The 71,805-nt window shown below is 36.9% G+C and overlaps 6 protein-coding genes across 8 annotated transcripts; 5 read left to right on the top strand and 1 right to left on the bottom strand.

Moving 5' to 3' along the window:
* The first annotated feature begins 7,618 nt into the window (after positions 1-7,618).
* On the top strand, positions 7,619-10,001 carry LOC115954645 (pentatricopeptide repeat-containing protein At3g14730-like). The gene has a single exon (XM_031072556.1). It carries the CDS (start codon positions 7,922-7,924, stop codon positions 9,836-9,838), a length of 1,917 nt encoding a protein of 638 aa, XP_030928416.1. The 5' UTR covers positions 7,619-7,921; the 3' UTR covers positions 9,839-10,001.
* Positions 10,002-12,207: 2,206 nt separating this feature from the next.
* On the top strand, positions 12,208-13,396 carry LOC115956062 (probable acetyltransferase NATA1-like). The gene has a single exon (XM_031074526.1). It carries the CDS (start codon positions 12,495-12,497, stop codon positions 13,197-13,199), a length of 705 nt encoding a protein of 234 aa, XP_030930386.1. The 5' UTR covers positions 12,208-12,494; the 3' UTR covers positions 13,200-13,396.
* Positions 13,397-25,274: 11,878 nt separating this feature from the next.
* Positions 25,275-29,172, bottom strand: LOC115957376 (protein YELLOW LEAF 1, choloroplastic-like). Its single transcript, XM_031075604.1, has 5 exons — positions 28,892-29,172; positions 28,489-28,562; positions 27,830-28,029; positions 26,996-27,074; positions 25,275-25,722 (listed from the first exon to the last, which is right to left on the bottom strand). The coding sequence occupies exons 2-5, from the start codon at positions 28,538-28,540 to the stop codon at positions 25,535-25,537; spliced, it is 519 nt and encodes a 172-aa protein (XP_030931464.1). The 5' UTR covers positions 28,541-28,562; positions 28,892-29,172; the 3' UTR covers positions 25,275-25,534.
* Positions 29,173-44,377: 15,205 nt separating this feature from the next.
* LOC115955273 (lysM domain receptor-like kinase 3) lies at positions 44,378-46,015 on the top strand. The gene has a single exon (XM_031073347.1). The coding sequence runs from the start codon at positions 44,484-44,486 to the stop codon at positions 45,765-45,767; it is 1,284 nt and encodes a 427-aa protein (XP_030929207.1). The 5' UTR covers positions 44,378-44,483; the 3' UTR covers positions 45,768-46,015.
* Positions 46,016-59,924: 13,909 nt separating this feature from the next.
* On the top strand, positions 59,925-62,812 carry LOC115955272. The gene is made up of 2 exons (XM_031073346.1): positions 59,925-60,102; positions 61,981-62,812. Exons 1-2 carry the CDS (start codon positions 60,015-60,017, stop codon positions 62,490-62,492), a joined length of 600 nt encoding a protein of 199 aa, XP_030929206.1. The 5' UTR covers positions 59,925-60,014; the 3' UTR covers positions 62,493-62,812.
* A 1,153-nt stretch (positions 62,813-63,965) lies between these two features.
* LOC115955271 (ATPase ARSA1-like) lies at positions 63,966-70,302 on the top strand. Of its 3 annotated transcripts, none has more exons than XM_031073343.1 (12): positions 63,966-64,236; positions 65,930-66,141; positions 66,243-66,305; positions 66,428-66,538; positions 66,993-67,067; positions 67,165-67,233; positions 67,310-67,375; positions 68,771-68,845; positions 68,939-69,037; positions 69,261-69,395; positions 69,609-69,765; positions 69,878-70,302. In XM_031073343.1, exons 1-11 carry the CDS (start codon positions 64,050-64,052, stop codon positions 69,744-69,746), a joined length of 1,230 nt encoding a protein of 409 aa, XP_030929203.1. In that variant the 5' UTR covers positions 63,966-64,049; the 3' UTR covers positions 69,747-69,765; positions 69,878-70,302. The 3 variants fall into 3 exon arrangements, with proteins under 3 accessions (XP_030929203.1, XP_030929204.1, XP_030929205.1); XM_031073344.1 differs by having other exon boundaries at positions 64,004-64,236; positions 69,875-70,302; XM_031073345.1 differs by lacking the exon at positions 67,310-67,375 and having other exon boundaries at positions 64,004-64,236.
* Positions 70,303-71,805: the final 1,503 nt, after the last annotated feature.

Here is a 71,805-nt window from a genome sequence, read left to right as displayed (position 1 = left end):
GCAATTTTGTATAAGTATCATACAAAAATATTTAATGCTTGTATTATATTTTTAAATAGAAAAAGACGTGCATTCTTTAAGGTAGTTGAGTTTTTTTATTTATTTATTTTTTTTTTAGAAAAAAGTTGAGACTTATATGATAAAAAAAAAATTATATACATATATATTATGTAGTATACTGCTCGTATTTTACTAAAGACTAGTTGCTAACCCATGCGTTGCATGGGAATGCTACCAATTTTTTTAATTAAAAATAAATAAAAATTAAGATGAACCTCCAAATAATGTGACATTAGAATTGTAACAGCTATCAAATAATAACAAAATATACATTTTTCTAGATTAAAAAAAAATGACACAAATAGCTTAGTCATTTGCTCGTGTGACAGTGTTGCACCACTCCCAAATGACACATACACCACAGAATCATTTGGTTGCTTGTTTAGCCAATCAAACAGCAAGCCATTCTTGGACGAGTTACTTGATTATGTTACTATTGGACCAACTGGGTATACTGGTCTTTTTAATACATAACCAAATAGTTTATCATCTCTCAAAGCCGCAACTGTTTTAGGCTTAAATCTCCTCCCAAAAGTTTTTTATTTGCACATATTGGGCAAATGTCCCAATACCATGTCTTTTTGCTATGGCTTTTTTTTTTTTTTTTTCAATTTCATTTATTTCATGTCTTCCACTAAATATTCAATGTATTCATTATATTAAAAAAACATTGAAGTAAAGTTGTATCCTAAAATAACTAAATATAAGAGTTTAATTCCTCTCTGTTTCAATTTAAAATCAAATTGTATTTTCCACCAGCCTGTTATATTACATAAAGATATTAGACATAGTATTGTAGAGACTGTAAATATATTAAAAATGTGAATCATGTAAAAAAAGTAACAAATTGATTTCAAAAGTAATGATACCACATAATAATAAAACATACACAACTTATTTTAAAAGTCTAATATATCACAACCTAAAAAACTTGACTATTGCATGTGTCCTTTTAGGAATTACTGCATTCTAATTTGCAAGTTGCAAGTTGAACTTCTTTTTGACAGGACCTTATTAAAAAGACTCATTATCCACGCACTGCCCAAACAACCTTCATATCAAACAAACACTTTCCCATATTTTGTGCTACTTAGACCTTTTTACTTTAGGCCTTAAAGGACTCCAAAACCTTCCTTAATGTACACCCCTTTATTCTCACATGGGAAACATGTCTATCACCAACATCAAATAGTGAAACTAAGATGTGCCAAGACACCAATATTATAGTGCGATCATCCCACACTTTTCAAATTAATAATAGCCCAAAAAACATAAAGTTTGTGAGATCTCTGAAAAGAAGTTAAAACAAACAAAAAGGGATAGTGAAGTCCTCTCCAAGAAAAAGAACTCCAAAAAACATGTTTCAATTTTCAAATGATGTTCCTTTGAGTGCCAATAAATCTAGATCAGAAGGGAAATAGAAGAAAATGATGGTAAAACTAAGAAGGATTCAGGACTATCAAATGTTGAGAAGAAAAACAATGCCAGGGCCAAGCCTGAGAAAGTTCCTGTGTCCTGTAAAGTCAATGAGCATTACATGAATCTTGAGGTGCATATAAATACAATCAATCTTGAGAACAATGAATTTGATGCTGACATTCCCTTGCATCGAGGTACCAGCTTAAACAACATAGCTGACATTGAATTACCTCCTGCAGAGGTTGGACATGCATAGAAATTTTTAGAATTTTTTATGCTTCTTTTGGAAAGTTAAGTTTAAGTGTTTAACTTTGATTATATGTACTGGTATACCAAAATGCAAAGCTAGCAGCTTATTGTCTAGTGGCTAAATTGATGTTCTTTTGCCAAAAAATTAAGATTATCTAAATAGGTAGCCTATTGCTATAAATCATGCTCTTAATTGCATATGGTCTCCCAATCAATTTAAACACTTTTATACTTCTACAATCTCTAGAAACTTGGGTCACATGGCCTACAAAAAACCTACCCCATCCAATTTTCTCACCCATAATATCTTATTCTTTATTAGAGAGAAGTGTTTTAGTAAGAGGTAATTACCATAAAGCATTCAAACTAAAAAGAATTTGCAACCTCAATCCATGCTTAAAAATCCAAACTAAAAGAAACCTAAGAAATCCAAACTATTCTAAGTCTGAACTTAAAACAGTCAAAACATAAACCATGAAGCTGTATTTTTTCTGCAAAAAAACATTCATAACTTTTTAGTTGGGTGTAAAGAACCTAAAATGAAATAAATTAAGATCCTCCATTTATAAACTGCTTTTTGAGCTACTGTGCACTACATTAAATGGATCAAGATCTTGTATTTGCAAAATTGATATAACTGATTTAGTGATATATGCCAAATGTGCTTCCACTCATGTTCGCTTACTTTTCTAACCAGTGAATATTCAAAATTGAGAGAAACCTAACATCAAAATTAGTACAAAGAAATTATAATCAACATTAACGTTCAAACTCTCTCATATTCCTTCAATCAAACTATAAAAAACAGAATATTGATTTAAAACAGCAACCATATATTTGTTGTGTGTTTAGAAGAGAGCACACCCAAACAACCTTCAAGGATCCTTTGTTGTTTCTTGAACTAATCAGCTACCCAGTTTCCTTTTCCTACAATTAAATGCATAAGATGAATGAATGCATCAAAAATCATCAAATTTTGATTTTTTATTGGGTAAATAACTACCCAGATAAATAACTACTTGAGTTTAGTTTATTGCATATTTGCATAGTTTATATTGGATATATATGTTCAGGAAGACAACATTTAAATCTACTTCTTTTGGATGAAAAATCCATAATCAAACTAAACCTGAATCTAATGCAAAAATATGAATTTTAAATACTCACAAGTTACAATTACGTTCTATTAACTGAACCATGAATTGGTAAATGATAATTTTCTCAGCTGTAGTAAAATAGTATTTCTTGAAAAAAAAAAAAAAAATCATTGGCACCACTCAAATCACCCAATAAAATCTTAATCAAACCCATACTATCAAAATGAAGATTACCCATAGATTTTAGCAAATTTATTTTTTCTGAGATGTAAATGAATGTTTTGCAAACATAACTTTTTAAAGAAGATTTAAACAATTTTTTTTCTTCTTCTTGTTTGATTGCACATTAGGATTGCAATCTACAAACCCTTACAATGCATTAAAAAGTTTTTTATTAAATAAAAAAAAATACAAAATAATAAATTGACTCTTTCAATGATGATAACTATAAGGTACAATTGTAATAAGGATGGATATAAATTATTTTATAAACCTGCTCCATATCTGTATATCATCTAAAACTGATTTTTAGAGAACACACACCAAAAAAAAAAAAAGTGAACATATAATTCAATATGACATGTTCTCTGTAACTTGAGTCTACTGACTACAGAGCAAAGCGTAGAGACTAGATTGAGAGAGTTGGAAGAAATTGAAACCAAAAAATTAACTATATTAAAATTCAAAAAAAAATTATTTATACATGATAAGTTACCATTAAAATTGAGTTTCATGAGTTCTTTAAATGTAAAGAGAACACTACAATATTAGAAATTAGATGTACATAGACTTGGCCAAGTACACTCGAGTTGCTATGGCTTGATTTGTCAAGAAAAATTGTACTGACCTAACATCATATCCTCATCATCCAGTAAATAAAATAAAATTTCAAAAACTAAAAAATTAAGGTTCTTGTCTAATAATAATCTACTAATTAACAATATAAAAAGAGTCAATACGCTTATCTACAGTAATTTTGGTTTATTCAAGTGTTGTGCCAAAACCTTCTCCAAAAAAAAAAAAAAAAAAGTGTTGTGTCAAAATGACGTGTTTGGGTGAAAATCTTTAAACAGTGCGTTTTGCTAAGAACAATTTTTTTCAACACAGAGGCGGTGAGGGAGAGAGAACGGAGCAGAGAGTCAGTGTGAGAGAGACTAGGGAAATCACGTTGTGTTACAGACTTTCTCTGTTAAGGGAAAAAGTTGATTTCTTTCTCATATTCTTTGCTTATTTGATTGAATTTTTGGATTTTTATGAGTTTTTCCTTGTTGGTTGCTTTGCTTGCATTGTTGGATCATTAAGGTTTTGGGTTTGTGGACACAAATGGAGGAAGAGAAGGACGCTTTTTGGGGCTTATAAGAGCAGGGGCGTAACCAGGAATAAATACTTGGGGGGGCTGGGTTGTAACAGAGATATACTAAATATAATTCTTAAGTCTATTGGATACAAAATTATCAACTTTCATATATTATTATATACTTGAACATGTTGGGAATTCAACCGAAATTCCAAACCTGTAAGAAACAAAAAAATAGAGAAAACAAAACGCCAAAAGAAAAACAATCACACACACAAGACAGTATTTACGTGATTCGTGTTGAAATGAATGCATCTGATCCGGGACGATCTATTGGTTTCTTACTAAAAAGGTAGCAAGGTAGACAATATATCACATCCATTGAAGGTGAGTATTCCAACCAATCCTTATGTGAATCAAACCATGAAGGTTGAAATCGACGACGATGAGTATCATCATTGTATGGATAGTCTATATTTTTAGGTTGATATGGACCTTCTATGAGATAAGCTTGTTGCATTTCATCTTATTTGTTGATAGGAAATTTACATATTTGTTTACATGATCCTGGATCATGATCTATCTCTTCAAATTGAAGTTTTGGACATTTGGAGGGGTGTTCATCAAGCATTGAAGTATTAACATTTGTTTCTACAGCCACAGGTGTCCTAATTTCTGAATTGCTAACATCTTTTTTCTTAAAGAATGCATCCATTATTTTTCGTTTGCTCATAATTCTTTTAGCATTAAGAATATGACTCAAAAATTAACCTGAAAAGAATTTTAAAAAAATAAAATTTTAATTAGAAATTTTTACTTAGTTATATGAATGTTATTCATACTCAAGAAAAAAAAAATTTCCACTATAATTTAAACAGTCAACCCATTTTTAATACAACTTTAATTAATAATAACCCCTCAAAGAAAAACAAAAATAATTTAATTAATTTGTCTTTTATAATGTATTGGTTAATTTAATTATATAGCTTTAATTATTGTTGTTTAGCGTAACAATAAACTATATTGCTTTAATTTATTTGTCATTAATTATACTGCTTTAATTTGTTATATTGTTTAGCCCCTTGTACATATTACATTAAAAGATCCGAACATTATACATTCCATGTGCAGCACAATAATTGAAGCAGTGTAATGTGCTGCACATTACATTGCTTTAATTATTGTTTACCTGGCCCCATGAGCCCATCTACCCCCTCCCCACCCCACTCAACAGACAACAGACAAGCACAACATGCGCCCCAATCACAATAGCCAGCTACAATCAGAAAATTTCACAATGCCAATCACAAATCACAACACATGTTACACTAAATGACAATCAATATTTCACCAACACCAACACACTAACCAACAAAAAGGGATAAGATAAAGCCAAATTTAAAAAGACAAAAACAGGAAAAAAGCAAAAGCCAGCCAATAAGACTCATAGTTCAAAAGAGAGAAAGGCTTATTGAGATCAGATAGGCTATTAAAGAATAAAGAGAGAGACTCGTTCATAAATTTCATTTCATTTTTTCATTCAGTGAGATAAAGAGAGAGAGAGACTAAGAGATGGTCAGAGAGAAAAACCTTAAGGGAGGGCCGGATTGTAGGGGGAGCAACGAGCACCGCTGCACCGGAGCAGAGGCAGAGCGATCTGTGATCTCCGATGATCGATCTACGATCTGCGAAAATTTCATTTCATTTTTTTCATTTCAGTGAGATAAAGAGAGAGAGACTGAGAGAGAGTCAGAGAGAAAAAGAGAGAAATACCTTGAGGGAGGGCCGGAGGGAGCATCGAGCACCGGAGCAGAGGCAGAGCGATCTGCGATGAGGGGCGAGCGACAACGACGACGGCGAGCGAGCTGCGGCGACGTGCCTGTGGGTTATTGGGTTTGGTTTGTTGGGGTTTGGTTTTGGTTTGTGTATTGGGGATTTTTTTTTTTTTTTTTTTAGATAAACACCTCTGTGTTTGGTTTGCTGGAGTTTGTTTTGCTTTTGCTCTGTATAGACAATATTGGGGTTTGATTTCTCTGCTAGCGACGTGATGGGTTTCATTTCTGATTCTCTGTATTGATTTTTTTTTTTTTTTGGTTGAGAATCCGTGGGCTTGCCGTGAGCAAGCTACCTCTATAATCTATTGGGCTCGTCGTGGGCTTGGCTCTGTTACAATTTTTATTTATTTATTTATTTATTTTTCAGATTTTAGTTCAAATTATTTTTGGGCTTTTTTTTTTTTTTTATTTTATTATAATTTGAGGGTGTTCCTAATTTTTGATTGAGGGCTGGGAGAATGGGTGAGAAATGGGTAGAGGGGCCGGCTGTCTAATGTTGGGGGGGCTATTTATTTTTTCTTCATAGTCTAATGGGGATTTTTTTTTTTTTTTGCAGGGGCCACAATCCCCCCAAGCCACTATGTGGCTCTGCCCCTGTTTGAGATGATTTACTCCAAATTAGTTCACTTTTGAGATGATTAATTGGAGGGTCTCAATTTGGGGCCCAAGCCCAACAAGTATGGGGTCTTGGTCTAAGGGACACAAAAACAATGAATTTGTAGAGAGTGGGCTACAAAATCAGGCCTTAGCGAAATAGATAGTGGCTAAGGTTGGGCTACACAACACTTGGACACAAGAAAATCCTGTTAATGTTCATATATTCTCAGTCCGAGGAGATGAGATAGATATTTGCTGGTTCTTGCTTTAAGTTTCCAGTTATTTTTCTGTTCCTCTCTTTTTCTTGTCGTGCCCTTCCTCATGAGGACTCCCTTTCTTATATAGTCTCCTTGAATCCATCATAGCCTTACACTTGTTGATTATCTAGACTCCCACTTGAGTGCTTGTCCCATCGGACACCCCCTTCATCTTTCTGTGAGTTGTGGTAGTTAAGGCAGCACTGTTCACAGGTTTTCTCCACATTAATACGGCCAAAAAAGTAGCTGCAACGCATTTAATGTGGTAGTTGCAGCCTCTCCTTTGACATCTTACATTTCCTTCTTTGCCACGGGTCTGTAGGACTCGTCCTTCTTACTAATGTTCGTTGGGGTGGGTCCTTTAAGTAGGCAGAGTGCATGTTGAGCCATACTCGTCACGTCCGAGGAGATATTTCTCCTCGAACTGCCCTTTAAGTGACTTCATGCCCACAAGAATTGGACTGAGACCTCTTTTGGCATCTACATCCTCTCCTTGGACGTGGTTGATCATCTCGTATGGGCCCAAGGTCCATTATTTGATTTTGGGCATTTGGGCCTTTACCCCTACATTAATAATTACCTTAAATCAGTTTAGTTCAATTAGGCTTGATAACTTGGTCTTTGTAACTTGGGCTTAATAATTTGACTTAATCATTTAGGAACTTAGCGGCCGTTTGGTAACGTTGTTTTAGTAATGTTGTTTGTATTTTTTGTAAATATATGTGGGTGAAAAAGTGTAAAAATACGTGTAATGTTGTTTAAAAACTGAAAACATGTGTTTAAACACATGTACTAAACAAGCCCTTAATCACTTAAGATTCTCTCATTCTTATTAATTAACTCGCTCATTTCCCCAAAAATCCTATTAAATTAGGCATTTTTGGATCTCAAGCCCTAGTCTTGGAAGTTAGAGAATCACTTCAAGCAACTTGAAACTAATAGAGAAACTAAGGTTAATTAAAAATTGATTTATACTCAAACGTGATGATTATGGTATTTCATGAAATTCAACATATATATAGTGTTTCATTTCATTCACATACATATGATTGTGTGAAAGTGAAAGCAGCCACTAGAATGACACAAAAAGAGAGCTTAGATTTTCTTTAAATGAATCTACGGACCGTCTTATGCGTATCAAGAATCCACAAACCTTGTTGCTTGTCTCTTCACTTCTCTTCCTCATCTTCTAAATCCAATGCCAAACTTTCTGATGACTCAAGTTACAGCCTTTCCACCTGCGTTGCCTCTTTACAAGGCTGTGCCCACCACAAGAATCTCAGCAAAGGCAAAGAACTCCACTCTTACATGCTCACCAATGCCTTTCTTAACTCTCCTGTATCCACCACAAGCCTTATCAACATGTACTCAAAATGCAACCGAATGGAAGATGCTGTTTTGGTGTTCAATCACCAAGCCCATCATTGCAATGTGTTTGCCTATAACGCAATCATTTCTGGGTTTGTGTTAAATGGGCTTGCGGAAGATGGGTTTGAGTTTTATAAGCGTATGAGGGTGTTGGATGTTAGGCCAGACAAGTTTACTTTTCCTTGTGTGATCAAAGCTTGTTGTGATATTGTGGAGGTTTTGGAGGTTAGGAAGATTCATGGGCTGTTGTTTAAACTTGGGTTGGAGTTGGATGTGTTTATTGGCAGTGCTTTGGTTAACACCTATTTGAAATTTGGGTTGATTGTAGAGGCACAGGAGGTGTTTGAGAAATTGCCTGTGAGGGATGTTGCGCTTTGGAATGCGCTGGTTAATGGGTATGCACAAATTGGGAGGTTGGATGAGGTTTTGGAGGTTTTCAAGAGAATGGGTAAAGAAGGGGTTGTTCCTAATAGATTTACGGTTACCGGGGTGTTATCGGTTTTGGCTTTGATGGAGGAGTTTAACAATGGGAGAGCAATTCATGGGTTTGCGATGAAAATGGGGTATGTTTCAGGTGTTGCAGTTTCCAATGCCTTGATTGATATGTATGGGAAATGCATGCATATTGGAGATGCTTTGGAAATTTTTGAGACGATAAATGAGAAAGATATATTTTCATGGAATTCAATCATATCTGTTCATGGACAATGCGGAGATTATGGTGTTACTTTAAGACTTTTTGATAGGATGTTAGGTGCTGGAGTTAAGCCTGATTTGGTTACTATCACAGCAGTCCTTCCTGCTTGCTCTAATCTGGTTGCACTGATGCATGGAAGACAGATTCATGGGTATATGATAGTCAATGGGTTGGGGAAGGATGGCAATCATAAAGATACTGATGATGTGCTAGTGAACAATGCTATTATGGACATGTATGCAAAATGTGGCAGTATGAGAGATGCTCATTCAGTTTTTTGTAAGATGAGAAATAAAGATGTGGCCTCATGGAACATCATGATCATGGGTTATGGCATGCAAGGTCATGGTGATGAGGCTTTGGATGTGTTTTCTCGTATGTGTGAGGCACAAATTAAGCCTGATGCTGTCACATTTATTGGGGTATTGTCTGCATGCAGCCATGCAGGCCTTGTGAGACATGGGCGTGAGTTATTGACGCGGATGAAGTCAAAATATGGTGTGGATCCAACTATTGAGCATTATGCCTGTGTGATTGACATGCTCGGTCGAGCTGGGCAGCTTGAGGATGCTTATGAATTGGCAAAATCAATGCCTATCGAGGCCAATCCAGTGGTATGGAGGACTTTGTTAGCAGCATGTCGGCTCCATGGTAATGCTGATCTTGCTGACGTTGTTGTACGACAGGTTCTTAAACTTGAACCAGAGCATTGTGGAAATTATGTACTAATGTCAAATATTTATGGAGTAAGCGGTCGATATGAAGATGTATTAGATATTAGACAGGCAATGAGGCAACAAAATGTGAAAAAGGCACCAGGGTGTAGTTGGATTGAGCTCAAGAATGGTGTGCGTACTTTTATTACACGTGATATGACCCATCCTGAAACCAACCTTATTTATGTAACTTTAAATTCATTGACTGTGCGTATGCATGAGTATGGTTATGTGCCTAATCTCTAACATTGGGGTTGTGCTGAAAATCTAGCATGGAACTATGCCAATAGGAAATTCTTTAATTTTCCCTGGGATAGGCGGGAAAGAAGGCAAACTAAGATTGTATCAAAGAGTATTGACAGTTTTGTTTTGGTTTGTGTGCCAAACAAAGTGGCAATGTTTTGCATCAGATAATTTTGATATTTTAAAGGAAAAACAACACTACTACTGTACAATGCATTCAAGATCATTCACTGGACAGCATCAGGAGAAAAGAGCCTGAATCCACAAAAGGATCATGATTGAGTTGAGCACTAGAAGACTAACCTGAGCTTATGTCCCCAACTTACAGGTTGATTCATATCCCTTTTTAAAAATTTTTCCGGTATCTAATGGTCATGGGATTCTCTGTGTATTCAGAAAATACAAATTTTATAACATGTGGTAGTTCAAATCCATATTTTTAATCCGTGTATACTTTTTTTTTTAAATTAATTATTAGCAGTGCACAGTATAAACTCAATTGCTGCTTGAACTTTTGGTGAAGTGGATGAATTATGGATGTTGTTCTCAGGTTTCATGTCACCCCCATGCCAATGAAACTTTTTACTTGACATCAATGACACTAGCTATGTGTTGACCTATGCTCATGTAGTAAGTTCACAGTACTCATTTGACCGCTGCATTAACAAAACATTTACTAGAATGGTGACCAAGGTTGTTTGAAGCCTAGGAGGCCAAAACGATTATAGAAAATATAATCAAGGGTTTTTTTTTTTTTTTTTTTTAATAGGAAAATATAGTAGAGTTGAGCACTTCAGGAATGTTGAAAGTCCTTATATTGACCAGAATACTCTGTCTGTCTGTACTAGAGCTTCTTTCTGTCATTGCTAGTACAGCTAAGTTTCCTTGTTTCATTTATGTGTTTTAGATTAATATCTTGCAAAGTTACTTATTTTCCTGATTGAATTAGATTATATATATTTGCTTGAGATCGTAGTCATGTCTGTATGTGTGTGTGTGTGTGTGTGGCTTTACCTTTATTGGTGGCAGAACCCCTTTGGCAATCTCTTCCTTCTGTAAATGCTTCGTTTAGCAGATTCAAGTATGGTAAAGAGGAATTCAGACACAAAAAAAACAAATGATTCGGACACAAACAAAACAGATGAGGATCTGGAAAGTCATGAAACTGGCAGTTTTAAGCCTGATTGAGACTCAGTGAAGTTCTCTCCTGATATAAATAGTATTGCAAGTTCAGCTGTGATTCCTGTGAAGTATTCTGCTACCTCTTCAGCTGTGATTCAGGCGTGGTCTTGCCATGATCTTTAGTTGCCAGGTCTGTGAAAACATTTTGTCTCAAATCATGTGAGAAAGGGGTGGTGGTAGCATGTTGTAGTAGGTGTAATAATCTACACCTGCTTGCAGATTTTCTCATATGGTTTAGAGAACCAGGGAACTTTTGAAGAATACCTTGCTGCTTGTAACAAGGAAGTGAAGACTGGTTCTGTTGAGACCTTGAATCTGATGCTTGAAGATTTAGCTGGAAGGATACTGTGAAAGAATTATACAACAGTATTACAGATAAGATATCTAAGTTATAAATAATTTTCGTTGAACCTAACTGTTGTTTGTTTTGTTAAAGATTTTTTTTTCCTTTTTTTTTTTGGGGTTAAATTAAGTTACCTGTTCTTATTTTTAAGAGTAATCGCAATTCGCAAATGCTCTATGCATGGCATTTTCCGCTTGGGTATCTATTGACAATGTACACGAGTCTTACACTTTAATGAAACACCAGTTGTTTTCTTGTAGTTAATGAATAAGAATCCTTTCCAACAGTTTATATCATTTCAAAGGATACGTTATTGTTATCGATTTTGACAGCAGTGTAGTTTGTATTAGCTTGAAGGTTTCTCTCATACAGAAAAGTATAGAATAGGGTATCTCTTGCATTCAATGTGCTTAGATCCTTGACCAAAAGGTAAATGGGCTTGTTGATCTAGTTTTTCTGCAACTCGGCGGAGTCAATTGAATTAAACAACCTTAAACCATACAATAAAACGCACATTTCTTCATTCTAAGACTCGAAAGATGGTTCACAGACAAAGATGAATGCTTTTCCATTGCCTTGACCCTTGAACCCATGAGTTAAAGCCCTCCTGTCCTAAAACATTGGGACAAAACTTAGGTACAGTATTAAGTTGCTGTTATATAAATCATTCTCTTAAAATTTAGTCATGTGACTATATTTAACTAAAAGTGCATTTCCATCCTATAAAAAAAATCTATAGGCTAAATTTTAAAATGAAAACTTAAGGAATAACACCTCAATTTTGTCCTAACATTGAGTATGGGTAATTATAAAAAGAAATCATTTCAGGGTGGTCTCAAAAGTATTGGGTGAGAGACTTGAACCCAAGAAGCTATATATAGTTCCCATAATGAGGCCCAAAAACAACAAATCCTTAGATTTGGGCTTAAATCTTAAATGGCATTCTTGTTCATATATCTTAGCACTGTAATGTTTACATCTTGCTCAAACCCCACGTGTCCAACCCCAACAAAACTCCTAAAATTCAGACTGTCATCATTCATCTCATCTCTTTTTACTCCCAAACTGCCACACACTGTAGAACCGTAAAAACCAGAACCCTTTCCAAACCGACATTAATTTTCACAAAATCCAATGGCAGCCGCCGCACCACCACCAGCACCAACCCCAGCAGCCACCGCACTACCAAACCCAACACCAACAGGCCACCCTCTTTTCTCTCGTGTCCGCCTCGCCACCCCATCGGACATCCCCCACATCCACAAACTCATCCACCAAATGGCCGTCTTCGAACGCCTCACCCACCTCTTCTCCGCCACCGAAGCCTCCCTCTCCTCCACGCTCTTCACTTCCCCACCTTTCCAATCCTTCACCATCTTCATCCTCGAACTCTCCCAAGCCCCGTTTCCACCTTCTCCATCTCCTCCTCTCTTCTTCTCCCCCATTACTCAGACCACCACTCTCGACCTCCCCATCGATGACCCAGAAAGCGAAACCTTCAAATCCAACGATAAAGATTGTGGCTTTGACGTTGTGGTTGGTGGGTTTGTTTTGTTTTTTCCAAACTACTCGACGTTCTTGGGGAAACCAGGGTTTTATGTGGAGGACTTGTTTGTGAGGGAGTGTTATAGGAGGAAAGGGTTTGGGAAGATGCTACTCTCAGCTGTGGCTGCTCAAGCTGTGAAGATGGGGTATGGGAGAGTGGAGTGGGTGGTGCTTGATTGGAATGTGAATGCTATTAAGTTCTATGAGGAAATGGGTGCTAATGTCTTGCAAGAATGGAGGATTTGTAGGCTCACTGGTGAGGCTCTCCAAGCTTATGCCAATCCTGCTATTTAATTCATTTAATTGATGTGTTTTCTTTTTGTGGGGTTTTAGTACTTTGTGGGTTTTTTTAGATTTCAAGAAATGAAATTGAAAAGTGGATTAGAATGTATGACAAAGATGAGCTGTATCTGGTGTGGGTTTTGTTTGTGACTCACCTGATTCCCTGATGTTTTTAACAAGTAATTTCAATGCTATCCTTAGTTCTCAAATTTACTGTCTTTGGTGTTTGTTGCGTGAAACAATATATCTGGTGTTTTGTGTGTTTAGGTTGGTTGTTTCAAATTTTTCTTTTGAAATTGGCAAGCACTCCTCCATGGCTGATCTTTTCCTTTTAAAAATAGTGGGATAAATCACTTCGTATTGAGGAAGAGAGGATTTTTCTTTCCATCTATTCGTTCATAGTATCAAATAAAATAAAACCATCTTCAGTAGTCTGGATGAGGCTTACTTTTAGATTTCGTGGAATCATTGGGAAGAGGAGGAAGACATTTCCGAGAGCAACACATTTTAACTATAGTTACATTCATTGTCACGCAGCAAAACATTTGAATCGGCTATTGTAGAGCAGGCTAACAATAGGTGCTTAATAAGGTCAGGGCACCCAATGCAATTTTACCCTCAAAAGCCCAATTCGAGGTAACTCACAAGAAATATCATTATCTATTTTATAGGGGGAGGGGAATCCCCTGGAAACTTCAAAAATCTCTCAACTTTGTGGAAAAGCTTTTTTTTTTTGGAAAAAATCATTTGCTTTTCTATAATTGCTTGCAACTCTAAAAATGTTCTTGAAAACATATCATGTTATTTGGTTCGCATGAAAAGGTACTAATATTATATGTAAGCATGGTGCTGGTGCTAATTCCAGTGCTTGAAACATGTTGTGTCATTTGGTTCTCACGAAAATGCACTGATATTTCATGAAGAATGAAGCTGGTGCTAATTCCATATCTCGAAACATGTTTTGTCATTTGGTTCGCACGAAAAAGGCACTAATATTTCATAACAATGACTATGGTAGTGGTGAGCAATGATGACAATGACTGATGGTAACAATGGTGCAAGTTAGAAAAAACTCTTCCATTTTTTACTCGAGAAATTTCTTTCCTCCTGTTTGCATTTAAACCAAACTCAAGTAGTATAACTTTAGATTCTCAAAGATTAAGTATAAGTGCAGAAACTAAAAACCTCAACTTTCTCACTTTCCCACACCAAGAAGAATGAACCAAAAAAAAAAAAAAACACTCAAAATGGCTGCAGCTGCACCACCAACCCCAGCTACCACAGCACTACCAGACCCAACGCCAACGGGTCACCCTCTCTTCACACGCATTTGTCTCGCCACTGCATTGGACATCCCTAACATCCATAAGCTCATCCACCAGCTTGCTAACTTTGAACACCTTTCCCACCACTACTCAAGCATTGAAGCCTCATCCATAAGCTCCTCTCTCCAATCACTATCTTTTTAAAATTTTCATTTGATTCTCATTAGAGATTTTTAATTTTTTTTTTTTTCCTTCATATCTTCTTAAATTCTACATTTTTACTTTGTTCAACATTTCATCTACTTCCACCCTACCTCTTCCATCTTAATTTTCATATAAATTTCTTCTTACTTCATTTCTATCTCTCTCTCCCCTATTCTTTCCAAGTTGTCCACGGCAAAAAAAAGTTAATACTCTCTCTTTTTCTAATTTTGTTTCTCTTTTGGTGGTTACACTTCTTTCATCATTTTCTCTTTCTTATATATTGACTCTTCTTTTTTCCCTTTTATTATGTATAAATTTGATATTATTTCTCTCATTCAATCCATATTTTTCCTACACAAAAACTATAAGCTCTCTCTCTCTCTCTCTCTCTCACTAGATTTTTGTTCTTTTTTATAACTCTAATTAAGGTTGATGAGTTTTTATTTTATTTTAAATATCTGTTTTGGTATTTTAATTTTTTAATTTCCCATCACAAAGTCCTCTCTCTCTCTCTCTCTCTCTCTCTCAGATTCAGTTGAATTTTGGTTTGGGTTAATACTTAGTTTTTTTTATTTTATAAATAAGAATTTGAGTTTATATCAAAACACAATCTACATGACTATGAATTTGAACATTCCCACCAATTTTTTGAGTAATAAATTATTATAAAGTTGTACAAACCCAAAAAAGGCTAAGCCCACTTAGAATAATAGAGTTAGGTTTAAAAGGTCCACTGCATTTAATTTGTTAGAGTGTAGGCTTCCGAGGTCAATTTTAATGCACTTTTATGGTCCAATTGCCAAGTTAATGGAGAAAGGGTAGAATGAATGATAAAAAGAGGAACTAAATCTAGAAATAATACTACCTCGGGTTTGGTCGAGGAGCAAACGTTTATAAAAAGTTTCAAGTCCTTAATACAGGATGATTCTACACAGTTTTTATGTTCTCTTCTCAATTTTTCATCCCCCTATTTGGAGGGGTTTCCTTTCCTTATATAGTCCATCAAATTGCATTTGAGCCTTCCACTTGTACAGCCAAAAGCCTTAGTTTGGATGCTTGTCCCATCAAGGCTCTGCTAGAGGTGGTAAAGTGTGTTGTAAGCTATAAGATTACTGTTCATGAGTCATTCTTTCATTAATATGGTCAGTTGAGTTGGTACAGTGCATTGAATGCGGAGGTGATGGCTACTTTACTTGGATATTTCCCCTCTTCTTTACCTGCACGTTTCTACTGTCTTCCTCAGTATCCTGTCCTTTGGTTCAAGTGGCTTGGTCAACACTTCTCGAGGTGGGCTTGCTCATTAGGCTCCTTGGGGAGTTGGCCTCCTCGTCCTTCCTCCTCAAACTCTCATCCATGGGCTGGGTTAGAACCTAAGCGTAGATGGGCCCTTCCATCCCTTGGGCCCTATTGTGTGCTCAGATCTCACCCCTCCCACAAAATCTATCTTTTACTCTTTTGGTTTCATCTTAATTTTGGTTTAGATAACATTGTAATTTTGTGATCAGTTTTGATTATCATGATAATCTCTTTATTCCTTAAGAGATGAGAAATTTTAATAATAATTTTGAAACTTATACAATTTAGTTGTATATTAGGCAATTTTTTTTTTTTTTTTTATGACCTGTATATTAGGCAAATATAGCACATTACAATAGAAGTAAGAAAAATATAGTTCACATTTAAAAAATATTAATCAAACACATAAAAGATAATAAAATGATGACAATGCAGTGATAGTAAGAGTGGTGGCAATGATGACAATGCAGTGATAGTAAGAGTGGTGGCAATGGCAGTGGCAGTAGAGAGGTGATGGTGGTCGTGATAGAGGTAGGTAACGGTGGCAATAGCAGTAATAGTTGTAACAATAGCATTACAGATAGTCTAGTGTGGCAATTACATTGAAAATTGTATGATGTGGTGATATAGGAACAATGATGTTGGTGGTGAGGCGATAATGATGGTAATGACAATGGCAAAAATAGAAAATACTATTGGTGGCAATTGTCATGACGGTAGTGATAATGATAATAAGAATTCATGTGAGGTAAAATGAAAGAATTGAAAGTCAGAGAAAATTAATGTGTGTTGAGGGAAAAATTTTGATGTTCCCAAATAGAATATGGAGTAGCCAAGCCGAAACTCGACGATGGGCTCTTGAAATAAAGCCCAAAGGCTTTTGGTGTTGTGTAAACCCACCCAAGCAAGAGATAGAGGCTACATCCTAACAAAAAGACAACAATAAAGCCCAATAAATATGTTACTGTTGTTAGTTTGTTATATTATTAGTCCTTTTACAGCATCATAGTTCAAATTAGTCCTCCAACGGTAGGGTAACTTATATTCAATTACTAAATAAATTTAATAAAGTATTAATTTTAAGAAATTCTTGTGTATTTTGTTCAATAAGGTCCACAATACTCAACCATCATTACATTAATATGAAGAAAAAATTCCAAAAAGTCTCAAATACGTTATAGCCTCCCATAGTAAAACAATAAGTAAATATTAGTGGCTGCATAGTGTTAGGGTACTTTTTTCTACACCTAATTTTATTTGAGTACCACCTATTTATTTTCAAATACCACTAATAAGTTATTGGGTTTTTCCAAATATTTTTTGCTCTATTATTATTTTAATAATAAATGTTTCATATCTCATTGCTTAAATCGGGTTATGATATAAATTATCACAAAAAGCCCAAAAATTCATATTTTATCCAATTTTAATATCATTATTTAGCTAAGCCCAAAACCAGCCCTATGAACCCAATACACACATCATATTCTATTTAAACCCAAGAATACTTATGCTTGACAATATTTGAAAAGCTCATGGTTCAAATCCATGGCAAAACAATTTTATCAATAGAATTTAAATCCATAATCAAAGCCCCTGGTTTAAACTCATGGCAATTTATTTATCCAAAACCCAATTCACATTAACAATATCAAAGCTTAATTCTCATTAGCAATATCAAAGCCCAGTTCTTACTGGCAATATTTAAAACTCAATTTTCATTGGTAACATCAAAACCCAATTCTCATTGGTAATATCAAAGCCCAGTTCTCATTGGCAATATTTAAAACCCAATTCTCATTGGCAATATCAAAACCCAATTCTTGCTGGCAATATTTAAAATCTAATTCTTATTGGCAACATCAAAACCCAATTCTCATTGGTAATATCAAAACCCAGTTCTCGTTGGCAATATTTAAAACCCAATTCTCATTGGTAATATCAAAGACCAATTCTCATTGGCAATATCAAAAGCCTAACTTACGTTGGCACTATTAAAATCTCAAGCTAACTACTTGGCACTATTTTATCGAAAGTCCAAGGTTATCTATACTTGGCAAAATACTATATTATAATTATTTCACTTAAAAGTCCAATAATGAACAATACTTTAGATTCTTAAACCTATTACTATAATATTACAAGCTCACAAAATTTATGAATTATCTACTCTCAAAACCCATGGTGATCATCTTATAAAAGCTCATGGAAAGTTATGATTATTAGACCCATGACATTTATTATTTCATATTATAAACTCATGTTCACTATCTGTCTTACACCACAACATTTATAATATTTATTATCAAAACTCATGGTAATTATTCATCCTACACATCCATTAGAGAAACTCATGAGAACATCATATTATTCCATTATAGTGGTTGTTACCATATTTATTTAAAACCCATGGTAAATATTATTCTCAAGAAAAATATTGGAGGTCATTATTTAAAAAGCCCCAAAGAAAATATCATTTACAAAGTAATCCATGGCAAAAATTATGAGAAACTATACAAGTTATTATTTAAAGCCCATGGAAATTAATACCTAAAATATATCATAAATATTTATTAAAGCTCATGAATTCATTTTATTTCTACTAACAACTAAAGCCCATGAGGAGTAAAAACTCATGGCAAAGCATGTCTTTAATGCCCATTTTGTAGGCCCAAGAATCTCATGAAGTAGGGAACAAGCCCAAGCAAAGAAAGGGTCATGTGGCCCAACTAAAAGTGTTGAAATGGAGCAAAGTGCTAGCCCAAAAAGGTCCCCAGCAAGAGGCTTGAAAGTGGGCAACCAGCCCTTGTTCATCCCTAACCAAAAAATAACTAGAGACCCCTAAAAGAAAACCAAGCCTTTGAGGATGAACTAGGGGCTGTCTCATCAGTTTTCTACCACCCTCTACTTGACGTGAACAGTGCCCAAGAGCTGTCATATCAGCTGAAATCTGAAGGATGATGGAACTCCATTATCTTCCTCAAGACTGTATCTCCAGCGGAAGGGGAGTTGAAACCAAATTATCCAAAACTCAACAAATTGATGTTACAAATGTTAAAAACGTTCAAGACATGATTCATGTGCCAAGCCCATGAATCCTAAAGTAGAAAAATTGGGAACATGTGATTTGGAGGGCATAATGGATCTCTAGTGGAACCCCCTAAAGTGGACTTAGAGTTTGACACCTAGTTTGGAGTGTTAAATCTTACTTCTTAGAGGGCTTGAATTTCAGTTGAGCATTAAGATTCACTCTTGATACATGCCTTAATCACATTGATTAAGCTCAGCCCCAGAAATCTTGGCATTTAATGCAAGACACTCTAAAATCCCATCATTACCCAAAGAAGCAAGGCAGCCCCTAAAGTAAATCTCCTACTTCTAACCAAAAATCGCAGGAAGATTAACCTTGATTCACCACCTCTAATTAGTCATACATTTTTTGGATTCTTGTTAATTAATGCTTCTCTAAAACTCCATTATAAAAACATACACACCTCAGCTCACAGAAGGACAGCTACCCTCTCTGAAACTCTGGGTTTGTTTGCTATTTTGCTCTTGGTTTAGCTTCCCTCAAGCTCACCACTCATCATCTTTAGCCCACACTCATCTAATCTCAGATACTCTTTTCCCCCCTTCACACAATCATGGCCCATAAATGTCTCTCAACTAGTCATAAACAGCCCACCACTCACAAAAAGCCTTAATCTTAGCAATAATCCCATCTCACTCAAAAAAAGCTCACATTCATCTCATTCATGCCTTATAAGTACACACTCACCAAAATCTTAGCTAAATACTTACTGCACTAAGCAAGGGATCTTTTTCTTCCTTCATTCCATCCTATTTTTCCTCTTTTATTTATAACTATGAAGCCTTTAATCCTTATTAATTATTATTATTATGAAGGCCATAATGTTTTGAATACTATGTAAGTTTTCCCTTATGTTGACTTAATAATAATAATAAGGAAAACATATGATTTTTACCATGTAAACACACTTATTAACCTGGAATTACCCTACTGCTGGAGATAATACCGTACCGCTAGAAGACTAATTTGAACTATGATGTTATAAAAGGACTAATAATATAACAAACTAACAACAGTAACGTGTTTATTGTTGTTTTCTTGTTAGGATGCAGCCTCTATCTTTTGCTTGGGCGAATTTACACAACACTGAAAGCCTTTGGGTTTTATTTCAAGGGCCCATCGTCGAGTTTTGGCTTGACTATCCCATATTCTATTTGGAAACATCAAAATTTTCCCCTCAACACATAGTGGTGAAAAAGGAGTTATTTGGCATGGTATGAAGGGAGAGAGAGATCTCAACTCAATGCAGCAAGTATTAAACTAAGATTTTGGTGAGTATGTGTGCATAAGGCATGAATGAGGTAATGTGGGCTGTTTTGAGTGAGTGGGATGGAGTTAATACTGAGGTTAAAGCTTTAGTGAGTAGTGGGCTGTTTGTGACTAATTGAGAGGCATTTATGGGCTGTGATTATGCAAAAAAGGAAAGGAATGTCTGAGGCTAGGTGAGTGTGGGTTAAGGGAAATGAGTTGTGGGCTTGAGGAGAGCTGAATTACAAGCAAAATGGCAAACAAATCAAAAAGTTTCAGAGGGAGTAGCTATCCCCCCTTGTGGGCTGAGGTGCTTATCTTTTTATAATGGAGCTTTAGAGAAGTATTGATTAACAAGTATCCAAAAAATGTAGGACTAATCAGAGATAGTGAATCAAGGTTAATCTTCCTAGGATTTTTGGTCAGAAGTAGGAGATTTTCTTTAGGGGCTGTCTTACTTCTTTAGGTAATATATGACACATGATGGGATTTTGGAGTGCTTTGCATTCAATGCCAGGATTTCTAGGGCTGAGCTTAACCAATGGGATTAAGGCGTGTATCAAGAATGAATCTTAATGCTGCAACTGAGATTGAGACCCCAATAAGTAAAATTCAACACCCCAAGCTAGATGTCAAACTCTAAATCCACTTCAGGGGGTTTTGCTGGAGATCCCTTTATACCCTCCAAACCACATATTCCCAATTTTTCCCCTTTAGGATTCATGGGCTTGGCATATGAATCATGTCTTGAACGTTTTTGACATTTATAGCATCAATTTGTTCAGGTTTGAATAACTTAGTTTCAGCTCCCATTCCGTTGGAAGTACAATCTTGAGGAAGAAGTTGGAGTCCCATCATCCTTTAGACTTCAGCCGATATCACAGCCCTCGAGCACTGTTCACGTCAGGTAGAGGGTGACAGAAAGCTAATAAGACAGCCCCTAGTTCATCTTCAAAGACTTGGTTCTCTTATAGCTGTACTTTGGTCAGGGATGAACAAGGGTTGGTTTGTCCACTTTCAATCCTCTGCCTTTTGCTAGGGTCTTTTGGATTGGGCTTGCTCACATGGGCTGGTTCCTTTGGGTTGGGTTGTGTGCATCCTACAAAATGGATATTAACAACACATGTTTGCCATGGGTTTTCATTCCTCATGGACTTTTATTAGTAAACATTTTTTGGGTTTTCATAGATACTTGCAATGGGCCTTTGGGCAATTAGTTGTAATGTTTGAAACAATAGGACAAGTTTCAAAATACCTTTGTAAATGACATTTACTATGATGAATTCCATATTGTAAATAATGTTCATGTTTTCTAATAATCGCATTATAACTTAAATGATGAGCTTGTGGGTTTGAATATTTACCATGAGTGTTTATGGATGTTGTGATGCAAATGATGACCATGTATTTCATGGGTTTATAATATGAGAACATAATCTTTAGGATAACTCCCAATGAGCTTTTATAAGGCGATTGCCATGGTTTTTTGCTATAGTAATATTTAAGCAATAATAATACCATGATATTTTTTCTTTTCCACGCGTTAATAATCTTGGGCTTTTTGGTAAAATAGTGCCAATGAAAATTGGGTTTTAGATATTGCCAGTGGGAACTGGGCTTTTGATATTGTCAGCGAGAACTGGGCTTTGATATTGCCAATGAGAATTGGGCTTTGATGTTGCCAATGAAAATTGAGTTTTGATGTTGCCAATGAAAATTAGGCTTTGATATTGTTAATGTGAATTGGGTTTTGGATAAATAAATTACCATGGGTTTAAATCATGGGCTTCGATCATGAATTTAAATTCCATTGATAAAATTGTTTTGTCATGGACTCGAATCATGGGTTTTTCAAATATTGCCAAGTATAAGTATTCTTGGGCTTTAAATAAAATAGGATGTGTGTATTGGATTCATAGGGCCGGTTTTGGGCTTAGCTAAATAATGATAATAAAATTGGATAAAATATGAGTTTTGGGACTTTTTATAATAGTTTATATCATAACCTAATTTAGATAATGAGATATGAAATATTTGTGATTAACATAATAATAGAGCAAAAAATATTTGGGAAAACCCAATAACTTATTAGTGGTATTTGAAAATAAATAGGTGATACTCAAATAAAACTAGGTGTAAAAAAAAAAGTACCCTAACAATGTGTACTCTCAGAGAACACAATAACAACCTGAAAGTCAGGAAATATCATGAAGTTAAGGGTCCGTTTGGTTGGAGGGGTGGAAAAGTATGAGGATAGAAAATGGTGGAAGGATGGAAAAATGAGAGGATAAAAAAGTGAGTTTGTATAAAAAATGATGCCATACTAAAACCAAAAAAGGAATAAACAACCAAAAAAAAAAATCAATCACCTAAATTTATTAAAAAATAAAATCATGTCTAAAAAAAATCACATCTAAGAAAAAACAAAAACAAAAAAACACAAAAGAAAATATATATATATATATATATATATATATGAGCACTGGATGTGTAGGAAGCCTGCCCAAAAAGAGAGAGAGAGAGAGAGAGAGGCAACATCCAGGAAGATAGAAAAAGAAAAAAAAAAATGAAGAAGAGTAACATGGACAAGCCCATGTGCAACTATACATGGGCATTTTTGTCCAAAAATGATGTCCAATTACTCCCTTCAGTTTTGTCTTTATTTTGGAGAAAAAACTTTTTTGTGGGTCCGGAGAGAAAACACCGGAATCCTACCATTTATTTTCCTTCTTCTTCATCCAACCAAACACACTCCAAAAAATTTACCTTCTTATTTTCTCTCCAGAAATTTTCATCCACTATTTTTCACCTCCAAACAAACACACAGGACAACTCTAATGACACCTATTTTCACCCAAATCTACGGCATGTTGAAATGTCAATTTATAATTTAATTTGTGATGGTGCAGCAAAATCCTTTTTTTCTTTTTCATTGAGAACCCGTGGGGTCACACGTTCCCATCTATCTTAAAGTCAAAAAAGTTGGAGCAGCTTGGAACTATCTAAATTCTAGGGTTCTCGCTCCCTCCCTCGAGACTTTGAGAGTTGATAGGACCAAAATAATCCAAAGATAACAAGTGCTCTGAAAATCGACTTGATTTGGATAGGTGTCGCGTGCTAGTGGCTAGTGCAACTCTTACGTTTCTCCACGTAGAGTTTTAGTCCCACAATGAAGTCCTAAAGTTTGGCCGTGTATGTGACCTTCATGTGCTTGCGTGTGTAAGACGTTTCTGTGTCGCGAGGGTCAGAAGAACTGTCAATTTTGGCAACAATTCTATTCTCTGTGGATGGATTTTCTTTCCGGAGTAATGAGTGGGTTTTGCAATTTGATCTTGTGTGACGTATAAGATTGAGAAATTATTGAATTTATGAAAAGTAAACAAAATAATAGTGTAAAAAAGGCGGATATTTCCATATACAACCGAGTCAGATTTTAATTGTTTATGCGTCATACTAGAAAGGGTAGGCTCAACTAATTAAATTTGGTCCTACATCTAATTATGTCTAATTCCATAAGTTTAGCTTTCAACTAAAGTCTTGTAACTCAATTAGTTGTATCTCTAGGGGATGGTGCCGCCTTAAGGCCATGATAGTCTAACCTGATTTTTTTTTTTTTTTTTATATATATATAATAATTTAAAATTTTTTATTTGTTTACTCTTCAAAAAAAATTTTGAAAACATCGTCATTTTTTTTTTACCAATAAAATTAAATTTTGCTCCGTAATTTGTTCTACATTAAATGGATAAATGATTGCTTGGTTGTGTATATTAAAAGAAATATAACTTGTATCATTGATAATAAGACTATCATGCAACGATTTCAAAAAATAAAAACTCGTAGAAGATAATTGTAAACTTTATATATTTGTGTATTTTTTTATTATTGTTGTCGTCAATATATGAATTTTTTTTTTTATTAGATTGTATAATTTATGCTTCTTAAAGAACTCCCTGAGAAAAATTCATAGAGCCACCACGGTTAATCTCTTAGTATTTATAATAAGGGCAAGTTATATATATAGTACTTAGGTGCTATTCCTTAGGTTCTCATTTTAAAATTTTACCATGTGACTTTTCCTTCATGAGATCGAAGTGTATTTTTTAATTAAGTGGCCACATGACAAAATATTAAAAGGAGAAGATAGGAAACAGTACCTAAAATATTGTAAATAAATTTTGTCCTTATAAAAAGAAGTCGAGGACATTAAGGTTCAAATCCTAATGAATTTTAAAATAATAATAAAAAATAAATCTCTTAACTTCAAACCCATTTAACCTTTGCATAACAAGTCCGTTTTGATAGTTCATGATTTCTTTTAATTGTCTATCCATTTGGGAGTGATTTTATCAGAAGTGAACTTTGAACTTAATTCACTTCAATCTGTAGACAATTAGTGTAGGTATAAAATGTTGAACAAAATTTAACTACAAAATTGGTTGTAACCTAAAATTACAACCTTATTCAATAAAATAGACATTACCACATATTTTAAAATTTTAACTGTTGAATTATATGTTCTTTATGCTCTTAATACACATGTCAAATTTTGTGTCAACAGATAACTATATGATCTATAAGCTTATAATTTACATATAATTTTAAACTATAAAAACTTGCAATTTAAACAATTTATTGATAATATAGCTATTGATCTTTAATTTTCTAAAAATTTTGCAAGCATAAAGAATATAAGAAGAAGATATAATTCAATGGTGGATTTGTCAAAATTCACCTTCAATAAAAAGATATTGAACAATGTCGTAACTTAAGGTTACAACCAATTTTGTAACTAAAATTTGTCCTAAATTGTTTAAAGAAAAGCCCAACTAAGAGAGAGAAAATCAAATAATCATTAACCCTACTTAAAACAGTGACGTTGACACTGGTTTTAAGATCTTCGTTTAGTTTGATACAAGCTTTATATATTATTTAGATAAGCAATGGTCACAACTTTGTACAGCAGAGAATTTAAACTGAGCATGATAGGGAAGATGCAACATTGCTTAGAAAGTGCATGCTAAATTAAAAATAAAAAACAAAATGTAGTGTCAAGAATATCTCCTGCCCGAGTCCACAAGCCATATGCTAATGAACCACAACTCAAAGTTGACCTTTTCCAAGTATTACGATTTATTCATCAATGGAAAAAGAATTAGCAGCACAAATAAATCTATATAGTCTATACTACAAATGTAAGCAAACTGTCCCTATTTTATATTAATGAGAATCCTTACTCATCTTCACCTATCATCCTGATTACGCCACTTGATTTCTTTATCCTTCAGAAAGTCAAGGACACCAAGAAAACCAAAGAGGATCCATCCACCTGATGGAATGTCTCCACCACCGCCGCCGCCACCACCGCCACCACGATCATATGGAGGAAAACCAGTGCCACCATCATCAAGTCTTGGTGACATCTCCTTGCCTGAAATTTCATTTTACTATTATGCTACTTGAAATGATCCAATAAAATTCAAGAGGAAAATCAGAATTCTTGACCAAAGTAGAGTTGCATTGTTTGTAATAACTGCAGATGAACTTCTAAATAAACATAAGAAATCAAAAACTCATGAAAAAGGATTACACAAAAGTAAAGAGAATACAGTTCTAATTCATTTGTAGAACAGTTATTCCCATAGACACTTAAAAAAAAAAAAAAAAAAAATTAAACAACAATATTATTCAAGAAAAAACTGGTCTCTCTGCATTTTGCAGCATCCTTCTGGCAATCCACAAGGCAGAAAATATTAACCATCCAAATTTTTAACTTGGCCTTCTTTTTTTTCCTTTTGGTAAGTATTTAACTTGAGATGCATTAGTAGAATATTTTATATGAATCTCCTTTTTATTGGTAACTTCATGTATTTCTACACGGCTATTAGAAATATTCCTGCATAATGAGAGCTCCTTATTGGCACTGTCTGGGACAAGGATTTCTATAAACTATTTCCTTAAAATTTCAATAAAACATATCCAGTGCAAAGTTGACTAAATAATGACATACAAGCACAGTTCAATACAAGCCCACATATTTATATTGGAGATCCTAGAACTTATACTGGAGCCGTAAAGTAGAAAAATCAAAAGGAACATCACACAAAATTACCACAACTATACTATAGAAAATGGAAAAGGAAACCACACCGAGAATGAGAATTGAACTAGATGCAAGGTATAGTAATCAAAATGCACATAATTTTTTCCCTGTGAAGCCACCCTCTCGAAATAACAAAGCTAACTTCACATACCTACAAGCTAAAGCAATATTTAGTGGTCTGGCTAGGTACAGAATGCATTGTGCAAACCACATGCACTTTGGTAGTGCAAAGTTAACTAAATAATGCCATACAAGCACAGTTCAATACATGCCCACATATTTATATTGGAGATCCTAGAACTTATACTGGAGCCATAAAGTTGAAAAATCAAAGGAACATATCACACACAATTACCACAACTTTACTATAGCAAATGGAAAAGGAGACCACACTGGGAATGAGAATTGAACTAGATGCAGGGTAAAGTAATCAAAATGCACATGATTTTTTCTCTGTGAAAGCCACCCTCTCAAATTAACAAAGCTAACTTCACATACCTACAACCTAAGGAAATATTTAGTGGTTTCTGGCTAGGGACAGAATGCATTGTGCAAACCACATGCAGTTTGATAATAAATAACATTGAGAAATAGCAATTACCAGGAATAGAAGCAATTGTTGGAGACTTCTTTGTAACAGTCTGGGTTTGCTCCGCAGTAGCACCAGCACATCTCGCATTCTGCAAACAAAGTGTGTGTGAACAGAACATTTAGGATTCATATACAACCGGATTGCAAATAGAAAAATACAGTAGCTTAAATTCTAAAGTAAAATAATGTCCATGCATCAGTGTATGGTTCCTAAATCAGATAGTTAATTAACTGGGTTCTTAGCCAGCTCTTTGTTTGAATACTAAGACTAATACTCAATCCAACTTATTACAAAAAATTTACAGAAAATAGCACCCACATCTAGTCCTGAAAAGCTTTCACCATGAGCTTGCTGCAGCAATTCTAACTTTTAAGGCTGTCACAGACAATAAATCACCTAATTCAAAAGGTTAGATTCTAACCAACAACATAATAAGAAGGTTGAAATCTCAGTATAGATGTAACAATACTCTTAAAAATCACTTACAAAAACACTCACTTCCGCATTGCAGCAAAAGAGTAGTGAAAAGGTTTTTTTTATAATCGGTATGTAACATACACCCCTAGTGGGTCTTGAATCCACAAATTCCCCTCCACCTTGCTCTTATAAAAAGAGGAGGTGTCACTGAGCTAGACATCATTGGCAAATAGTAAGCCATAGGTTACCATCAACATACAAGAGACACCAACAAAAGAATTACATCTGACCTAGACCTCTTTGGCAAATAGCAATCTATAGGTTTCCATCAACATGCAGGAGACGCCAATAAAAGAATTACGTCTAGCAATATAAAGACATGAAACGCATATACAAAGAACAGGAGATACGCAGAAACAAACATACCGAGGCAGCAGCACATATTACAGACATTCCAATGGAACGCATGATGGGCGTTCTTCTATCAAAATGTGAAAGACTGGCTCCAGAATTAGCAATCTGAAAACGTCCCCTTCTATAATCTAAAGGTTGAAACTGCATGCAAACCCTCCCTAGATCAGATCCAGTTTGCTTAATTCCCTCCACGCGCAGGCCATATGTTCTCACTGTATACAGAAAAGATAAACAGTCAAGTAGCATCACCAAAATCAAAATCCGCGCAGACCCTTCATTTTCAATGCATAAAAAAGTAAAGCAGCATTTGTAAGTATCAAAATCTAAATAATCTCTTCGACCAAACTGCATCATTGTTTTGCATTATTTCTCAAGTCCCTATTCTTAGACAACTTCAAGTGGGCTAAAACCAATTTTACTATTCCTTAGCAAAACATATTGTTAAACTACCACATACCCCACCTAATAACAAACTGATAACATGTCCAATTTACTTGCTCAAAACCACATGATCTAATTAAAAAAAACTCATATTTCCATTTCAATTTGTTATGATCAATAAACAACTCTATTTTCTAGAGTCAGCAGAACTCGGCAATCAAAGGGCATAGATACTCTTACAATAGCAGCTAATAAACTAAAATCAAATTCATGAATACCCATATAAATACCTGGTGCCAATTGGGGTGGTGTGGCAATAGTACTTGCAATCGAAGAGGACATCTTTATGGCAATACCAATTAACCTACATGACAACAACCTATTTGAATCAAAACAATAACATATAAAACAACAAACAGCAGCAATACTACACGAAAGCAATCAATCAAAATCAACAGATGGGAAAAAAGTTCAAAAATTAAAAACGTTCATGAACCAGATATTTTTCACACTATATATTTACACTGAAAATTTAAAAATAATAATAATAATAATAATAATAATAATAATAATAATTTTTAATTTGAGTGAAGCTTATTCAATTTCAAATCTTTATTAGGGATTAAAAATGCAATTCCCAAAGCCCTAGATTCTTATCAAGCCTTTTTTTTTTTTTTTGGGTTCTTGACGAACCTGTTGTTGGTGATGATCGCTGGGAGACAGAGAAGAGAGCAAATGTTGTTTGTTGTTTTTGTTCTTGTGTCTTTTCAGTGAGAGAGCTAGGGTTTGTTGAATTCCTCGGATATGCGAACTGAACAATTTTCTTTTGTTGGGAAAGAGAGAGAGGAGTTTGGTGCGGTGAAGGTGAAGAAGAAACTAGAAAGCGAAGGGAATAGAATGTGAAAGAGGCCGGAATTACATATGTAATAAAGGGAATAGTTATAGAATGACCTTTTTATAGGTCGGTTTGAACTTCGGATCGGATGGTGACTTTATATATAAGTAGGACCGTAGGAGGAGGAACCGAGGAACATAAAAACTTTTTTTTTTTTTTTAATTTATCTAATATACTTATTTTGGCCTTTAAAAAGTTTTCATTCTTCGACTTGGTGTTTATAGTTTCAAATTTTCAAAAACAAATTGTCAAATGATTGTCCATGTAAGGGCAGGTTTTGGTTTCTAAACCCAAAAGATGGATGAAGAATAGTCCAAAGAGTCTAATACAACGAATTTGTAGAGAGTGAACTTAAAAACTAGATTTCAATGGATCCAACAACACACACAATGAATCGAAAATAATAAGAAAGTAAAGAAAAAAACAAGCTTTGTGGAAAGAAACCCTTCATCCACATAATCCAAGGAAAATGGTCCTTATGTATATTTCTTTTAAACTGGGATGTAATTTCAATTTTTGTTACTACAGTATTTTCTCTATCGATTTTTTGATCCTTTCTCTCTGGAGAATCTCTTACATTATATAGCTTTCTTTAGATGATCTTGGCCATCCGTTTGTTGTTCGTTCAGGTTACTACTTGAGTGTTTGTCCCATCAAACACCTTCCCAAACACCTTGTGAGTTACAGCAGTCAAGGCAGTACTATTCAGGTATCTTCTCCATATAAATGTAGCCAGGAGGTTTGGTGAGATGCATTAAATGTGGTGGCAGCCACCATTCCTTCAGTCACATTAGGGCTAACATCTTCTCTGAAATTCTTTCTCTACAGTATGACCTCCTATGGTAATGTGCCACTGACGTGGCCTTACTATCTGAGGGTGTGACCTCCTCAGCACGATAATGAACCCCTTAGCCATAGGTATGATATGTGGCACATTTACCTTATTTAAATTCCTGTACCCCACAATCCACATTTTTTTTTCTTTTTTGTATCTGTATATATTTTTTTCATTAATTAAATATGGAATAGAGCATTGTTAGACAAATTCAAATTCAAATTTAAAAAGTGGAATATATATATATATATATATATTTTGGTTATCCCACATAACATAATGTCATGTGATGATTAAAAGTTACGGTCGTATGTCATTTTTAATGCATTTAGACTGAGTTGTATTTAATTTTTTAGAAGTGCTACGTTCACAATATTTTCATAACAAATTATAAGTGGTTACTTGTTATTGGTTCTGTAGGGATAACAAACCGAGGAGCCCATATCAATACACAAGTTAGGCCAGGGACCCAGTCCAAGGAAGAACCCCTCCTCAGCCATAGGAAGAATCCCTCCTCGGCCAAGTATGGCCGAGGAGAAAGGGAACGTCCAATCACTGAAAGTGGCACTCCGGGTCACTCCATGGAACAGGAAAAGTACTGAAACAGAAAAGGACAACGGAGAGAATAGAAGTATCTAAGGGAAAGACTATCATTATTACATTCAGTGCCTTGTACCTGACATAGCCATACTTTTCTGCCCTTACAACTACTCCCAACAACTTGGGTAAGGGCTGATGGGACAAGTATCAGCACAAGGAACACAATTCAGGAGGAAGGAAACTACTATAAAAGAGGGTGAAGGAAGGCAGTAAAGGGGGTCTGAAACCCCTATCACTCAAGAGGCACCAGAAAAAGCTCTGAGGACCGTGCCAAGAACCAATCCTCTTTGATAAACCCAGTTCATCCTTGCTTCACTGTGATAAACACCATGTTAGTTGTTGCCCATGCACTAAAACCTAGCTCTTCAACCCACTCTCTACAAATTTATTGTACCGGGCTCACTGTTCCAAAATCCCATACATCTTGGGCTTAGGCTGTAAAACGTGACCCTACAATTGACGTCGTCTGTGGGAAAAGCTCGTGTGTTAGTAAGTGCAACGGTTAATCATGATAGGATCAAACTCCTATCAGCAAGAGTCCCTCGAGAGTACCATTTTGGCGATAGTGCATGCTACATGGAAGCTTTCCCATCATTTCCAAGAATACACAGTTATGGTCATAACTCAACCTCCGCTCAGGGCTACTCTTCAAGGTACTGATTACGCGGAAAGGGTTGCTAAATGGGGCACAATTCTAAGGGCTTCTGACGTCAAGTATATGCCCCGTACATATGTCAAGGGGCTAGTTCTCACAAGTCTAGTAGCCCGGCTTGATGAATCCCTATTGGGAAAAATACTAGACAGAACCAAGATCTTGCATGGTCCTCGAACTCAAACCTATGGGGAAACTAGCTATTTCAAAAAAAATACAAGTGCTAGACAAAACCAAGGTCTTGCATGGTCCTCGGACTCAAACCTATTAGGAAACTAGCTACTTCAAGAAGAACCTAAGTATTAGACAGAACCAAGGTCTTACATGGTCCTCGGACTCAAACCTATGGGGAAACTAGCTACTCCAAGAAGAATATAAGTACTAGACAAAATCAAGGTCTTGCATGGTTCTCGGACTCAAACCTATGGGGAAACTAACTACTCCAAGAAGAATATAAGTACTAGACAAAATAAAGGTCTTGCATGGTCCTTGGACTCAAACCTATGGGAAAACTAACTACTTCAAGAAGAACCTAAGTGCTAGACAGAACCAAGGTCTTGCATGGTCCTCGGACACAAACCTATGGGGAAACTAGCTACTTCAAGAAGAACCTAAGTGCTAGATAGAACCAAGGTCTTGCATGGTCCTCGAATTCAAACCTATGGGGAAACTAGCTACTCCAAGAAGAATATAAGTACTAGATAGAATTAAGGTCTTGCATGGTCTTCGGACTCAAACTTATGGGGAAACTAGCTACTTCAAAAAAAATATAAGTACTAGACAAAACTAAGGTCTTGCATGACTCAAACCTATGGGGAAACTAGCTACTTCAAGAAGAATATAAGTACTAGACAAAATCAAGGTCTTGCATGGTCCTCAGACTCAAACTTATGGGAAAACTAGCTACTTCAAGAAGAATATAAGTACTAGACAGAACCAAGGTCTTGCATGGTTCTCGGACTCAAACCTATAGGGAAACTAGCTACTTCAAGAAGAATATAAGTACTAGACAGAACCAATGTCTTACATGGTCCTTGGGCTCAAACCTATGGGGAAACTAGCTACTTCAAGAAGAATATAAGTACTAGACAGAATCAAGGTCTTGCATGGTCTTCGGACCCAAACCTATAGGGAAACTAGCTACTTCAAGAAGAATATAAGTACTAGACAGAACCAAGGTCTTGCATGGTCCTCGGACTCAAACCTATAGGGAAACTAGCTACTTCAAGAAGAATATAAGTATTAGACAGAACCAAGGTCTTGCATGGTCCTTGGACTCAAATTTATGGGGAAACTAGCTACTTCAAGAAAAATATAAGTACTAGACGAAATCAAGGTCTTATATGGTCCTTGGACTCAAATCTATGGGGAAGCTAGCTACTTCAAGAAGAACCTAAGTGCTAGACAGAACCAAGGTCTTGCGTGGTCCTCGGACCTCCTGCTTTGTGGAAACTAACACGTACTGGCAACTTTCTAAGTGTTTAAGCTAAATTCGATCACGCCTCGGTCCTCGGATCAGACACTTAAGGGAAGTTAACGCTATAAACGTCATCGTAAATGTTGAAAAGAACCTTAGTATCCGGTGATCCCCTCGGACCGTTTACTTTAAATTACACGTCTGTTGGCGGTTGCACTATTCACAATGAAGAGCAAATGGTTATTTTCCTGATTAGTCCTATATAGTTAACTTATTTAAAGATAGTGGTTGTGTGCCCATGAGTTTTGATAAATTGAGGGTGACAACTCTTTACCATCAATGACCTCAATTTTAGATACTATTCGAAAGAAAAGATACCGACACACCCATTCATAAAATAATTATTGCAGGAAAGGAAAGGTTTGCAAAGTGAAATAAAGTCATCTTTTTATTAGATAAAGAAGAGGTACATTGTACATAAAAGGGCTTAGACAAGCCTGTTTCAAAAGCTAACTACAAAAGCTGTCCATGGGAGCGATAAATCCACAATCTTGTTCTAGCAGCAATCGAGCAAGCATGGATGGTGCCAGTGATGGGAAAGAAGAAGAAGCGGAGATGCAGGATCCACAATCTTGCTCTAGCAGCAATCGAGCAAGTATGGATGGTACTGGCAATGGGAGAGAGGAAAAAGCAGAAATGCTAGATCCACAATCTTGCTCTAGCAGCAATCGAGCAAGTATTACTCTAGCAGCAACCGAGCAAGTATGGATGGTATCGGTGATGAGAAATCCCAATCCGCACACACATGACACACAACGCCGGATGAAATCCAAACTTTGTAGCACCAAAAATCTGATGTGACCCACACCTGCTTCGGATTTTGGCTGAAGGAAGAGAGACTTCTTTCTTGTCCAATTGAAGGGGAAAAATATCTTTGGCCTCTACTTCCCTTGCCTTAACTGTGTCATTCTAAATCTTGGTGACGCCCTTGGCTTCTGAAGAGGGCTTGATTCCTCCACCCTCACCCTTATCCTTGGCCATTTCATTCCCTAAATCTCAATCACCGCCTTAGTGAGGCCCTTTGGGACATCCGAAAAGTTAAGAGCCTGAAACTCTTGCAGAACTCAAGGATCTGTAAAGGAAGAAAAGCGACCCCCCCCCCCCCCCCCCCAATGTGTCTTATATAGGAGGCAAACCTAAAGGTAATTAATTTGCCCAAATTTCCAAGAAAGAATTACAAGCAAGATAAATCTCGCTCAATTTCCAAAGCAGTCTTCAACCGTTGGATTTGCGTCACCTCGTAAAAAGACCTTAATGAAAGCACGCCTCGTGTACCGAAACGACAGGAACGCGACTTGGATAAACTAAAAGAATGTCTTACAATCAGACATAGTGCAAAATGGGCGCGAAAGGACTATCATCACATCGAGATCCTCCTTTCCTCCCATGGGGAAGAAAAGAAGAATCTTGAGGGGCTATTGTGGGGGTAACAGACCGGGGAGCCCATATCAATACACACATTGGGCCAGGGGCTCAGTCTAAGGAAGAACCCCTCCTCGGCCATGGTAAGAATCCCTCCTCGGCCAGGTATGGCTGAGGACAAAGGGAACGGCCTATCACTGAGAGTGGCATTCCGGGTCACTCCATAGAATAGGAAAAGTACTAAAACAGAAAATGACAATGGAGAGAATAGAAATATCTAAGGGAAAAGCTGCCATTATTGCATTCAGTGCCTTATACCTGACATAGCTATGCTTTTTTGCCCTTACAACCACTCCCAACAACTTGGGTAAAGGCTGATGGGACAAGTATCAGCACTAGGAACACAATTCAAAAGGAAGTAAACTACTATAAAAGAGGGTGAAGGAAGGCAGTAAAGGGGGGCTGAAACCCCTATCACTCAAGAGGCACCAGAAAAAGCTCCGAGGACCATGCCAAGGACCAACCCTCTTTGATAAACCCAGTTCATCCTTGCTTCACTGTGAAAAACATCATGTTAGCTGTTGCCCATGCACTAAAGCCTAGCTTTTCGACCCACTCTCTACAAATTTATTGTACCGGGCTCACTGGTCCAAGATCCCATACATCTTGGGCTTGGGCTGCAAAACGTGACCTTACAGGTTCAAATTTGAACCTATCACTGAAATTACTTTTTTTGTCCCAATAATAACAACATGCCACTTAGAATTTGTTATGAAAAATGTTGTGGACATAGCATTTTTCTTAATTTTAAGTCATGTAAATATATTTCATCGTAAAAATATGCTGAGTCATATGATACATAAGTTTTCAGATTAGTGTATGGATTAAATCAAATAATTTTACATACTTTGAGAACTTGATTATTATTAGTGGATAAAAAAAAAGAGAAACATACAATTTATTTGTATTTATATCGAAATATTCCACAATATGAATAAGGAGCTCAAAAAGCTCACTCCCCTTTCCTATCTCTCTCTCTCTCTCTCTCTCTCTCTCTCTCTCTCTCTCTCTCTCTCTCTCTTTCCTTAAAAGCTCTGATTATGATTAAACTCTCTCTCTCTCTCTCTCTCTCTCTCTCTCTCTCTCTCTCATAATGTTTTTATTTTCCTCTCTATATATTTGTCTTTGTTGTGACAAGGGGTGGGTATTTATATGAGTTAATGGTGTAGCGTCCCATGAGTTGTCCGATCAATATCTCTTTGCCTGTGTTTAGTGGTAATGGTAGGTCTCCTAATGATTGTTTTATTATTCAAAATTTTAGATGGGTCATTCAACATTTAACGCTGAGTGGATGTTGGTAATTGAAGACCATTAATGTAGAGGCGACTATTGCTCCTCACATACCTTTTCTTGAACTAACCGAGTCTTTCTTCTTGGATACTTCCTAATCTCCATCCTTTCCCTAACCTAAAGGTCATGCAAAGAATTCCTCCTTCTTTGGTCAACTTTTTTTTTAAAGGAAAATAAAAAAATTTCATTGAACATAAAAATGAGGTACAACCCAAAAAAAAAAAAAATTACCCAAGTACATCGGGAATGTATAAAGGAAACAAAACGATATACAAAACTACATAACTCTAGAAAATCCAACAAATAAAATATGGGAAGAAGACTCATTCTTCAGTTAACTGCTGACATCATTCCTCAATTGGTGTCATTTTATCTGATTTAAATGAAATTTTCCTGGATTATCACATTTGGGCCCTAACAAAAAGGTTTGCAATTCGGGCTCATTTGGGTTGTGTTTGGTTGCTGTAAAACGTTTTCCAAAAAATACATATTTTCCGGAAATGCTAATTTCCGGAAAAGGAAAATGTTTCTACGTGTTTGGTTGCATTTCAAAAAATTTTCCGAAAAATATTTTCTGGTGTTTGGAAAAGAAAAAGGAAAACACAAATCCAGAAAACACAAGCCACAACCCAGAAAAAAAATCATCAACGATCGCGATCCGAGATCACGATTAACGTCGCGATCTCGCGACGACGCGATCTCGCGAAGCGTAGATCGTGATCGCGATCAACGTCACGATCTCGCGACGGCGCGGTCTCGCGTTCGCGAGATCGCGATCGACGCTTCGCGAGATCGCGCCGTCGATCGCGATCTCGATCCGGCACGATCTCGCGAAGGCGAGATCGCAATCAACGGCACGATCTCGCGTTCGCGAGATCGTGCCGTCAATCGCGATCTTGATCCGGCACCGTTTTTTGATCTCGCTCGTTTGTTCTTTCTCTTGCTCTCGTGTTGTGTTTTCTGTTTTTTCTCTCCCTCTCTCTGCGATTTGTGAGACCCGGAAGTGATTTGAAGTAAAAATGAGGGGAGTAAATGATTTCCAGGTCAAAGGTGAAAATAGTGGTCAACTGAAAGTCATTTTCCGGAAAATGATATTTTCCGTGACAGCCAAACACTCCGGTTTTACGGAAAATGATTTCCGGAAACAGTTTTCACCCAATTCAAACACAGCCTTGGAAGAGGGCCCTAATTCATACCTACACAATTAAATTGAAAAATGAGACACTATTCTGATCAAAAGTGATATTTGCTCATGTATAAATTGATGAGAAATAGAAAATAGACTGCAAGACATGTTTACTTAGAAATATTGGATGCATATGTTTATGCTTGTGTTAAAAAATAATTACAATATTTTCTCTTTGGCCGTGTTGAAAATTCAATCTTTATCTCCAACCAAATGCAATAAGTATCAAAGGGGTATAGAGGCATTGTAGTTGAGAACTTAATAAGGTAGGAAAATGTGTTTCGATTACCCAGCAATGTGTTCTATAATATTGTGGATATATGAGTGCAGATAGCTAACATTCCTTTCGCATTTAGTGGAGGATTACCAAAAAAATTTCTACTCACATCAACCTGATATTTTAAATAAAAATTGTAAGGACGCGATTTGTAACGACCCGTAACAGTGTAAGGACGCGATTTGTAACGACCCGTAACAGTGTTGGGTTCGCACGTAAAAAGGCCCAAATAATATCACTTATAGAGCGTGGGTTTAAAAGACTAGGCCTTGGTCATAGGATAGTGGTTTTTCGTGGTGTCCGTACATAGTTAAACGGTGTTCGCCCCAGGAGTCTTTCTCCTGGAGGTGGGCTGGGAGGCTCTGGTTTTTGGCTATTTTTCCCAGCCTCTGCTCCAGATTGCTTACATTTCCTTTTATACTAACATGTGTTCCTTATCTTTCGTCCACGTGTAGGATCGACTTTTCCAAGGCTGATACTTGTCCCATCGGCCCCTACCTAGAGTGGTTGGGGGTGGTTGTAAAAGCTGGAGAGTATGGCTCTGTCAGGTGTAGAGTATTGAATGGCAGTAAGGGCAGCTTTCCAGAGTCGTTACACTTTCCAGCGTACTCTTCTTTATTGACCTAGATATTTTAGATTTTTCCCAAGCTGCTCCTATGCCGTTTTTGCCCTTCCCTCTAGTGAGTCCTCGGACATGCCGAGGACTAAGTCGTCCTCGGCTGTGTCCCAAGACTATTTTGTACTGGTTCTACCGATCCTGGGCCATAACCTTCCTCGGCTCAGGCCTTTGGGCCATAATGAATAAATGGGCCAGGGCCATAAATTATGGGGCCCCACAATAACCCCTCAAAATCCTGCTGTCCGACCTCTTGGTTGGAGAGGAGGGTTTTGGTAATGCCAAGCCTTTATTACGGCTCGCTTAACTCTGTCCTTCATTAATGTTGGTGTCTCTTCATCTACCCAGGAAACATACCAAGCTGCGAAACGTTCCTCTGAATTCATCTATAATGCGTTCCTGCCGTTTGATTATCCAAAACGCGCCTTTAATGACTTCTATTTACGAGACCATTTAAATTCGACGGTTATTGACGGTGTAGGGAAGCGGAACAGGTATATTCTCGCTTACATATTTTCTTGGAAATATGGGTAAATTAAATTCCTCCCGTTTTGCCCCTCATATAAGAAGGAAAGCAGGAGGTTTCCCCTCTTACACAGAACCCTTTCAGTCCTTTTGAAGTCTGAAAATCCTTAGCTTCCCTCAGAGTTTCCCTTATCCGCTTGCTTACACCTTGAATCGTGATAAGCCCAATATAGGAGTAGGAACGATGAGACCATACCCTTCCCAGAAATGCTACGTTCTTGCGAAACTCAAAATGGCTCGATTAGGGCAAGGATGGGAGAGACTCAAGATACCTCTCATCCTCCTTTCAGTCAAAATCCGAAGCAGGGGCTCGTCGCGTCAAACTTTTGGCGCAACTGAGCTGGGGTCACCCATTATCAGTACCAGCCGCTCTCTCATAAGCATAGCTAACATGGCACCAGCGTGTTAGGAGTCAGGACTGACGCAGGAACAAAGTATCCCTACTTCTTCCTCTCTTCCTTCACTGGTGCCTCATTCTGCCTGTTTTTCTTCTTCTTTCCACCGCCAGATCCATCCTGGCGCTTTTCCTTCTTTCTCTTCTTCTCCTCCTTCTTTCTCTTCTTCTCCTCCTTCTTCTTCTGAAGAAGGTCCTCCTCTCAATATGGGCGCTACTGAGGCAGAGTTTGAAAGGATTTCGGAGATGAGTTTAAAAAGACATCTGACTGTTTATTTGTTATATTGTTGTTGTTATTTTTTGTTTTTGTAATCCACCTTCTGTATAGGCTTATTTAAGCCCTTCTTTGTACGTTGTAATACCTCTTTATATTAATAAAAGTCGTTATTACTTTATTTCACATGTTCTATCTCTTTACTTCCAAAATGGTTACACCGTGAATAGACATACTACCTTGTGAATTCTTTTTATTTTTACACTTTGACCGATGTCTAGGATCGAAATCTCAGTTGATAAAAAGATCTTACTCTGTGTTTATTGAAACTATCCGACTTAATAATACTGAATCGAACAAATGATACTTAGGGCTGAAACCCATATCAAGAAGAAAAAGACAGGATATTATGATGAGCTTATTGGGGCGGTCTGGCACAATACCGCTGATCTGAGAGCACAATACTTAGGGCCGAAATCCCTTATCAAGGAAAAATGTACTATTATGAACTTACGAGTGCTGTTCGGCACAATAATACCGACTTGAACAAATGATACTTAGGGTCAAAACTCTTGCTAAGGAAAAGATATTATCATGAATTTAATAGAGTTGTCTGGCACAATAATGCCGACCTGAGAAAACAACACTTATCCCAAAATAGTCGAGATGACAACTGAATGCTCGGTGTGGTGTAGGAGGTAATCACCCGAAGACATATAACCCAAAGACGAACAGCCCCTCCAGGTTGCTGAGTAATAGGGTGTTTCACCATCTTCCTAACAACTTTCATAGCCTTAACCTTTTTCTGGTATTTGAGTCGAGGATTGAGCAACTTAAAATTTTTGTTAAGTAGCCGACCTTTCCATAGGTTTGAGTCCAAGGACCATGCAATACCTTGGTCCTGTCCAAAACTCCGTTTTCTGTTCCAAGTAGTTGGTTTCCCCATAGGTTTGAGTCCGAGGACCATGCAATACCTTGGTTCTGTCTAAAACTCAGTTTTCTATTCCAAGTGTTTCCCCATAGGTTTGAGTCCGAGGACCATGCAATACCTTGGTTTTGTCCAAAACTCAGTTTTCTGTTCCAAGTAGTTGGTTTCCCCATAGGTTTGAGTCCGAGGACCATGCAATACTTTGATTCTGTCCAAAACTCAGTTTTCTGTTCTAAGTAGTTGGTTTCCCTATATGTTTGAGTCCGAGGACCATGCAATACCTTGGTTCTGTCCAAAACTCAGTTTTCTGTTCCGAGTAGTTGGTTTTCCCATAGGTTTGAGTCCGAGGACCATGCAATGCCTTGGTTCTGTCCAAAACTCAGTTTTCTGTTTCAAGTAGTTGGTTTCCCCATAGGTTTGAGTCCGAGGACCATGCAATACCTTGGTTCTGTCCAAAACTCAATTTTCTGTTCCAAGTAGTTGGTTTCCCCATAGGTTTGAGTCCGAGGACCATGCAATACCTTAGTTCTGTCCAAAACTCAGTTTTTGATAAGTAGTTGGGGGAATTAACCCTTCGACTATGGCATGTGACCTTGGTTTTAGGGGAGTTAGCTCCTCGGCGAAGCCCCTATAACCATTTGTGCGGCTGACGTTACGAAGCACAGCCCCTAGCAAATAAACATAGCCCCTGGTGGAACTTTACACTAGAATACTACAACCGGCTGTTAGAAATGACAAGGGAACTATCTCAACCTACCGCCTATGCCAACACACAAGCCTCCCCACAGACGGCGCCAATTATAAGGACGCGATTTGTAACGACCCGTAACAACGTTGGGTTCGTACGTAAAAAGGCCCAAACAATATCACTTATAGAGCGTGGCTTTGAAAGGCTAGACTTTGATCACAGGACAGTGGTTTTTCGTGGTGTCCGTACATAGTTAAACGGTGTTCGCCCCAGGAGTCTTTCTCCTGGAGGTGGGCTAGGAGGCTCTGGTTTTTGGCCATTTTTCCCAGCCTCTGCTCCAGATTGCTTACTTTTCCTTTTATACTAACATATGTTCCTTATCTTTCGTCCACGTGTAGGATCGACTTTTCCAAGGCTGATACTTGTCCCATCGGCCCCTACCCAGAGTGGTTGGGGGTGGTTGTAAAAGCTGGAGAGTATGGCTCTGTCAGGTGCAAAGTATTGAATGGCAGTAAGGGTAGCTTTCCAAGGTCGTTACACTTTCCAGCGTACTCTTCTTTATTGACCTAGATATTTTAGATTTTTCCCAAGCTGCTCCTATGCCGTTTTTGCCCTTCCCTCTAGTGAGTCTTTGGACATGCCGAGGACTGAGTCGTCCTCGGCTGTGTCCCAAGACTATTTTGTACTGGTTCTACCGATCCTGAGCCATAACCTTCCTCGGCTCGGGCCTTTGGGCCATAATGAATAAATGGGCTAGGGCCATAAATTATGGGGCCCCACAAAAATTATCTTACCTTTTTCTTTTTATTCATTTTTATATGGACCACCCGACCTTTACTAAAAAAAAAGTCGTTATGGATTAGGTTATCTAAATTTTACTTAGACTGTCTCTAAAAAAAAAAATTTACTTGACTTTTTCTAACTTTTACTCAAAAAAAAAATATTTAAAAAAAAATTATGCTTGACTTTACAGAAATATTTAAAAAAAAATTATGCTTGACTTTACAGCTCCCCCCACTACATGCACGAATCAATAATTAAGGTAAGACTTATTATTATTCAACCACTAAAGTTTAAAATCTTATTTGAAATAAAAGAAAAATAAATCGAATTTATTAAGAGAGAACATTAAAAATACAATTTTTTTTGGATAAACAAAAAATAGGTTAAAAAAAGGCGATTTGAGTTGTCTTCATCAAACGAATTAAAAACTAGTTTTTGATTGTATTCCAATTTTGAATGAAAAAAACATCAAGTTTCAAACTATTTGAACCGAAAATTTTAACAAACAAAAAATAATAATTTAAAGGCGAAAATCACATTTTCGTCCCTACATTTTCACGCGATTCCACTTTGGTCCCAAACTTTTTTTCCACTGCTTTTAGTCCCTATCCTAGAAAACACGTCTTATTTTTGTCCCTACCATTACATCAGAGATGAAAATTACACAAGTGGCAAACGGAGTGCACTGTTGGCACACTAAAAGCTAACGTGGCCATTAAAATAATAATAACAAATTTTATTTGACATTAAAAAATGCCATGTCAGCATCTAAATTAAAAAAGAATTAATTTTAACTAAATAAAAAAATAAAAACATAATTAAAAACTAAAAATCACATGGATTGAGATCTAAGTGTGTCTTAAACAAGAACAACATGAACACAAACCCAAATCTAAGAACACAAACCCAGAAATAAATAAAAAAAATAAAATAAAAAAAAACACACACACACACACACACTTAGATCTAAAATGCAAAAGCACCAAATCCATGAATAAGAACAATGGGAAACCCTTCTCCTTGCACCATATAATGTAAAACCCACAAAGTTTCACTACCAAAAGATAACAAAAACATGAACTGGATCGAAAAACAAAAAATGGGTATGCAACAAAACAACCATTCTGACAAAGAAGCCTTAGAGACAATAAATCAAACACCTAAACCGCATAACACACACACACACACAAAACACAATCTCACTAATCAAAACCCAGAAACCAAAAATGAATAAAAAGCACGTAGAAAAGTGATGCGGGGTCTCTGATCCAGAGATAATTCTCGTTCATCCAGTATTGGAGGTCTCCAATCCAGAGAGTGCGGACCTCGTTGGCACTAGTGGGCTGGTTCTTCTCAGTTTAATGAATCTGCAAAATGTGCTATTTGTTGTTTGGTGAAGAATAGGAAATTGAATTCGATCGATATAATCCCAGCTCATCATCATACTTTTGGGCATGATTTGGTGGTGATGGAGGGGAAGAAGAGTGTGTGGAATTTGAGCAAAAAGGAGAGGCATGGTTTGGGTGTTGGGGATTTTTTGTTTACTCCTACTGGGGATGTGCATAGAGTGAAGTATTATGAGGATACTGAGTTTTTCATCAGGTGGGATGGGAAATGGAATATGTTCTTTGATGCAGATCTTGAGATTGCTAAGGCTGCTATTTAATTTTGTGGATCTAATGTTTAATTTAGTGTTATTATTTTCTAAGTTATTTGTGATTTTTGGTTTTTAGTTTTGAGTTCTTAAATTTGGGTTGATGTTCTTGTTCAAGATACTTTTAGATCTAAATTCATGTGAATTTTGATTTTTAATTCTGTTTTGATTTTTTTATTTAGTTAAAATTAATTTTTTTTTTAATTTAGATGCTAACGTGGCCTTTTTTAATGCCAAATAACATTTTTTATTATTCTTGTAATGGGCACGTCAGCTTTTAATGTGCCAACAGTGCACTCCATTTTGTCACTTGTGCAATTTTCGTCTTTGAAATAACGGCAGGGACAAAAACGAGATGTGTTTTCTAGGAAAGGGACTAAAAGCGGAGGAAAAAAAAGTTAAAGAACCAAAATGAGAATCGCGTGAAAATACAAGGACGAAAAATGTGATTTTCACCTAATTTAAAACGATTATATTATTCTTGTTTGTTTGGTTCTATTGGAGTTGAACTATAATTAATACAATCCGCTATATTCCAATAAAGTATAAACTACTTTAATGCATTCTGTGATTTTGGATTGTTGGAAGTTATCAAACAAAGTCGTTAATGCCTTGCAGGCTTGCACAACTAGCCAACTTGTGTCTTACCTCATGCATGAAGTCAAAAGTTTCGTAGGTTGAAATCAGAATCAGATTTATTAGTCATCGCACTGTATATTTTGATGACTAGACATCAAAGTACTAGTTGATAGGGGTTGTTTAATAGTTAAGTCACTATACATATCCAAATTTTCCGTAACCATGTTCACACAAATCTATTAGCCTCAAGTCACCATCAAATTTCCTTTCTCGCAGCCAAAAAAAACTAACCCCCATCATCCTTTTTAATTATAAACAAAATTTTAAATCATCTTATAAACAATCAAACTGTTTTACTCTCCACAATCAACATTATAAACAGTATTAGTTTAACCAATAAAGTATCTTATCGTCAAATAAAATATTAGAAACCATACGTGCGTGACATGACCACCTCCTAAATCCCAAATAGAGCTATTAGAGAAGAGACACATGTTGCCTTAAACAATACTTCATCATCGACATGCTTTTACATAAAGAATATGCTTTTTAGTTGTTTTTTTTAATACTTCATCATCGACATGCTTTTACATAAAGAATATGCTTTTTAGTTGTTTTTTTTTATTTTTATAAACATATGCTTTTTAGTTGTCAATCCAATTTTAGTTTCCTCTTATTTCTTCTTTCTTCACCATTTATACGTACCATTTATGAATTATTCCTTTACATTTTTTTTTTTAAATGAAAGTTGTGTCTGTTATTATTAAGACACCATATATAAATATATGAGTACGTGAAGAGTTTATTATTTATATAATTTATTCAATTACAATTATGTGAGCTTCTCTTAATACACACAAAAAAAAAAAAAAAAAAAAAAAAAAGCATTTCAAATAATTGGTTTCCTTTTCTGAACGTAATCTAATCAATCACAAGTAACTACCGCACGCCAATTCAATAATAATCTTTTGATTTTGTCAAAAAAATTTAAAACATATTAATATAATTTTTTATTACCGACTACAACCAAAGAAAAGAATATATTTTTGTTGCAAACGTATGATTTTATTCCCTTAGCATCTGTTCATGATCATAATCAGAGACAAAAAGACTTCACTACACATCCAATTAGCTCAGGTCGACAAAGCAAAGTGGGATTTAATTACAGTATTTAATATAATAAGATATTTATTTATTTGACCAAAAAAAAAAAGAAAAAACATATAAAACCGCCATTTCATTTCAGACACAAATACATGACATTTCTACAATGTTTCACGCCGTTACCATCGACGGCGCACGTTTGATGAACAAGAAAAACCAAATGTGCAAAACGAAGAAGAGCACAGAGGCAATCTCACCCAGGAGTCCGAATTCCAATGCCAGGCCCCGCAAATCGTTTACCGATTCGATTCCCGACCCGTTTTCCAACAACTACGCCACCGGGTCCGGGTCCGGGTCGAGCTACAACAACAAGTACTACTCTTCGAAATCTTCGGCTACGAGCCGAGCCTCTCTCTCTAGCTTCAAGGATTCTCTGCCGGAAAATCCTCACATTTACAATTTCTCGGAGATCTCCGCCGCCACCAACAACTTCCTCTCGAATAAATTCTCCTCCTCCTCCACCTCCGCCGCGTGGCGGTGCTTTCTCCGCGACAAGGAGGTCGCCGTCTTCCAACGCAAGCTCCGACGACCGCTCGAGGTCCCGGAGCTCCGAGACAGGCTGCTGTCGATCTGCCGGATCCACCATAGTAGCCTGATCAAGCTCCTCGGCGCTTCGCTCTCGGGGAATTACATTTACTTGGTGTACGAATTCGCCACCGGAGCGAATCTCAAAGACTGTCTCCGAAACCCTAAAAACCCTAGCTTCACCGTGTTGTCCACCTGGTTGAGGCGCATGCAAATCGCCACGGACCTCGCTCACGGGCTCGACTATGTCCACCATTGCACGGGTGTACAGAGCTCGGGCTTCGTCCACAACCACATCAAAAGCTCGAGCGTGATCGTCACCGAAGAGTCCTTCAACGCGAAGATCTGCCACTTCGGCACCGCCGAGCTCTGCGGCGAGATCACCGGTAGTTCCAAAACGCCGCCGCCGCCGCAGCAGAAATCCAAAGAAGTGAAGCTCGAAGGCACGAGAGGGTACATGGCGCCGGAGTTTCAGCAGACGGGACTCGCGACGCAGGAGAGCGACGTGTACGCGTTCGGCGTGGTGGTGTTGGAGCTGTTATCGGGTGAAGAAGTGTTGAAGTTCGCGTTCGACGACAATGGCGGGTACAGGAGAGTGAGCGTGATCGACACGGCGAGGGAAGCGAGTGGGGAGTATGGTGGAGTGAGGAAATGGGTCGATCGGAGATTGCGGGACTCGTACCCGGTGGAAGTGGCGGAGAAGATGGTGAGGTTGGCGTTGGAGTGCGTTGAGGAGGATCCGAATAAGAGACCCGATATGGGTCGGGTCGCACTTTTGGTTTCCAAGTTGTATTTGGAGTCTCAGCATTGGGCTGACCAGATTGGCTTACCCACCGATTTTTCGGTTTCCTTGGCCCCTCGGTGACCTAGGAAGTATGGACAGAGGAACAGGTGTGATACGTCATTTTTGAAAAATTATATTGATAGATAGGGCTTATTTGACTGTAACTTTACTCACCGGTGGGCTTTTATATTTTTATCATTTTGTTTTGAGGTAAATTTTTTTTTTTTTTTTTCACCTTGGTGGTTAACATGAGTGTTAGGGTTAGATTGATTCGTTTTGAGGGTAAAAGGAATTGATAGTTTTGTTTATACTTGTATATGATGTGAATAACAGACAAGAAAAGAATTTTTTTTTTTTTGACTTTTTGTTGGCATTCGATTATGTCGAGTGTGAATTTTTTTAATGGACATTTTTGTGCGGGTTTAATTCTTGCTAGTTTGTTGTTGTTGTTATTGTTTTGTTCTCTTATGCTTTGATTAATTCTTTTCAAACACAATGTTGAAGAAATTGATAGGATTTCTTGGATATTGTATTTTAATATTTTAGTCTGGATATCGTATACGTTGTTTGGTTGTGAATATCATATATTATCATATAATTCAATGGGAGATTTTTGAAATTAGACTCCCAACACATATGTCTACTCTCTATTTTTGGCTAATTATAAAATAAGGCTAAAGTTTAGTTTAATCCCTAGATATTTTTACTTCAATTGTCAAATTAGTAATTAAGATTTAATTTTTTTTTGTCAAATTAGGAGTATTTATTAATTATTTTTTCTGTGATACCCAAATCCAGTGGTGCTTCCTTTTGGAATGGAGAATTTGGACTCCCAATTTATTTGTTGGTGAGTTTCCTTGCACTCCTACTAGTTATTACTCCAAACGCTGCCTTGAGAACCCAATCTTCTAACCTTCTTTGTCACAAGCCTAATCTTTATCCTCTCTAATCCCTCCTCTCTCCCTTCTCTTCTCTCATTATCTCACACCTCTCTTTGTGTTTGTCAACCACCCTCTCATTTTTCCTCACTTCCTTTTTATAGTCTCCTCTTAGTAGAGACCCAAATGATTACTTCTCCACCTTTTTCCATGTGGTCCTCACTTCTACCTAGAATCCCTCGTAAATTGGCACATTTTGAAGATTTTCTTGAAACTTATAACAGACCCCAAACAGCATTTGACAGTGGATTTTCCCAAGGAACTAATTGTGTTCGGTTACCGATCCTATATTTGACTGGTGAGTCTTCGATCGTCTCCAACCCATTTGTTGACATCGGGCCAAGTCCAATTCAGCAACTAATAGCTATCCCCGAGTACTGATCCTATGTCCACACACTACGGGTACTGGATTGGACCTATCCCAACAATGCTGAGCCAGTCTTGGTTACCGACCCCAAATCCCTACATTTTCTTTTTCCAATTTACTCTCTCACTTGAGTTGAACTAATCATTCCATCCAACTTTGATATCAAATGACAGACTAACAAAGCACAAATAAAAACGATGTGAAAAAGTTATAAGACTTGAATGAAATGCAAAATTTTATTATTGGTTTCTTGTTTTTCTTTATTTTGTTATCATCTATAATGACAAAGATGAATATGGAGATGGGCAAAGACTAACTATAAATGATTTTTATAAGTTAGGAATTCTAATTGACAAAATCACAAACCTGAGACCTAATTTGAATATAAGCTTTTGGCTGCTTCTATTGCCGCCCCACCCCCCCCCCCCCCCCCCCTCCTTCTCCCCAAACACACACAAAAAAAACCCTTGTATAATTACTTAGTAAAAAGCCAAATCCTTTCTTAAGGAGAAGCTAATCTAGTGTTCCTCTACCAAATGCCCTCAATCTCAATGCATTGGTGAAAATACAAGAGAAATTGAAATAAAATTACAATAAATTTACTTGAGGAGAATCTCAACACAATTAAACAGAGACACGGGTATCTCGCTTTCTTTAAGGAGATTCAAGCCTCTTTGGTTGGTAAAGTCCAAGACTAGTGTAGTAGACCCTTTATTGACTTGTCTCCTCTAGAATTCAAAGCCCAACAATACAAATTTTGCACAAAGTGTTTGAGCTGAAAACTCCACCAAAATAATACCTCTCTTTGCCCAGAATCTCTATAATGCTCTCTAGTGTTTGACAAATTGTGTTATCTTTTTCAAGGACAATTAAATTCAATGTAACTATTTGTTTGACTTTAATTACGGTATTGATTCATTGCACCTAAGGAATTGTATGAATTGTATCTAAATTTTGTTTCATTTTGCAAATTTTGTTTTTGATTTTATGAAATTTTTATTCAATTAGAAATTACGATGTAAAATAAATGAAATGCATTTCATGTATATATATGTGGTGTACAATAATGGAAATGAAACTGTGCGAGCATTAGGTATGGGTCCAACCCATTAACCTCCATATGCCCAAGAATTATAGGGCCAATGGCATATCAGGGACCATATCAATTCGGGGATCAATAGCAGATCGGGGTTTGTGTCAGTTCGGGGGTCAATACCAAGTTGGGGACCGAACTGAATAGTAACGATAATGCCTTGGGGAAAATCGTCTGTTGAGCACCGTTTGGCGACAGGTGCAAGTTTCAAGATAGTCACATTTGTTGTGAGAAGTGGGTTCCATCTGGTTAGAATATATCCCAGAAGGACTCCACCAGCATAAAGAGCCCCTCCTATTGTCATGACAACCCCACTAAGGGAAGTCTATAAATGGGGGTTGGAAAATCTGGGGGGGGGGGGGGGGGAGAGAGAGTGATACACAAGAAGAAAAAAAAAAAGAGATATAGTTAAAGAGAAGGAAGCTCGATACATAGCCCAAGACTCCACGGGAAACACATAGAGGGGGATAAGATTCAATTTAGGTCTCAAATTCCTTCACTTGGGCTGTTAGGTTAGCCTTAAAGGGATTTACCCATAGTAGAAAACTCTTTACCCACTTTAAACAAATAAATTGGGAGCCCAACCTCAAAGGCCATTAAGAACTTGGGGCTGGGTCATCATAAAAACCATTTCCAACACTTGAGGAGATTCATCCTAAGTTCTAGACCAATGTGCATGTTAATGTTGGAGTCGAGAGAAAGGATTGTCAACTTCAGTGTTCTCCACCAATGAAGATATAGCATATTTTATCTTGTTTATATCGCTTAATTGATATATTTTTGTGTTTCCAATGATGATGTTCAATGTTCCCAATCCTCCCTCCTCTTAAAGTAACTATCAAATTATCATTAAAAAAAAATAGAAAAGAAGAAGAAGTGCTAAACTCGTATATTTAGCTTGACATATAATAAAAAAATGAGTAGGAAATAAATATGGTCATGTTTTCTGTGGGGCCAGAGAACTTATGATCCGGCTCACGCTCTATTAGGGCTCAAGGCCCATGCCGAGGAGGGTGTGTGCCGAGGACGAATGGGGAAAGGCCGAAGTGTCGAGGGGAACAGCCGAGGACGACCCTTTCCTCGGAACTCCAGGATTTCAAGGAGAAGAGCAACTCCTCGACGAGGGCCGTCCCCAAAAAAGCCCCCTAAAGGAGATGCGAGTGGAATGGGACCTGCATGGGGGTACGATGCAAAACTGGTTCAGGGTAAACACGTCCCCTCTGCATTAAATGCACCAGCCAGCGTCCTGACTATGTTAATGAGAAAAGACGCCTGGACAGGACGATTTCGATTATCACGACTAACAGAAAGCAAGGAGGGACAGCTGATGGGACTGGTACAGGAGCAGGCACCTGCCTGACTAACAAGTGGAGGGCTAAGATCAACCAAGAAGGGCTATATAATATGAAGGTTAATGCACCAAAGAAGGGGTTGGAAAAAATGGCAAAAAACCAGAGCCTCCCAACCCCTCTCTAGAAGAAAGACTCTTAGGACGAATACGATTTTAATTAAGCATGAATACCATGAAAAGCTCACGTCTTGTGACTAAGGCCTAGCCTTTCAAACCTACGCTCTATAAATGATATTGTTTGGATCTTTTTACATGCGAACCCAACATTATTATGGATCATTACAAATCGCGCACTTACAATTTCTTATTGGTGATGTAATATCAATTAAGAAAACATCATGTTGATGTTCTATGAAGTCTAGAAAAGAGGCCGCTTTAAAGAGTTATTAATTTTCAAAATAACCCACCAATCCTTCCCTCATCTCCTTTTCATGATTACTTTAGAAAAAAGAGGTTATTTCTCAAGTCTAAGCATTTTTTTTTTTTTTTTAAATAATCTTCTCAATTCTAAGCATAGATTGTAATGTCAATGTCATTGTCATTAGCTTAGAATCCCCATGAGCCAGTCTGGTAAAACTTTAATGTGGTTTGGCTTGGTTGGTGGACAACAAATTAAGGATCAACTGAGACCAATTCTGAGTCTCTGACTCCACAGGAGAGAGATCCATCCTGAGTGCTTGGACTTAAGTCAAGAGAAGACTATCGACTTGACAAGTCTACCGCCGAGGACGATACATATGATATGAGAATATTTTAATTCTTACAAGTGCTAGACATGCATGTTCACTGAGCTTGACATTGAGACATATACTAGTCAAGGGTAAATTCTGTTTATGATACTCACGTTTTCAGCCACAGCCCTATGGTAAAAGGATGAGTAGCAAAAATATACGGCCACTTTTTGATATTGGTGTGAACCGTCTTACTGGAATGTAGTATTAGTTTGCATTTTGAGTTTGACCGGTAGAATCCATACATTAACGGCTTCCTTATCGTGTCCACTCAAACAAATAAACTTTTTTTTTTTTAGAATATTATTTTAGGCATTTTAGACATGTACTACTATCAATTTCTTTAAAACCTTCTCCATTTTCCAACAAATAAACTTAAATGTACTCAAATAATCAGTATTGTGAGTTAATATGACAAAAGCAAAAAAAAAACCACTAATCTTCTACGGATTGTGCTTGGCCAACCAAACTTAGAGAATCTATTGTTTTTATTCTGATTGAAAGTTTGTATTCTACCTATAAAAATTAATGTCTATCTTAGCATAAGAAATTATTTTTTATATTTTACATAAGTTAGACTTGTATATTTGCATAAACATTGTAGCTAAATCCTATTTTACCTCATGGATACATAAGTTGATGTGAGTGTTTTTTGTGGATTGTTGGGCAACTTTTGGGCCTTATATTATTTTTTAGCACATTTGGGGTGTATTTGGATACCGCTTATTGTTGAAAATTGAAAACTGAAAACTAAAAACACTGTAGTAAAATAATTTTTAAATGTATGAATAGTGTCGTGGGACTCAGTTTTAATGAAAATTTTGCTGAAAAAAGTACTTACGGGTCCCGTAAACAATGCACGGGACCCACCATCCAAAAATGCATAGCTGGAAAACACCCAAAATGTGCTATACTTTGGCCCCCCTCCCCCAAAATACTTTTCAAATTGACCCATGAAATCAAAACAAAAAGCTTACCTTACCATTATTGCATTCCATTTGCCAAGAAAAACAAAAACCTTGAGACAATCCTTTGGACAATTCACAAAACCGAATAACAAAAGAACCTTTAGACAAACCAACAAAACCATTCACAAATTCAAATAACAAGAAAAACCTTTAGACAAATCAAAAATACCAACAAAAAAATCACAAATCCAGTCTAAACATAAAAAAAAAATACTAACAACACAACAAATCTCAAATCTTGACAAAACAAATCTTTGATCTGATCTTTTCTTCTCTTTGATATCCCTCTTCTCTCTATCTCTTTACGTTGTGGTGTGATTTGTGAGGCTGGGTTGCTGCTCTGCCTTTCTTAATTTTTAAGTGATAAAGGTGGAAGCTTTTATTTCAAAAACTATTAGTGTAAATGATCATAAGTAGCCACGATATCATTAGGTTACAGACAATCCAATAAAAGGGGTACACCGTACCTATAGTCCTTTTTAGTTAGAACAAAGTTATTAGTAATATAGATTAACGTGGTGTGGGCCTGTGGCTACTTCAGGACACACCTAAATTATTAAAATATATTCTCCCAAAAAAAAAATATTTAAATATCATTTATGGCTCTTGCTAAATTAATGAAAAACGTTGCAATTATTAGTGTAAGGACGCGATTTGCAACGAACCTTAACAGTGTTGGGTTCGTACGTAAAAAGGCCCAGACAATATGATTTGTAGAGCGTGGGTGTAAAGAACTAGGTTAACTGTGGTCTCCCTTAAAAAGATTCGCTCTCATGTATATTAAAGGCCTAAAGTTGGTACAACGATCGTTTTCTTTAGTGATCAATGTAATTCTTTTTCTCTACTTTTGCTCTCTTCTCTTTTGTCTATGTTTTTCTCCCTTTTCTTTTTTTGTTTCGATCTCCCCCTTTCCTCATGCTCTTCTTTTAGTTTATATACCCCCCTTTGTGTTCCATCCTCACCACACACGTGTAGGTTGGGTCCAGAGAATTTCTTTTTGTCCCATCTAGCACCTCCTGGAACTTCCTATGGGCAGCTGTAAGGCTGCTTCCTTACTGTTCAGGTATCACCTCCACATTAATGCGGCCAGAGAGTTGGTTGAGAGGTCATTAATGCAGAGGCAGCTGTAGTGATAGATATTTGTTTGTCTTATCTCTTTCATCCTTGGTCGGTTATTCTATCTTTTATGATGACCTAATTCTGAGGTCTGGTTGCAATAAGACCAAGTCCTGATCGTCCTCGGACGCATACTGCCGAGGAGTATGGTGTCCTCGGACGGATACAGAACCCTATCCTTGTGATGTTGACTACCATCCCCTTCAGTAACTACCTTATGACCTGACTTGGCCTTCTCGGACGGATATGCATCCTCGGATGGGTCACGGGCCCAACATTCCTGAATCAATCTTGAACTTTATGGGCCTATTAATCGAACGGTCCCCACAATAGCCCCTCAAAATCCTACTTTTCGACTCCTCGGGAGAGAAGGTGGATTTTGACATCATAAGCCTGTACCTGTGCGCGTTTTGGGGCATGCCCCTGACGCTTCAGCATCCCGATTTTGGCAGCATTAAATTTTGACAACTCCATTGTCTCCCACGTTCGACGGTGAGATCTAAATCAACGGCAGAGGGCTTCCCTTATTTTGTGAGCGGGAATTTCACCGCTCACAGCCCTTACATGACTATAAAGGCGTTCCTTAATTAAACCTGTACTTTCCCTTCGATGATTACATGGTTCCAGAGCTCATACATTGAACCTGCCTTCTTCCAGTATTCGTTATTCGCCTGGCGACTACAAATAATCGTCCGTTGTCCGAGGCCCTTCCTTTGAACCTGTAAGTCCTCTTGAAGTTTTTACCTCTTTCGTTTCAAGCCCAAAAGTCTTTTCTACTAAGTTTTTTAGAAAAATAGGGAAACAAAAGAATCCATTTCGATGTCTCGTTGAGTCCGAGGAGGGTATTAGAAACTTTCGCTCTAAGTACAAGATCCCCTCAACGGTAGGGATGAGGTACGTAGCCCAAGGGGAGTGGGTTGATGCCAGGCAAACTGGGGAAGTGGTTATCCCCATGATCGCCTTTATTGAGGGCGGGATGACTATCACCATGGGTAGTATCACTAGGAGTTACCTCAACTTTTTTAGGCTATCCCCCCACCCAGTGTGCTCCTAATATGTTTAGGGTCTTGGGAAGTATAGACGCTCTGAATAAGAGAATGGACCTAAAGTTAACCCATCATGACGTGAATTGGGTGTACAGCCTTCATCGCCTAGCTGACCAGGGCTATTATCTCACGTCGAGATATCCTGAACTAAGGCTAATTCAGTGCCTCCCCACTTCAAATAAGAACCTAAAGGAGGATTTCCTTATTTTCTCTAGGGAATGGCACGATGGTTTACCTTGTCCGACAGTAGAGGGAACACCAGGTGGGCGCGAAGTTATAAATCTATACTATTTAGTTCGTGAACACATTTCATGTACTTCTATTATTTTTGTATCCTACAACTTTAACTTTAGAGTCAACGGTTTTGCAGATAGGCGCTACACAAAGCCCAATCTCAGATTAGTCAATAAGGCGAGCCTAAACAGGTTACTGAAAGTTGAAATATACGTGAACGAGACTGATGGTCAGCTCCGGGTAGCACATTTGATTCTTGGCTATACCCCCCTTTCTTTTGCCTTTCAGGCGTCGAAGTGCGTGATTAGAGCACGTGATCCTCGGCTTCACCATATCAGTGTTGCCTAAGAAGGGTTTATCGTTCCAGAGGGTATTCCGCTTCCCCAGTACACACCTCGCATAGAGCCTCTTTTCGTAGCCAGTGTCTCGGCGGGACCTTCTTCATCCTTACCTTCCCTCAAGAAAAAGGGAACAAAAAGGGGAAGGAAAAAGGGAAAAGGCGAGGAAACCTTCGTAACAGTATCTGAATCCTCGGACGATTTCAGGATTTTTGATCAGCCCACAAGCCCCGAAAAAGACCCTGACGAGATGGGGATACAAAGGAAACCTCAGAAAAGCTTGCTGGAGCTGATGGAAGGTCAGCCGGGAAAGTCTGCACCTGTCAAAACAATACCATTCCAGGCTTCATCTCTTCCAGCCAGGTCTCCTCCTCCAGCTCCTCGCCACCCTCCTCGTTCATCTCCACAACCAGCGCTTCCCAGTGCTGTTGAGCAGAAAAAGCGTAGGGAACAGAAGGGCAAGGAGGTGGCGAATACGAGCAAGTCTCGTCCCACTCGAGAGGAGGATGACCAACGAGCTGCAAAGCAGCAGAAAACTAAGCACCCAGCCACGCGGGGCCAAGAGAAATCTGATTCCCCACATCCTGAGCCACAAGCATGGTTGCCAGTACCTATGCACGGTGGGGAGCCCCTGCGAGACGATGCCTCTATAAGAGACTTTAACGGCGGCATTGGGTGTCACGTAGCCTCGGCCATAGAGGAAGCCTTATTGCTCCCAAAAGATATGGTCGAGATAAAGAATATGAGGAAGAATGAACTCATCCTTGACAACAAATAATATTTGGGCATGGTGAGAAGCTGTCTTTTACCCTATTTCATTCTATGACTGTTACTCACTAATACACACTTTTCATTGACTATAATGTTAACTCCCCCTTCTTTTTTTTTTTTTTTTTACAGATCATCTAAAATACTTTCAAGTTAGATGAGATGCTCAATGCCTGCTCCAATCAGCTAGATGGCGAAAGGAAAAGAAGGGTAATAGCTGTTCAGACCTTGTCCAAATCTGAACAGGATTTGGCCGACACAAGGAAAAAACTACAGGTCGAAGAGGAAGCTCGCAAGTGCGCTGAATCGGCATCAGAAGGCTACCAGAAGCAGGCCGAGGAACAAGCAAGGCTTCTGCGCGAGACGAATGCCGAGCTGAAGAAGACTCAGGAGCAAGCTCTTGTTCTTAAGAAGCACCTAGAGGAAACTCAGAAGCTAAGGGAGCAAGCCAAGAAAGCGAAAATCAACGCCAAACAGGCAATGAACGAAGCAGAGCAGAGAGACTACAAAGTTGGTATAGCTGAAACTGAGAAGGCTTTGAGAGCCGAGGTTCTGGAGGTATGCCGTATCTATTGCGCCAGAACTTGGAGCGAGGCTCTTAACCGTGTTGGGGTTGAATCCTCATCTGAGCTGCGTAGGCCGGATAACGTATATTACCCCGAGGCGATACGCCCCTCAGCTCCTCCACCCCATCAGGCTGATGCTCCTTCTCCAGTTATTAACCTTAACGAGGAGGTTTTGCCACGCAATTTTCCTCCTCTCGGCCAACCGGGACCGACTAAAGAGGGACTAGCCCCTCCAGGTGCTTCCCCAGACAAGACCACCACTGCTTCGGAGGCAGAGACGGCCTCCCAGGGTTTTCAACAGGAATTGGACTCCACAGTTCTACCAACTGGGGGCAATACCAAAACCAAAGATGGAATCGCAACTTCGGAGGCAGACCTACCCGCCAGCCAGACCCCGCAGATCCCGTTGAAATTAAAAAAGTATAACCTGTGTTGTAACTTTAAATAGACACTTAATAAAGGACTTTTTTGCTCATTTTCTTATCGTTCTGGCGGCTCCATGTTATCTTTGCAGTCATTCACTTTGTCATTGTAATTTTGTATGGGTTCATTTCAACCACCTTCTTTATTGTACGCCAATCTTGCGTCCAAAGCTCTCTCTCCGACTCCTCAATGAGTGTTATAGGGCATTATTTCCGTCAAGTTTATGATTAAAAGATTTACCACAACTCTATTATCATCCAATAATTCAATACACAACATAAAAGGTTAATTTCTATCGAGTTTGCGGTCCGAGGACCTGGCATAACTTAGCCTCTGTTCCACGTTTTAATATAAATCATAGGATGTTAATTTCCACTAAGTTTGCGATCCGAGGACCTGGCATAACTTAGTTTCTGTTTAACAATTCAATATATATCATAGGATGTTAATTTCCACTAAATTTGCGATCCGAGGACCTGGCATAACTTAGTTTCTGTTTAACAATTCAATATAAATCATAGGATGTTAATTTCCACTAAATTTGCGATCTGGGGACCTGTCATAACTTAGTTTCTATTTAACAATTCAATATATATCATAGGATGTTAATTTCCACTAAGTTTGCGACCTGAGGACCTGGCATAACTTAGTTTCTGTTTAACAATTCAATATATATCATAGGATGTTAATTTTCACTAAGTTTGCGATCCGAGGACCTGGCATAACTTAGTTTCTGTTTAACAATTCAATATAAATCATAGGATGTTAATTTCCACTAAGTTTGCGATCCGAGGACCTGGCATAACTTAGTTTCTGTTTAACAATTCAATATGTATCATAGGATGTTAATTTCCACTAAGTTTGCGATCCGAGGACCTGGCTAACTTAGTTTCTGTTTAACAATTCAATATGTATCATAGGATGTTAATTTCCACTAAGTTTGCGATCCGAGGACCTGGCATAACTTAGTTTCTGTTTAACAATTCAATATGTATCATAGGATGTTAATTTCTACTAAGTTTGCGATCCGAGGACCTGGCATAATTTAGTTTCTGTTTAACAATTCAATATATATCATAGGATGTAGGAGTACAGGATGTATGATTGACATAAGTTAAAAAGAAAATATTTGAATTGAAACACTTTTATTAATAATAATACCTCTTGAGATTATTTACATTCCAAGGATGGAGGACAGGTTTTTCATCTAGGTCCTCTAGTGATAGATATTTGTTTGCCTTATCTCTTTCATCCTTGGTCGGTTATTCTATCTTTTACGGTGACCTAATTCTGAGGTCTGGTTGCAATAAGACCACGTCCTGATCGTCCTCAGACGCATACTGCAGAGGAGTATGGTGTCCTCGGATGGATACAGAACCCTACCCTTGTGATGTTGACTACCATCCCCTTCAGTAACTACCTTATGACCTGACTTGGCCTTCTCGGACGGATATGCATCCTTGGATGGGCCACGGGCCCAACATTCCTGAATCAATCCTGAACTTTATGGGCCTATTAATCGAACGGTCCCCACAATTAGTATTAAAAAAAAAAGGCAAACTATAATCTTTAGTTGTCAATATATCATTATAATGATATTATTATCAGGTATATAATTGTAAGGGTAAAATTCTCAAGTCAAACAATGGGCCTTGGGCCCTATACAGAGTCCAACTACGACCAAATAGAGAAATGGGTCACCAAAACAAATGCTAGCCCAACCATAATAAGTCCAAACTTATTTAAAGGAGACGTCCGAGGAGGAGTGTCTCCTCGGACGCGCCAAATACAAGCCCAACGTGCACCCTATCCATAATAAGGAGTCATTCCAAACAAATATTGGTAATAAGGATAAGTCTCAAAAGGCAGGAAGGAGGAAGAAAAGATAAGACATCCAGGAGGCAGCCACAACTGCCGCATTAAATGCAGGGAAGCTACTTTCTCAGCCGCATTAATGTGGAGAAGACAAGCAAACAGTGTTACATTGGCCAATGCAACTCACAGAAAGATAAGGTGGAGGTCCGATGGGACAGACACTCAAGTGAGGGTCCAGATGGTTAACAAGTGTGAGGTTCTTATCAATCTAAGGAGGCTATATAAGAGAAGGAGATCCTCATGAAAAAGGGATCGAAAAATTTAGAGGGAAAAAAGAGAGAGAGAGATGAAAGAATTCTGTAGTCTTTAATCAGAGCAAGAGGTGCACACATACGTCTCCTCGGACCGATATCTTGTGGACATAAATGAAATATTCTTACGTTCAGACTGTTGCATGGCATACAACTAATTAACGTTCACTTCGTCCAGCTCTAATTCTGTAACCCGCTCTCTACAAATTCATTGTCTGGGGTTTTTTGGGCCAGAACCACTTACTTGCTGGGCCTAGGCTCCAAAAACCGCCCCTACAATAATAATGTGAAAATAATAGCTAAATTGATTTTCTTTAAAATTTAATGTGAAAAGATTAAAGAATAAGTCCAACCCCAATCCAACCAAAGAACCTTGAAGTTTAGAACCACTCATTTTTTAAGATAGTTACAGCAAAAATGAGTGGGGATTTGAACTTTTATTGGACACACTAGGAAGCTTTAGTTGAATTACAAAACTATTGATTATAAATCCATATAATTAATATGATTTTTATTTGATTCATAGAATATGGGAAAGTCAACTACGATGGTCCCTAAAGTTTACTTATTGAGCGTTATTGGTCCAAGAAATTTGAAATGAATGTTATTGGTCCCTAAAATTTACTTAATGAGCGTTATTGGTCTATAAAGTTTGAAATGAACGCTATTGGTCCCCAAAATTTACTTAATGAGCGTTATTGGTCCATGAAGTTTGAAATGAACACTATTAGTCCCTAAAATTTTAGAATTGAGCATTATTGATACCTGAGGTAACTTTTGTTAATTTTCTTACAACAAGGTGACATTTTTAAAATGAAGTAGCCCTTATATTATATCAAAACATTACTGTGGGGTCCAACAAATTGTGGCCCTGACCCATTTTTTATATTGGGGCCCAAGGCCCTAGCCGATGAAGTGGGTAGCCGAGGATAGGTAATAAAAGTCCAAATAATCGTGAGACACAACTGAGGATGATTCTGTCCTCGGTATATCCGAGGTCCCCCTGGAAGGAGGGGCAAAAGCGGTCTAGGAACAGTTTGAGAAAAAAATCTAAAATATCTATGACAATAGGGAATGAGACGCTGGATAGTATAACGACCAAGGACAAGGGGAAGGCTGCCATTATTGCCATTCAAAGCTCTGTACCTGACAGAGCCATACTTTTCAACTTTTTCAACCCCCCCAACTGCTCTAGGTATGGGCTGATGGGACAAGTATCAGTCCTGAAAAGTCGAACCTACACGTGGACGTTGGATGAGGAATACAAGCCAATATAAAAGGGGAAGTAAGCGGTCTAAAAGAGGGGTTAGGAAAAATGGCCAAAACCAGAGCCTCCCAGCCTGCCTCCAGGAGAAAGACTCCTAGAGTGAACACGATTTATTTATGTATGAACACCACGGAATACCATCTGACTTGTGATCAAGGCCTAGCCTTTCAAACCCACGCTCTATAAATGATATTGTTTGGACATTTTTACGTGCGAACCCAGTATCGTTTTGGGTCGTTACAAATCGTATCCTTACAATTACATTAGTAAACTTTAGGGATTAATAACGCTCATTTCAAATTTTAGGAACCAATAGTATTCACTAGGTAAATTTTGAGGGATTTGTTTTCTAGAATTTCAAATTGGGGGTGGTCTTTTAGGGTAGGTAAAGATGATATTTAGTTTTAACATAATATCAAACGATCTTTCGGTCTTTCTAAGTACCTCTGTTGGTCCCAATCAATTGGTGTCACATGTATATCACAAGTGCATATTTTTCTTCTTTTGAGAATACTAAGTATTTTTTTTTAACACACACGCACATGGAGAGAGAAGAGAATGTCTTAAAGAAACTTATAGTAGTATATATTCAAAAGGGCTTTAACATGAAATTGACGAAAAAATGCTACATATCATAAAGTTTTTAATTTGAGGGTCAATCATGCATTTTAATAGCTATCTTTTTTTATCTCTACCTTATTTTAATAGCTATCTTTTTATCGAACACGGTTTTCTCACCCCAATAAAAAATAGAGCACCCAACCTAATCCAAAAGGACCAAAACCGCTTGTTTCGTTGCTATCCACTTTGGGCAGGCTTGCGTAACATGCACATGAACTTAATATCATACAATGGGAACTAATAAAAAAGCTTGAACTTGGGGGAGAAATATATAAATTCCAAAACTTGCGGGGCAAACTGTAATTTCCTCCATTGAATAACACAAAAAATTTGGGACCGTACGTGTGCTTCTCTAACCTACGAAACCACCAAACAATGGCGGCCAGGATGTTCCAGAAGCGACTGCTCTCTCTCTTTGTCCGTAATCAAACTCAGCTTCAGACCTATTTCCCTAAATCTAAAGGTGATTTCTACGAATTAAGATAATACTAATGTTCTTCTGATTACTATGTTTTTGTTTTTGGAAGTTTAAAACTACCGTATCCGTATGCTATATTTGTTTTCTAAGAAAACTGAGGTAAATTGTAACAAATTCTAACAATGTGAGGATGTAGCTGGTTCTGGGTTGTGGGTTGTGTTTGGTTCTGTTAAAAATTGGTTTTTTCAAGATGAATATTTTACTTATTATTAGTTTGTTAAAGTTGAATGAAATTAAAGACTGAATGCAAAAATTTGGTCTTTTTTAACTTATTATTAGTTTTTGTTTTTGGAAGTTTAAAACTGTCGTATGGTATGTTTGGTTTCTAAGAAAACTGAGGTAAATTGAAACAAACACTAACAATTTTTCAGTATTGCCACTTTTTTTTTTTTTTTTTTGAGTTGAACTTGTTTGTGAAGATGTAGCTGGTTTTGTTTGGGTTGTGGGTTGTGTTTGGTTTTATTAAAATTGGTCTTTTCAAGATTAAGATTTTACTTATTATTAGTTTGTTAAAGTTGAATGAAATTAAAGACTGAATGCACCACAACACTCTCCTAGTGCGATGGTCACTCTACAAGTATAAGTGCTTGTGGGGTGTGGAAGGGCAACGGCCGGGGGTCAAGTCTCCAGGAGGGAGCTTCACACACATATATACTTAGATATTAGGTTAGAGTAGAATTTCAGGACTAAATGCAAAAACTTGGTCTTTTTAACTTATTATTAGTTTCTTGGCTGAACAGGTGAAGGGTTTTTCTGTGGGTTTTATTTATTTAATGTTAGTATTTTCCTTGAAGAAACAAACTTACTATTGAGCATGTAAAAGAATTGAGAATAGAGTTGGAAGCTACAAGGGGATAACAACTGAATAAGGTTTATAATTACTCTCAATAGCTTTTTTCAACTATGAGAATCAGACATAGTACATTTGATTTGAAGTTTGGAGAGCAACTTTGTATTATTAGCTTATTATTCTTTAGCATTATTAATCCACATGAGTGTGCTGAAGACCAAGTACCAATATATTAAGATTTCATATTTGTTGATTGAATTTAGAATTTTATGGGGTAATATTGAACATGGTCTTTATTAGGGGTTTGGTTTAACCCTTTTGGCAATGGTTTGATGGCTTACCAGCTTCAGTGGAAAAAGTAATACCATCAATTAAAAATGCAGTTAATTAAAAATTAAGAAATTGAGAAATTCTGTTAAAAATCTAGCAAGCAATGATGAATCATATTGTGATGATCAAGACATATCCTTGACATCCTTGTATTGATCTTAAGGGCGTGCTGAATGCGTTTTGATAATCTTTGGTACCTCAGTTAAAACTAAAATTTATTTGATTCCTCGGTTTCTAGGCCTTAAACTGAGATGCTTCCTTGAACTTTTGGTGAAGTGGATGAATTATGGATGTGTTTCTCAAGTTTCATGTTACTACCTTACTAATGAAACATCTTACTTAAGAGCAATGATACTAGCTATTTGTTGTCCTATGATCACGTAGTAAGTTCACAATACTCATTTCACCACTGCATTACTGAAACATTTTACTTAAAATCAGTAAAACTAGAGTGGTGACCAAGGATGTTGTAACCTAGGAGGTGGAAACATTTATAGAAGATAGAGTAGAGATGAGCACTTCAGGACTGTTCAAAGTGCTTATATTGATCTAATATACTCTTTCGCTGCAGAAGAGTTTATTTCTGACCTTGCTAGTTCAGTTAAGTTTCCTTGTTTTATTTAAAAGTTTAGACGAATGTCTTCCTAAGTAACATATTTTCCTGCTTGAATTATTGTTTATATTATTTGCTTGATATCTTAGTCATCTCTGTCTATGTGTGGCTTTTCCCTTATTGGTGGCAGAATCTTTTTGGCAATCTCTTCGACCTCTTCCTTCTGCAAATGCATCCTTTAGCAGATCCGAATTTTGTCAAAGAGGGATTCAGACACAAACACAACCAACCAGCCATGCCAATGAAGATTTGGAAAATCATGAGACAGGCACTTTGAAGCCTGATTGTGACTCAGTAAATGCTCCCTCCAATATAAACAGTAATGATAGTTCAACCGTGAAGTATTCTGCAAATTCTAACTTGAAGCCATCCGCAAGGCATGATCTTGCCATGATCTTTACTTGCAGGGTCTGTGAAACAAGATCTGTGAAGACAGTTTGTCGCGAATCATATGATAAAGGGGTGGTGGTGGCACGGTGTGGTGGGTGTAATAATCTACACCTGATTGCAGATCACCTTGGAATGTTTGGACAACCAGGGAGCATTGAAGATTATCTGGCTGCTCGTGGTGAGGAAGTGAAGAAAGGTTCTGTTGATACCCTTAATCTGACGCTTGAAGATTTAGCAGGAAGCAAACCTTGAAAGAATTACATAGCAGTTTTCAGATGATGTTTCTTAGTTATGTAAGAATTACATAGCAGTTTTCAGATGAGGTTTCTGAGTAATGTATATCTGTGAACCTAATTTTTATTTGTTTTGTTAAAAGGTTTTTTTTTTTTTTTTTTTTGTTGGGATATATTTTTAAAATTAAGTTGCTTATACATGTTATTCATATAAGCAATCACAAATGGTTTTGCATAGCATTATCCACTTGATAATCTAATAAAAATGCCGGGCTGCGTCTGTCAGCTAAAACACTGGTAATCCATTGAATGAAGATGGAAAATGTCAACATGAGGATTTCAGAATGACAAACACCAATTGCTTAATTGTAATCAATAAAGTTTCCAACAGTTTTTATCTTTTCCAAGGATAACTTATTGCTATTATTATTATTATGGTAGTGTATCTGTTTATGTTTGCATGAAGGCCCTCTTACAGATGGGAGTTATTCTGCAACGTGGCAGGCTCAGATCAGAATTTGGAGTTTTGAACCATCATGAGCTAAACACAAGCCAGATGATGTCTGAATGTTTTTCCATCTCCCACCTCTATATGAATATTTGATTCCACATCTTATAATCAGTTATTGTGATTTCATGGATGAGCCAAGTGACAGATGCACCTTCATAGCCAATGAATTTTCTATATATCCAATCATAGTACTATCATGGAAAGATGAGGATTTTTTTTTCCTGGTGTGTGATGAAATGATTTGAACAAAGCAGATGAAAATGATTTCTTTGTTTTTGTAGAGAATCACGAGGGCAGGCAAGTGTGTTATGTTGGAAATGAAGCATTAGAGAAAGTAGAGACAACCATATTAAATACTTGCATTGATTTACGAATGCTCAAACTCGAAGTTTTAATTGAATTCAGGTCGGCAATCAGCATAACGAAATTAATTTAGTTCAATCAAATTTTCAATTGAGCGAAGATATACGACAAGAGAAAACATTAGGTCTGGGCGTGGCGTAAAATATGAATTAGCACATTCATTTCCACTAGAGGACAACAAGTATTGAATGATATTGCATGTAGAATGTCACAGCGTTACAAAACTTATACAGTTATAAAATGAACAACTATCATACTCGTTAGAAGTACACTTTTTCACCTCCAAAAAGTTTAAAGACTCTGAAAATTTCACATTTCCTCTTTATCTTTGTATTGTGATGGATGTAAGTGAGGTGAATGACAACTCAACTTAAAAAAGAGTAAAAAAAAATTCAGTATAATTTTTGGTGCTACAAGGCTCTTTTTAGCCAAAGTAAGCTAATACTAAGATTTAAGGAGATTACACTAACTAGAAAAGGCAAAATTTTGAGTTAGATTCGGCTAAAATTTTTGTCCTACAAAGTAGACGACAGGCGTTGAGTAATTATTAACAACTAGTTTCACACGACAAAATAGTGCGTGTCGTATAGCAGTAGACAATTGAGAATTTTTTTTTGGCTCAGAAAATGGAAATGAGAGAAGGTTTTTAATTTCCAGAGTCCAAAGCCAAAGGACAGTTTCTAGTTTCTACCAAAAAAAACTATGGCTACTCGTCTTGTTCCCTCTACTTTTTCAGCTTCTCTTCACAGCTTAGCTTCCAGAAGTTCCATGGCTATGGTGGGTTTGGTTTCTTGCTCTCCCAAGACCCTCACACCATTCTCTCTCACCAAAAGTTTCAACTTTATCTCACTTTCCACCACAAGGAAACCTCTCACAAAATCACTCCAAGGTAAAAAAAATTTCAATACCAATTCTTTTAAGTTGTGATTTATTTCGTGGGGGTCTTTATTTTTGGCTGGTAAATTGTATCTGTATTCATATGTATGTATGTCAATATGAAGACTGAAACTTTCACTGGGATTTTAATTGGTTTGAGTGTTTCTGGGGTTTACATAATGAAATTTATACTTTTGTAGGGACAACCAATTGTCTGTTTTCAATGAATTTTTTTTTTTTTTTTTTGGTTGTAATTGGTGGATTGTCTGGTTGAACTTGAATAGAAGTAAGCACATAGGAGACACGGAAAAAAATGTGGAAACTAATTCTTTATGGGAGAAGAAATAATAAAATATAGAACAAGAGATAATTATGGAGGGTAAGGGGTAAAAAAGTTTTAATGTTTCCATTTGGTTGTTGCATAGGCAGAACACAGATTTTAGTAAGGTCCATTTGTGTTTCAAGAACATTTTTTTGGTAACAGAATAGAAAGAATTTTTTTTTAACCAAGGCTATCACAAAGTGCCGATTGAATCAAATTCCATGTAAAAAAAAATGTGAATGAAGAAAAGAATAAATCTCCCAAGCAGCGAGGTCCTGACGGAATGAAGTGGAGATTGAGTAGTGATGGTCAATTTGATGTTAGGTCATACTACGATGCTATAAGAGGCACAAGGGCAGTGACACATTTCCTTGGAAATGTATTTGGTGGGCACAGGCTTCAAAGAGGGTAGCTTCTTTTGTGTGGACAGCAGCGTGGGGAAAGGTTCTAATTGTTGATAGCCTTGTTAAGAGAGGCATTAGTCTAGTAATTTGATGTTGCATGTGTAGAAGCAGTGGTGAGACCGTAGATCAGCTGTAAAGCCCAGGAATGTTGTAGAGCTACTCTCTGGATGGATGGATTGGGTTGGAAAATATTCTTCAGTTATTTGGAACTTAGCTCCTTTATGCCTGTTGTGAACTTTCTGGATGGAAAGGAACAAGCATACTTTTGAGGGTGTGGAGGCCTCGGTTATTTTGTTATAATTTTCTTTCCTAAGAACTTTGTTTGAATGGTCTTCTGTTTTTGGGTCATAATGAGATACGTTCCATTGTAGAATTCATTGATTCTCTATTCATTTAGACTGTAACTTTCACCCTGTTATCAAGAAAATATAGGAGAAGGGGAAAAACCGAAATTTGAATCTAAAATTTTATTTTATGAAACCACAAAAAAAAAAAAAAAAATCATTTAAATGAGCCCATGCTTCTTTTTTTAAGATATAATAAGAGAAACATAGACTTGATTTGCTTTCTCTTCTTTTTCACTTAAACCAGAATGAAAGTTGTTGGATGATGTACCTTTATGTTAGTCACTAGCACATGAAGTTGCACCCACTTACCCATTGGCCTTTATGTATGACCCAGTTTGTATTTGTTACATCATGATTTAGGATCATGGTTCTGTACAAGCAGAAATAAGTCATAATTTTGGTTTTTTTATAAGGACAAAAAGAAGCTAATGAAAATTTCCGCTTTCCTTGTGGGGAGTTCTAATGTTATTTTTTATTTAGAAGACAATAGCTGTGATGATTCAAGTTTTGATTCATTTTATGCACCCTTGCAGTTCCAAAGAATAATGTTCCAAAGAGAGAAGAATTTGATCCCATTGAAAAACTTCTTAGGATGTTAAAAATGAATATTTATTGTGTACTACTTTTTGGCAGTGAGATCAGTGTCTACTCCTGCTGAAGGTGTTACTGTGTTTGATGATATGGTTTCTGGGACCAAGCGGAAGTATTACATGCTAGGTGGAAAGGGAGGGGTAGGGAAGACGAGTTGCGCTGCCTCACTTGCAGTAAAATTTGCTAACAGTGGGCACCCCACTCTAGTGGTTTCCACTGATCCTGCACACTCCTTGAGTGATTCTTTTGCTCAGGTTTAAAATTTTTTCTTCTTCTTGTTCTGCATTAAAATATCTGCTGGCCAAGTAGCACTTCACTAATTGGATTGAGTATGTACTTGTATTATTTATCCTAGGATTTGACTGGAGGAACACTGGTACCAGTTGAAGGACCTGATTCTCCATTGTTTGCTCTTGAGGTATAGAAAGATGTCTGTATGATTATCCTCTCTCTTGTCCTTATTCTTTTTCTTTTTCCCCCCCCCCCCCCCCCCCTTTTTTTTCTTATTTCTTTAAGTTAAATTCATTAGTTTTATGCCAGATAAACCCTGAGAAGGCTAGGGAAGAATTCCGCAGTGCAACTCAGAAAAATGGTGGAACTGGGGTTCAGGATTTCATGAATGGTATGGGCCTCGGAATGCTTGCCGACCAGGTAAAGCTCTATAAGGAATTCTTGATATTGCAACATAACCTTATATTATAAGTATCTTTACTCAATATGAACACTATAACAATACACCAGGGCTATTCTCAATGGTTGACCCTATATTACAGTTAGAATAACTTCAGAACTTCATTTATCCAGAATTGATTTGAGTGGAGTGGTTTTTCCACGGTTTTATTTCTCTCCTTGGGTGACTGTGTAAGTGTACAAATGCATGCACCTGCACATGCACGAGTAGAGCTACTCACTTATGGTGCAAAATGAGGTCAAGTCCTGAGAAGTCGGGATTTTTTCCCCATCATAAATTTCCTCCCAACAGTTTATGATATACCTTTCCTTAATTTTTTAAAAAAGAAATAAAAATGAAAGAGAAAGAATGTCCTGACTTTTGAATGATCACAGTCCATATTCTCTTTGATTGACGTATTTTTGATTGATGAAGTTAGGAGAGCTAAAACTAGGAGAGCTGCTTGAGACACCTCCCCCTGGTTTGGATGAAGCTATGGCAATATCCAAGGTATGTATTATCTGCAGTTCTTATTTAGCTCAGTGTTTTGCACAATAAATCTTTTTAGTTTCCTTGCTTCCTTACTAACTAGAAATCCTCTTGCCAGGTTATTCAATTTCTGGAATCACAAGATTATAACATGTTTACTCGTATAGTTTTTGATACTGCACCCACGGTAAGCACATAATAAAATGTTCTGTGTCATGCATGTTGTCTAATATCTATTGAAGTTAATGAATTATTTTTGACAGGGTCATACTTTGCGTCTTTTGTCCTTGCCAGACTTCCTGGATGCATCCATAGGCAAGATATTGAAGGTAGCCATGTGGATGGGGAGTAAGAATAACCTACAGCAACCCCCCCACCCAAAAAAAAAAAAAGAATAAAAGAAAAAGAATTTAATGATTATAAAAGTCAAATTATCACTCATGGTGAGAATGTGAGTTGTCTGAGTGTCTTAATTCTTTTAGCAGGATACATATTTCTGATAATTTATAATAAGTTGACTATAATGCGTGACCAAAGTTGACTTCTGGCTCTCTTTGTCATGGAAAAGCAACTAAATAAAATTTTTTCCAGCTCTAATAGCTTTTAATTGGCCATTTTTAAAGAATGTGATGACTATATAGTCAAAGTGCTGATTCTAAGCTAAGTTTGTAGATTGTATTCTTTTGCTTTTGTTAAAGAAAGAGAATAATTGATAAAGATCTTGTACATAAAAGGAGGAGCTGGAAATTCTTAGATACTAGCCCTTAGACAATTCATTACCTGTATATGGGAGATGTGGCTACAACCGGATGAGGAATATTCCGATGGTGACAGCTAATGGGGATACCTCTTCACTTGAAATTCCAAACTCGTCTAGAAGAGTACCACTCATAAACCACAAGAATACAACACAATATATCTCCCTAAGGCAACAGCTTTGAATAGCTTTGATAATCACAGAGAGAGAGAGAGAGGTCTGATCATAACTGTGATACAGAGGAATCTGTAAAATTCTGGAAATAACATTGACAATGGGTGGATTTGAAATTATCCATTGGTGTAAAGTTAACTATGAGAATCATGATGTACATAATATTCTTTGGACAAAGTCATGTTATTAGATTAAGCAAGTAGAACATGGAAGACAATGGTTGATTTTCCATGTGATGACGAATCCATCTGTGTGTGTGTGAGAAAGAGAGAAGAATCCAACACTCTATCCCCCTTCTTTTGATGCCTTTAGTCCATATAACTATGTTCAGACATCATTGCCATTCTCTCTCTCTGTCTCTGTCTCTCTCTCTCTCTCTCCCCCTTTGAGTTATTTTTTCCCATATTACTTATTGCCAAGACTTTCATCATTCTGTTTTCAACACTGTCGGTAAGTATCATACCTTAGATTTAAAGAGTCCCATGAGCATTGCCTTTTTTTTGGACATGTTGCTTCATCACAAACTTCCAGTTAGACTCATTTGACAAAAAAATTGTGATGCTATTTATGTTAACTTTCCATTTTGTGGGTAGGTAAGGAACATTTTCAATTATATTCTACTTGTAATCACTTGATTGTACCTTATTGGATTGGATTGGTAAATGTAAGCATTTCTTACGAATTCAGAAGAATTTTTAAAACTTGTTCTCCATACCACTTCCAACGCAATGTTTCTAGTGTTGTTTTCCATTTTCATTGACATTTTTTTTTCCATTCAAATTGGCTTTTGCAGTTCAGACAGAAAATAGCTTCGGCCACCTCAGCCATCAAATCTGTTTTTGGGCAAGAAGAAACCCGGCTGGATGCGGTCAGCCTTATGTTACTAGGAATTGGTGTTGCATTTTCTTTTTTGATTTTGATTTTGATTTACAAAATATCCTAATGTTGCTTTATAATGCAGGCTGACAAGTTAGAGAAACTGCGGGAGAGGATGGTAAAAGTGCGTGAGCTTTTTCGTGACACAGATTCAACTGAGTTCGTCATAGTAACAATCCCTACGGTGAGAATCTTTAGAAGTAGTTCTATACCAGTTGTTTTTCTTGTCATCTAAATGGTTTATTACTTTATTTGCTTTGTGGTACTTCCATTTGCTTTAAGTTTACCTCAAATGAATCAAGTGTTGGTTGTCATGAGCGTAGGATGGCTGATTAGCTTGTTATTGAGTGAATAGTTTGGGCTATATGCGTCTACCTTAATTACTCACATTTTTCGATTTTTGCAAGGTAATGGCGGTTAGTGAGTCTTCTAGGTTGCGTGCCTCCTTGAAGAAGGAAAATGTTCCTGTAAAGAGGCTTGTTGTTAATCAGATCCTCCCCCCTTCTGCCTCAGACTGCAAGTTTTGTGCAATGAAAAGAAAGGTATTAATCAGTATACAAACTTATTGGCAGATTATATGCTTTATTATGTATTGATTGTGATAACCTGCTTAATGCAAGAACAATCAAACTGTGAGCATTTGCCTTTTACACCAGAAGAAAACATCGTGTAGTTTGAATTACTTTTCTTTCTTTATTTTGCTGTGTTTTTGGGGATAGTTGAAACGGAAAGTATTCTTTTTTTACATATTTCAGGATCAGTCGCGTGCTCTTGATATGATTCGGAATGACACAGAACTCTCCAGCTTGGAATTGATCCAGGCACCACTAGTAGATGTAGAGATTAGAGGTGTTCCAGCTCTTAAATTTTTGGGAGATATTATTTGGAAATGACCATCTGCAATATGATAAGGTAAACTTTTCTGAATTCTTTTCATAGTCTTTGCCTCTAAAAAACACACTTATTCTTCAGAAATTGGAGAACTATATTTCAGTGAACTGATGTTTTGGGTTATCATCAGCAGCAATGACAGTCACTCTTGATTGTATGGCTTGGCATGTTGATGTAGTCAAGAGTTGTGGCGCATCCAAGTTATAGGAAGCTGTTCAGTTAACAAAGATCCTGAAGTCTGAACTTTGGGATGTCAAAAAAAAGGGTGTCACCAATATGAATTTGGGATGGATTGCATGATCCCACTGTACTTCTTGCCCCCAAAATGTTTGGACAGAGTATAGAAACTTTTTTCCATTAAAAAAATAATTCCAAAAATGTATTTATTCGGCATGAATTTTACTAGCAATTGAGAGTCATAAGTCTTGCATGTATTCTCAACGAAAAATGACGACCCCGATATGTTATGGTTTCTTTCAGCCAGCCTGGTTTATAAAGAAAAAGGGAAAGAAAAGTGGACACAAATTTCCCAATAAATTTACCTCAGGAATTTGATAATGTCACAAGTGTTATATTATTTATTCACATAAAAGTGGCTTTAGATATGTTCAATTCATCACAGGAAAGAAGATATATAATGGTTGATGCTCAATCATCTTATATCCCTTTGTTTGGATTCCAGTATATTGTTATTGAAGCAACCAATTGCAATTTTTATCCAGCAAGTTCTTAACTTTCCTGTTCTTCTAATTTACAAAATTTGATGGAATAAAAGTTGCTGAACTAATTTGTAATCAGCTTGAGATAAAAGTTTAGACAATTAGAAACGATCCCATGTTTCCTCTCCTTGTACAGGTCTTTCCTTTTGTTTGTTTGTGTATGCATGTGTTCTGTTTGCCTCTCTTTTCATTACTATGGTAAAAGTTCTTATTCATAACTTTACAAATTTTCAGCCCACGCAATACTCAGATATCTCTAATTTGGAATGTATTTAAAATAAAATGATAATGGAATTGTGTAGTATTAGCAGTGTTTGGAGAGTAGAAGTTTGCCAGCAGATTAGCTGTTAAACTTTAAACCAATGTTCAACTAATATTCTTAGAGCATTCATTAATTTTTCCCTTATAAATTTTACAACATAAAACTTACAAACTCATTATCACCAGTTACAAAGAAGTAATTTGGTTATTTATTTATTATGTTGTGAAATTGAAACAATGAGTCATTGTCATGTTAATTTGTAAGTCTTAAAATTGGCAAATAACTTTGCATTTTTATACTATAAAAGAATGTCAGTTAGTCTGGTCTCACTTCCTTTGGAAGGTCACCATACAAAGAAATGCAATCACACGACTAATGATTCCTATAAGGATAAGGATAAATATACATAGGTTCCAATCACGAAGGTCATAGCCATTCTTAAGAAGGAAGCCACACCGAGTAATCAGCCACACTCCATTATACCTGCAGGGCAAATCCAATAAGTAGCACCAAGGAAACTGTTAATTCTTTAGGAGAAGAAAGAAGGTACAAATCCTACATTATCCTAATAATGGTTGTTCCAACTTCCAAGTATCTTGATGAAGAAGGCCTTATTCACAAACATGAATATTTGAATTGTATTATGATTTAAAAGTAATTGTATAATGGTAATGATATCTTTACTTAATAATAAAAATATTAAAAAAAAAAAGAAATTTTCAATTGTATTTCAGGCTTGATCTAGAAATTCATGACCCACTTAACATATGTTTTCATTAGAGTCAAGCTATTTAATATAGGTTTGCTGGAAACTTTTGACTGTAATTAGTTGCAAACCCATTTATAATTTATAATTTATTTTCTAAATTTTATTGTAAATAATTTATTCTCCCTAAAAATTAAACGATTTTTAAAAGTAATTATCATCTCTCTATTTTTATAAATATATAATTTTATTATTTTTTGTGTTTTTAATTGATATTATTCTTTTTTGAAGTGCTCCATATTATTTTAATTATTGTTATTATGCATTATATTTTACTAATTTCATTTTGCACAACTAAAATTTTTAAGTTTCAA

The sequence above is a fragment of the Quercus lobata genome, chromosome 8 (genome assembly GCF_001633185.2).
Source record: "Quercus lobata isolate SW786 chromosome 8, ValleyOak3.0 Primary Assembly, whole genome shotgun sequence".
Lineage (NCBI taxonomy): Eukaryota > Viridiplantae > Streptophyta > Magnoliopsida > Fagales > Fagaceae > Quercus > Quercus lobata.
Note: the sequence above shows the minus strand (reverse complement) of the source record. Positions and strands in the feature narration are given on the sequence as shown.

Coding starts and splice junctions, on each gene's coding strand:
- LOC115954645 (XM_031072556.1), top strand. CDS start 7,922: ATGAATCTACGGACCGTCTTATGCGTATCAAGAATCCACAAACCTTGT.
- LOC115956062 (XM_031074526.1), top strand. CDS start 12,495: ATGGCAGCCGCCGCACCACCACCAGCACCAACCCCAGCAGCCACCGCA.
- LOC115957376 (XM_031075604.1), bottom strand. CDS start 28,540: ATGTCCTCTTCGATTGCAAGTACTATTGCCACACCACCCCAATTGGCA. Junction 28,030..28,488: donor ACCACCCCAATTGGCACCAG/GTATTTATATGG, acceptor TTCTGTATACAG/TGAGAACATATGGCCTGCGC. Junction 27,075..27,829: donor TAATATGTGCTGCTGCCTCG/GTATGTTTGTTT, acceptor CTTTGTTTGCAG/AATGCGAGATGTGCTGGTGC.
- LOC115955273 (XM_031073347.1), top strand. CDS start 44,484: ATGTTTCACGCCGTTACCATCGACGGCGCACGTTTGATGAACAAGAAA.
- LOC115955272 (XM_031073346.1), top strand. CDS start 60,015: ATGGCGGCCAGGATGTTCCAGAAGCGACTGCTCTCTCTCTTTGTCCGT. Junction 60,103..61,980: donor CTATTTCCCTAAATCTAAAG/GTGATTTCTACG, acceptor TATTGGTGGCAG/AATCTTTTTGGCAATCTCTT.
- LOC115955271 (XM_031073343.1), top strand. CDS start 64,050: ATGGCTACTCGTCTTGTTCCCTCTACTTTTTCAGCTTCTCTTCACAGC. Junction 69,038..69,260: donor TCATAGTAACAATCCCTACG/GTGAGAATCTTT, acceptor GATTTTTGCAAG/GTAATGGCGGTTAGTGAGTC. Junction 69,396..69,608: donor TTTGTGCAATGAAAAGAAAG/GTATTAATCAGT, acceptor TACATATTTCAG/GATCAGTCGCGTGCTCTTGA.